Below are 72,089 nucleotides of genomic sequence, written 5' to 3' on the forward strand. Positions count from 1 at the left end.
TTCTCTTTTCACATTCTCTCCCTTTTCTCTCTCTCTCTCTCTTTTTTTCTTTTTTTAACAGAAGGGCAGTAACTCTGCTGCAGATCAGTAAATTATGTTTACTGTAAGACCTCAGAGGACCACAGGGAAAAGGCAATATCTGAAGCACGCTGCTACTGTGATGAACTTTGCCGACTGAAGAATTTTTATGATGGATTTATTTCTCATTCATTTTAGTCAAAATATTAAGATAAAAAAATTGCAACGATGATGTCAAAAATGAAACTAAAATGTTTCAGAATGACATTTGAATTTTTAAATTGCTTACATTTAATTAAAAACAAGAGTTTAAAAGCCCTGTTTTAAAACATTTTTCTTCCAAGAAGAACGCATTTGTGTCAGGTGATAAGCTTTTATTCTGTCTGGGAGGGGCTGAAAGAGAGAAAGAAGTTTCCCAGTAAGGAAAAACATTTCTGAGATGTTTCAGCTGGGCTAGCGCATGAACTAAGCCAATAGTTTTCACTGTTGTGTGTTAGTATAGGCTATCCCTCTATGGAAAACCAAAACCTCAAAGGAATTTAGAGAAAAATCCAACCTGATCCCAGCAAGCCTGGAAGCCCAGCTGGATCCCGGACACAGCGCAGCAGAGGCGCCGGCACGGCTCCACGGGAACCGTGCCACCTCCTCCGGCATGGCAGTAGCTTCCACCCAGGAGCTCAAGGTTAGGAGCAACCCCACAAAGCACAGAACCGTCTCCGTGCCATCTGCGCTTTACTGCTTTTTGAAAGAAACACAAAAAACCCAACAGTTGCCTGACACCAGGCAGGACGAGGAATGGATCCCTTCCTGCTCTAACCTGGGCAGCTCCAGCAGACCGATTCAAGCGGGGTTTGAAGAGGAAAGCTTCTTACCCAGCCAGGAAGCAGGATGGATTTTTTCCTGCTATTGCCAAAGAGAAGGGACCTATAAATTTTGTTCTTCTTTGCCCTTTATCATCTCTGATGACTTAGCAGCAAAGGCTGAAAATACATTTTCAGGCTTCATCTTCAAAGTAGACGTGGTACAATGCTTAACCCCCGCCCAAAAAAACCCCCTATATCCCAGAGAGACTATTATAAATATTTTAGAATCCACATTAAACTTTATAAAGAGGTACTGTAAGCCTGCCAAATGTGATATTTTACATACAGCTTTGGCTCTCTGAGCTCCTTTCTAGTCCTCTTCTTGTGAATGAGACAGCTATTAAGACAGTCACACATTTCTGGAAAGCAGTCTAACATAAAGTGCTTATGATTTACTGCACAAAGACATTTCTGGGAAACAACGACCTAAACCTGTTACGAGTTGTAGAAGAAACGAAGCAATATTCTAATCTCCAGGGGCGAGTTGGGGCCATTCAGGTTTCGACTTCCTTCATATTTCTGATGTTTAATACAGACTTTATAGACAGGCAGTAGGCAGGACACAATCCAAATCCAGAAATGGGTTTGAACTTCCACATGAAAACACGACAGTCATGAGATAACTATATTTTTGTAACAAATAACTGCTACTAATCCCACCTGCATGACTGATGGCCTAAATTTAGGTGTAATAAAACTGATTTTGGCTGTAAATAACATGAAAGAATGTCTCAAAATTTTGACTCAAAGTCAGTCAAACTAGTGCTTGGAATCAAAAACTCCATGGAAACTTGAGGGATGTAAGCTTGCACATATGTTACTTTAAATAGATGAGTCACATTAATATGAAATAAGCATGCATGAAATGATGTTCATAATCACAACCTTGAGCTAGCAAACCAAAGCTAAGTTTTACGAAAAGTCACTGATAAACAAAAGTTGCCTTTTTTTAAGATAGCATCCAAGGTTCTATCACCTACTGCACCTGAAGCGCTCACCTGGGGAAAGGAGTCTGTTGCCTATTTTCTGGGTGAGGAACCATCTCCATTTACATCAGTGAACGTAACCGATGTGTATGTCTAGGTCCTTTGGGCAAAGTAGTAATTATTGCTCTTAACGAGATAAAGCATTTCAGGTCCTTAGTGTTGATCATAGTAGGGAAAAAAAAAATCTTTGCGAGAAAAAATTAGGTTCTCTTTTGTACAGTTTGACTTCCCTTTTCCTAAAGAGTTTATACTCTTTATAGAGAGCTTATATGGATATAAATGCATATATTATGCATGTGTATGCATATATATAAAAATATGTATTAAAATAATTGGATTTTGGTATGGCAATTGATAATAAATTGATCACAGCAATCTGAAGCATACAGGTCATACCCAGTACTAAACACCTTAGCATTTTATCCAAGCACTACAGATTATTTTTACAAGAAGCTCAAAGGGCAAAATCTTCCCAGACACCCCAGGGAATTATGCCTCGAGGCTACTTCTACATTTATTTATGTGCCTAGAAGTGGCTTCTGATCCACAATTTTAAATATCCAGTTGCTTTGTTCAGAATTAACTCTTGAATTAATTAGTTACGTGCTGGGCTCGGCCCACGCAGCTCGAAGAGCGGCGTTGGATGGCTGCAGCACCAAGACAAGCCTGAGACAGTAAAACTTACACAACCCAGTTATCAGCCGATGGTTCATCCTGCCGGTGACTGTTAAACATGCAAAGCAGGCGCATGCTCAGCAGCGCGGCAGCAGGCTTCGCGCTGCAGGTCACTGACAGTAAGAGGCGATAAACAAGAGGCGAGAGGCCGTGAGCAGCTTCAGCGCAGAGCCAGTCTGCAAGCTGGTGCCACCGCCGAGGAAGGCAAAGCCCAGCACTGGGGGTGGCTGGAGTTGCCTGTTTGGGGTATGCAGAGGTGGCCATTTCGGCACACGCTTACATATCCTGAGTTACTCAATAAAGTGCTACTGAAAACGCCTGCCCCACCTCTAGACTGTTATGTCCATACGTGACACGATGTGCCTGGAGCCAAGAGTACAAACATGGGGACCGCAAGACAGGGGTTAACATGATGATAAACAGACAGAAGATACTTCCAATGCTCTTAAATCACACCCAGAGTTACTATATACACTCCTAGAAACAGCAGTATTTAAAGAAGTGATCAAGAGATAATGGATGCCAAGGCAAATGAAAAGATGAGGCGTTAAGCCTGCAGGGCGGCTGGAGGCAGGAGCAATGTGTTCCACCATTTCCAGGGCAGTTTTTATTAGTAACTGAATTACCTGGTTTCATTTAGTGCTGGTATACAGTAATATCTTCAGAGGCTGTTCCGAAGATGCATCTGTGGTTTTAACAAATCCTCGCATCTTTTGCTCCCCATCTTTCACTCATGATTTGGAGACGTACGTGTACATCTATTTCTATGTAGACATTCCTTCCCAGGAGGTACATCTGCTCTTGAGCTGACTAACACTACTTGATACCACTGTTTGTTGATTGACACAGAAATACAAGCAGAAGAAAAATATTCATGCCTGTATAATATTCTTCAGTGTCAAATGCAGTTGTTGAGTGACTTATTTTTAAGTGACAGTAATGATATTTTTAGCAGAAGCACCTATTTTTCTTTAGTTTCACATGTTTATTCATAACACTGAGTTAATCAGCAACTTTTTCCCCCTCACATAACTGTTACTGCTCTTACAGTAAAATACATCCAAACATTTCTGACAGCAGCAGGGGGATGGAAAGCAGTTACTCCGTTGAGACGGACAGACAAGCTGGACCTGTTACTGATGCCCAGCCCCTTGCCAATACCAATAAGCAGGCCAATGCCAAAGAATAAGCGTCTTGCTTGTTGGAAGCCATTTCGGATTTTTCAAAAGCACGCAGTGCTGGTCTAAGCCTGCTCCTGTTGAGTATCTGGGCTCTCCAGCCCCTAGCTTTAGCTGGTGGAAGAAATGTCTTACATCTTTTTCTTCCACATGAACCCTGTGCACACAGAAAACACCTCACTTCTTATCTAGGAAAGGGAATGCCTCATGGGCTATGAAGATCATTTGCTCTCCGCTCCTGATATTCCTCATGAGATGCTGCTGGAGACACTGGAGAGCAAATACAAGCCGTGCTGCAAAGCCAGCCCCTGTCCCCAAGGCCTACCTCGTTCCCTTGCCATACACGGCTCTCTAGACCCAGATATAGATGGTGATAAAGGAGTGAAAACAGAAAAAAGGTATAACACCTATAGTTTCCTTCTCCCAAGCAAAATCCAGACTTTCCATCGAGATTATGGAGTCTCAGCTCTCCCAGGCTGTCAGTGGCACAGGCTCTACCCAAAGAGGACACCAGCCCAGCAACAGCCGCTCACACCCGCACTGGCCGGCGCACCAGGGACAGCACTGACTCCTTCTGCCATCCCCAGGCGCTCCCGCGGCTTTCACAGCGTAAAGCAGTATTCACGGCACAGACCATTAATAGAAGGGCAATGGGGATTCCTCCATGTCCTGGTTTGGGCTGGGATAGAGTTAATGTTCTTCCCAGGAGCAGGCACAGTGCTGTGGTTTGGATTTAGGAGGAGAACAACGCTGATAACACGCTGATGGTTTAGTTGTTGCTCAGCGCTGCTTATGCCAGGCAAGGACTTTCCAGCTTCCCCTGCTCTGCCAGGGGCACAAGGAGCTGGGAGGGGGCACAGCCAGGAGAGCTGACCCCAACTGCCCCAAGGGCCATTCCATACCATACGGCGTCATGGGCAGTATAGAAACTGGGGGGGTTGGCCGGGGAGCAGCGATCGCTGCTGGGAACTGGCTGGGCATCGGTTGGCGGGTGGGGAGCAATGGCATTGGGCAGCACTTGCTTTGGATATTGCTATTATTATTATTATATTGTTATTATTATCATTACTATTTTACTGTATTTCAATGATTAAACTGTTCTTATCTCAGCCCAGGAGTGTTTCTCACTCTCACTCCTCCGATTCTCTCCCCCATCCCATCGGGGCAGGGGCAGTGAGCGATGGCTGCGTGGTGCTGAGCTGGGGCTGGGGCTGAACCCCGACACTCCACCATCAGCTTAACTTTTGGCAGAAAAAAAAAAATTCTCTCATTGTATTTCTCATAATGGTATGTGTTTTACAAGGAAAGGAGGGAAAAAAGTTTTATGCTAAGAGCTTTTTTCCAAATTTTTACAAGACCTTTACCGAGCAACATATTACACAGCAGCAGCGCTCACTCCAGCTGCCTGTGGGTGTTCTGAGGGTTTTATTCATCTTCCCACTCTCCTATGGGTCTGGATGTGCCATCTCTGCCAATACCAGATTGATTCTGGCCACCTACTGCCATCCTGCTGGTTACCTGGCACTTCTGAGGAAAGTAATTTCACACGCTTCCCTATTTCAGATTTTTCCTTTGAACAAACAAGATAATAATAATAAAAAAAAATAAAAACCAAAACAAACTCTGAGGGGAAAAAGAGCATAGTTATATTTTTCTGCTCCTACTCTTGACTATGAGCCTGACACACAAACTCAGCTACTCTCCCTGTCCTCTGCACTGTCTGCTTTGCCTGCCTCAGCCAGCCCAGCCATCCTCCCGCACCACTTACTTCACGCAGGACAACTCCAGGAGCATATTGAATGTTCCTCTCTTTTCCATTCCTCTTCAAACCTGTAGTAACTCCCATTTCCCAGGTTGCTTGCTTCTCCACCATGTTTTCACTTAATTTGTGATCATAGAACCGTATCAGACCAAAATGATAAGCCAGTCTTAAATGACACACAGATATTTCAGCAAGGGACAGGGGGAAAACCCCAAACCAAAGAAAGCAACAAAATTACCTCTGCTTAGAAAGAGCTGCCTGGCAGAGCTCCCCCAGACACCCCTGCCAGGCTCTGCCTAAAACCAGGTCAGCTCTGCTTGGCCTGCTGGGCTAATTGGCAGTGTAATGAGGGGCACCTGTGAGCACACAACCAGTTTTTTAACTCCTGCTAAGCTTGAATGTATCCTAAGGGCAGTTAGGCATGAGAGTTCCCTTCCACTACAAGCTTGCAAACCAGTAAAGTCCAAAGCTTTGGCAGGGATGGTTTTGTCCCTGTAAATCACATAAACAGGTATGAGCAATATGTGGCATTGGAATTTCTGCATGTGCAAATCCAGGAACCAGCCAGGTGTTCAGGGAAACTTGCAAAAAGGAGAGAAAACTAAACCAAAATACCTCCCTTAGTTTCAAAACACTGTTTTGATTTTTCTCTGACTGTGCTGCTAAATGTTGCTATCTATGATACTGGGAGATAAAAATCAGCCTTTACTATATTTTTCTAAAGTGAACTTGTCTTTCTCAATGCCTGACCCATGGTTATTTGAGCTGTTCAACAATGAATGCCAAATGATTTTACAGTCTGTATTATGAAGCAGGAAAAAAATAAGCCAGGAGGTGAAAAGGACAGAAGCAGAACAGCCCGGTGTCTGATGGGGTAATAAGTGCAGCGAGCCCCCCCGTCCCCTTCACAACCTCTGCGGGCAAACCCAAACAGCACCCGACAAAGCCTTGCATAAAATACTGAGAAAAGGGAAGACGCGAGTAAAAGGTGAAAGTGTCAAAACGTGTAATGAATCCTTCTGCAAGCAACATAAATAATAAATCATTGACCCTGGCGTGACGAGACTGCCTTAGCCCTCCAGGTACGGAACCTGCAGGCACCCACCAGAGCGAAGGGAAGTCTCCCGCGGCTCCGGGTAGCGCTGAGTTATGGCCATTGCGAGCCAGCGTCTTTGTGGAAATATCGGATGTTTGTTTACACAAACAAAATCCGTAACGCTTCCTTCCAGGACAACTGGTAAAATAGATAGCTTATGCAGGATAAAGTTGTGGTCCACCAGTTAAGTAAGTCTTTAAGGAGCCATTCAAAACACTTGAAATCCCAAAACTGCTTTGATTGGAGAGAAAAGGCTTTTAACAACTGCAAACATTACCTGAGATAAAATGGATTAATATTGACCGCTAAGTCATTGTATTTCCCTTTTACTCGTTATTACTACAGATGAAGCTAATAAATTTTCCTTTAAGACCTTTTGCTTTTTTACTTTGCTGACTCCATGCAAGTATTTCCTCTGCCTGTAGCTTCCTCTGACCTTGCTTTGCAAACTAGGGATCTTGCAACTTCCAGGGATCATCGCACAAATCACAGCAGCAAGACCTGACTCACTCTCACATAACATTTACTGTCAGCAAGCTGCAACGTGCTCAGTGTATTATCCCCATTTTCCAGACAGGCAAAGGCTTTGTGGAAAGTGGGTGGAAGAGCTGAGCAATGAGCAAGGTCGCCTGCGCTCCCGGCACCTGCGTGTTCACAGCCACGAACTCCCTGCTCTGCCTCGTTCTCCCTTACACGTTAATGTGTACTCCAAACATTTTTTATTGATCCGAACCATAGGTATAATCTGCCTTCCCATCCAACACAAAAAGCATTTCCCTAGAAATACTGTCGGGATAATCTGGCCTTTCCTAGCATGCAAGAAGTAATTAGACAATGATGAAATAATGACTTGTGATTAATCATTTTATTTTGCTAACAACACAAGCAACATGTAAAGATAAAAATGCCAACAAGTGTCTCATAAATCACTATGGATATTTACTGCTATGGACCAAATACTCGGTACTTGCTAGCTCCTGTCTTTGAACCAGGGCAAAATTCAGGTATCATATTGTGGTACACAAATCTCTGCAATTCTCCAAAGTGACAACAGCTGTGGCTATAAATTACTGTCTACTTTCAAAACACAAACATGACCATATCAACTATATTTAGGGAACATTTTTTCCTACTTAGGTGAAAATCTGAAACTTAGCCTTTGAGGTGAAGAAAAATCTGGGCTTTGGATGGTCATATTAGATTTCTACTATGCCTTCAAGTTTCTCATTAACTTTCTTTGCTGATATTTCTTTTCACATAGAGTAAGAAAATATCACATACAAGAATGAACCCTGTTTCTATAAAAAGCCAACATTATGGAACATTTTGATGGAATTTCAAAATCCAGTGTTATCCTGTGGTGTGAGTACCAGTTACTGGTTGGAAAACACCTTCTGATTTAGTTTTATCCAAAAGGAATCCGGATTGTGGATGCTGAGACCATACCATCATGCAAACCAAAGTGCAAATGGATATCATCAGGAGATTTGCTTTAAAATCACTGTCCTCATCCAAACTAGACACATTCTTATTATAAACCATGGCTGGAATTCATTTGTTATGGAGGCAGCTAGAAAAGTAATCCAGTATCAAATGAATCAAATCATTATTTTGGTATAGAATTAGTGAAAATGCAAAATGTTCAAAAACTTTTCAGGAGGGCCATGGCAATATTAGTGTAAAGGTCCTACTAGAAGTTAGTGCAAATCAGTAAATCTTCAGACACTTCAGATATTTCGCAAAGTTCTCCCTCTGGGCATATCCCAAGTCCCTGAAGTCAGTCAGATTTCTGACATTACTCGGTGGCATGAGAATCAGGCCTTTTGTGTGCAATTTCTTTTTTAATTAGACACCGTTAATATGGAGTTTGTTTCAGATTTACATCCCAGTAAAATATAGTATGTGCCACCTGGAGTTCATTAATGCTGTCCTTTACCTACAGTACGTGCCAGGGGACACATCTATTATGCAACTTAAGGGTCATGCAAGACAAAACAGAGCAGTCAGCAAAAAGATGAGAAGTCTTTTTGGCATTAAAAGCCCAAGATGAATCAATTCCATCTATACTGATTTTCAAAGGGTTGAAACAGAGGAATCGGTGTTGCCACAGACTGACGGCCGCTCTGAACAGCATCTCACGCCGCAGCAGTCTTGCACAGCTAACAGTTTGCTCTGCAATCAATACCAACCTACTTCCAGCAGAATAAATTCTGGCTATGAACTATGACAAAATCAGCCTCGTGCAATATCCAACGTCATTTGGGCAGCAGCTTTCCAGACCAGATGCAGGCTGCAGTTAGTGCTGGGACACCTCATCCCAGGCAGCCCGGGATGCTCAGGGGGCATCACCCGCCTTCGACGCCCAGACCGCAGCCAGGCTCAGCAGGCAGCCAGGCCTCCAGCTGTGTTATGAAATGGCAGCCGAGCCTGGAACCAGCAACAGGAGGAAAGGAGAACCCAGAAACCTTTGCTAAAAGGACAGAAAATACACATCCTGCATTTTAAACTGACTCTTCTTTTCACCTGAGCACCATGAAAAATAAGGTCCCCCTTTGCGCATGACCTTGTCAAGGTCAAATGACCGTGGCACCGGTGGAATAACTCAAAAAAGCAGCACAACAGGATATCTGTTGGGCTTAAAGACAGACACCACTCCACACCCTGCCTCTTGCGTCTGTGTTTGAGGAAGCAAATTTTGTCCTCCAGACATTTTCTCAAGCCTTTCTGAACTATTTCTCCTCAGACACTGCCTCTGCTTTTATGGAGTACAAAGGGAGGGTCATGCTGGAGGATATAGCAAGCTGCACAGATGGAATTTATTGAACCTACATTTTGATTCTGCATCATCAGTGAATAACAAATCCCTAATCACGTGTTCCTGGAAATAATGATTTGTGGATTTGCACAGAACTGAAGACTTTTTAAAAAATCTACAAGGATGTCATTCTCCATTAGAACAATTTCTACAGAACTGTATTAAATTCCTGACATCTTTTGCGGGAGGTCTATTTGACTATAGAGCACTTGGCTGTAAATGCCAAAGGAAAATCAGGGAACTGCCTATCTAGGTTAGACGACTGGTACAAATTGCTTAGTATTTTGCCACCAATAATAGCCAACACTTGAGCTCTAGGGACACGTGAGCTCCCTTTTCCTTCGCGTGCAGATAAACGCTGCTAGTTAGTTGTGGTCAAATAAAGATAGGGTTACAGGAATGATTTATTTTAGAAGTCTGAAGTATTGGCTAATATCTAGCTGCTTGTACCGTAACATGTATTAGTACAAATGCTGTTACCTGTCTTAAAATTACTCAGTCCTGTTAGAGTCTCACAACCAGAGTAGTTGGATGGAATAGCTTTGTGTTCAAATCCTACATCCCAGTCAATTGGTTTGTGTAAGATATTTAGAACCTTTTTTTTTTTTTTTTTTTAATTTTTCCATTTAAGCTGAACCTCTGCTGTTGATTATGTATGAAGAGATGCACTGGAGAAGGTAATAAAGTTAGAAGACAGAGGTTTGAAAGGGAAGTGTTAACAAAGATCATAATTTAAAGGCCTTCACTTGTTAACATTCATTTGCTGACTCTATTTTGAATTTGAGCTATCCGCAATAAAAGGTAATATTTCAGAGATGCATTTTGGAAAAAAAAAAAAAAAAAGTGAAGCAAAGTTTTATTCTTCATATAAATTGACAGTGCACTTGCAAACTTTCTGAAACTTCACCAAGTAGGAGGTGTTGACAACTGCCACTTTCAGAGCATATAATGAGGGAACGATTTATAGGCACACAGTTCCACAAATATATTCAAGACTAGAATTTTTCAAGACAACCAATGGGCCTTAAGCACATTCTTAAGAGTCATCTTAAAATGGGGTGCTATTTTTTCCATCAGGGCCCTAGTGACAAATGCAACTGCCTCTAGTCAAGGCATTCTTGTATCCTCATCCCAGCGTCTTCTGCCTTTTATTTCGCCACTACAAAAGCTAAACTTTCTACCAGTCTGATGTTTCCAGGTGAAGAACAAGCACTTACTACTCAGAAAGCTGACAGGAGCCAATACAAAAGAGAGAGAAAGTCCACTGCAAAAGTAAAGTATTAAGACAGCCCCTACACCAAACTTTCCCTTTCTGAGCATACTCTAAGCACCCTACCATGCACTTAAACATACAGAGAAGAGCAAAAGGGTAGAATAGGTGGAAGGTTAAGAATGCTGTATGTCAGCTGGGAGCTGCGAGCCTAGACTGACAGCAGTGAATGTCTCCTGCCAGTAAATTATTATTTTATACTATACACATTTCTCTGGAAGTATCATGATGTGAGAAATAACAGACAAAAGTCAATCTGACTCCAATGTATTTGTCTCCTAATTTCTGTCTGTATTTTAAACAGCGTCAGTAGAGGCACAGCCACATTAACTGAAAGGAAAAGAAATCTTGATGAGATAAATGACATTTAAAACCACCAAGGGAGCTAGCAGCTGGAAGAAAAATGAACTTTCTTTTTATAGTCTAACAGGTTAAACAGCACAGAATAGGAAGGAGTTCTCAAGATACGTAGTGCATGCATTGGAGTTCAGAAAATAGGAAATGTCCGAATCAGTCAGTGAGCACAGAAACCAGATTACTTTGTTACGGTAATTCATCACCACTTGTATTACCCTGAAACACCAACATTCACAGCTGCAGAGGACATTTATCAACAATTACAGGCCCTGACATTTCAACTCAATGGTAGATGACAGAGACTCTGTGAAGGTCCTGACGAGTAAATGGAGCAGGAAGGTGCAGCCCACGTAACCAATGAAAAGCAGAGACATTATCTTGGGTGGGCTTGCCGGCGTCCTAAAGCAAAGCTGTTGCAAATCAGAGCTATGTTTATTAACCACACCAAAGAGAAACTAGGTATTAAGGGGGAGGGGGGGGGTGGGGGGTGGAAATTCCCAAACAGAGAATTTGAAAATGGATTATACAAAGCCTCAAAGCCTTTAGGTAGCGGATGATTCATGTGTAACACACAGATATATACAAAACACACATTATGTACATATTTATATATGCATAAACATATATAGGAACTAACCTCACAGGCATGCTCCATCATGATGCACACTGCTTGTCTGCTTTACCTGAGGATAGTACCATTCCTTGTATGCAGTGCACTTCATTTTAAAACCTGTAGGCTGTTTCTAGCAGACAGATTTAAAAGGATTTTTACGATTCGCGCTGCAAAAGGCTAAAAAAAATAATCCATCCCTGCTGCATAAGATTATATTTTCCATCTCTATCCTCTGAATAGTGGAATCGGATGAGAAATGATTCATCAATCAGTCTGGGGGAAGCATTTAGAGGACAGAGAAGAAAAAGAAAAAAAAAAATCAACCATACAGTAAAATCTGCTCACCATATACACACCCCCAAAGTGAAGAATCAGACCAGCCTAACTGAGGAGAAGCTAAAGATGAATTTCACAAGAAGGCTGCAGTTGCTGGCTGATGCACTGTAAATCCTGCTCCCTCCCGGGAGAATGAGCTCATTGCGAAGATCCAGCAGCCGCCCCTCAGCCATTGCAGTGTCACTGCAGCTTGCAGCTGAGTGCAGGCACGTCATCACACCAGCTCCCTGAAAACTGAAAGCCCTCCCTTTCAGAAATCTAAGTCAAGCATGCCGGTGTAAAACCAGCTCACCTCCAACGCAGACTGAGATCCCCTTGTACTTGGATGCTGCTAGAAGGACTTGTATTTTCAGCTTAATTATTAAGCCAAAGATCTGCATCCAGCACAGACTGAATCTGAACTGGACTCCTCCTGAAGCAGGGGCTAAATTACTGAAAAGGGCAGAGAAGATTTGAAGGATATTCAGATTTAAAAATAACTAGCAGCCTTTGCACTTGCTCCTAGCAAAGGAGATGGAACCCACTTTTATGGAAATCCTTACATGTGTAAGTGCAGGGCCAGGCATTGGAGCTTATCTCTTAGAGGAGCGTCATTACTGAAGAGCCCCCTACTCTGAAATTATGTGGAAATGGTAATATGGTGGAAAAAAGGCAGGTGTCTTTACAAGCTCCTGTAAGGTATGATTTGAGAACTAAAGCACTGCGGATATGAAAAGCATACCTTTAACCCTTAGCTTGCTGTCTCTCACTACCTTTCATAAATGAAAAATTATTCATTTTCAGTATTCAAATTCACCACACTGAAAGTTCCCCCTTACATCCGAACTAAATAGCAAATACAGATAAAATGAATGTATTTGGTTACGAGATACTTATAACAGCCTCACACTGCAAAATTTTCTAGAAGTAAAGAGGATATGGGACCTATTTATTTGTTTTTCATATCTTCCTGACAGTAAAGACTGGGAACCATTCCCAGTGGATGTCAGTGAACTGCTGACAGGCATGACAGAGTGATCTGAGCACAGGACTGGAAAGCAGAAACCTACCCTGAAGTATATTCTCAGTTTTTAGAAAGAAGGGTGTGGGGTTTTTTCTCCTGAAACAATACCTAAATATCTAGAACTTTCCATTTAAAAACTTGGTCTTCCCTGAGTCCAAAGCCCCCGACTCCGTGCAGCACCTGAATGCAAGGCCAAGAAACGTGCACAACTTCTAACCCGATTCCTAGAAACTTGTTCCTATTTTTGTGGTTAACCACTGCTGTATTTCTCATGCCCTCTCCCCTGCTCTGCAATTTAAACATCCTTTGACAAAGGTACACGTAGTGGCACTCTGAGAAAACCATTAGAACAAAATTTCTATTTACTTCACAGAAAAAACTAGAAAGGCAAAAGATCACAAAATTTCTAGTGATAGGAAGCTGCAAGAACAGAATCTCTTTGGGTTTTGCTATCATAGACTCAAAATTTTCCTTTTTTCTGTCCATCCATACTGGGCTGCATGGTGTGAAACAGTAGTATCACTCACAGGCACAGACTCCTCATTTATAGGGGCGTTTTTTCCTAAGCCCCAGTCCTGGCTGCTTATCGGAAACTTTCTGCCTCTTTGGCACCCCACGGAAGCCAGCAAGTCCCTGTGGGGATACACCACCAGTCTGCAAGAGACATCGCAGGGTCAGCGCCTCAGTCCACGAACACAGAGCTGCTCAACGTGGTGCCAAACACAGGCAACGGTGCGCTACCAACTCCAGAAACCTCTGTCTTCAGGTTTGACAAAAACCCAGCACTTTTCCTTGCTCCTTTATCACACAAGTACTTTTTAAAATCAGATCACCTCGCTACAGCTCAGCCCACTCCACGATGAGCAGACCACCAAATCGCACATAATGCGGCTGGTTTCCCAGCTCAGCCCAGGAACCCTCTCCCCCAAGACGCGAGGATTGGCCGTGGCTCTGGGGAGAGCTGTGCAAACAATAGCTTTTGAACCGCTGGATAAATAAAACTCGCTTCTATATTTAGAGTTGAATTGCAACATTTTGTGGGAGTTTGTAAGTAAAACAAATAACATTGAACACAGTGTTGTAAGTGATATAAAGCGAGAGGCCATCGTTAGCTTACATCACTCAAAGAATCGGGTTTTGTTTTTCAGCTGGCAAGTGCTGGGGAAAATGCATTCTTCTGGCAATTTCCATTTACTGAGCTGTATCCACCGCAGGCTTGTCCAAAGCACTCCACTGCACAGTGCTTTATCACGCAGAACAAAAATGTTAATGATCTTTAAAAACCTGAAGTTAGCAAGTAAGTAAGAGCTGAAAAAATTTTTATGCTCTACTTTTCTGATTCACACTACAAGCGGTCAGAATTTCTTCCATTTTAGAGGCTGAAAAGCAAACCAATAGAAGTCTGGTTTTGGTTTTAAACATTCTGATTTCTGACTTTTTCAGCTATCTCAGCACACTGTTTACAACTTATCTGTAATACAGATCAGCAGGTCAGCCAGGTGATTTTACACGTAGCACTCTGCGCAGCTATCTACAGAAACCGGGCATGAATCTTTTCCTCAGCCTCTTACTCAGTGATTGCTAGAGAGAAATGTGAAAGACACTGTACCAAACGCACAGCAGAGCCCTGGGATTGCAGTAGTTATGCCAGAGGCAGCTTTTTTTTTTTTCCCCCCTCTCCAAATGGAACAAAATGAAACCTTACTTGAGACAATACTGCGATGAGATCTTGAGGTAAAGGGGATTAAACAATGCTTTGCTAACCAGGGGCACTGCTCTGCTGAAGAGTATGCAGGCGGCAGGAGCAATAGACGGCCACATTCGCTCCAGATCCTGTTCTGCAGGAGACTGCTTTGCACCTCATCCTCTGGAGCAGAATAACGACACCTCGGGGCTACGGCCAGATAAAAGATGTCCTGACAGAGCCCTTCTTTGCTTGTCTTTCAGGTAAGCTTCGATCTGCATTTCTAATGTCAATCCTGGTTCTACGAGCCTCTTTCAGAAGTAAGACAATGGTATTTCTGAGTCCTAATGGTAGAGCATCCATTTGAATATCTAAATTAAGTCCTACTTACAGTCAATGTGTCCTCTTTCCTGCACCTGTCCAGGCTGCAGAGCTGACTGATGATTCTGTAAGGAATGAATGATACTAATGATGAGATTTTTGTCACTGCTCATAAATTAAACTTGAAGAAATCAAATCTTGCAATAAAGTAACAAGATTGGCCCAAATAGAAGACTCGGGCTCTTTTGCACCCAGGTCTTGGTTTTATTTCACATCTAAGAAGATTTCACTTCCTCTGTCTTCTACCCCTGTGGTGCAAATGTCTGTTCAAACCTAACATTAAAAATTATACAGAAGGAAACTTCTATGTTCATTTAGTTTCTCCTGAATCCCGATGGACTGGGGAGACATTATTTACTCCTCTCTGCTTCCTTCACTCCTTATAAGATGTATGTCCCGTTCGCAGTCTCCCTGCATGATCCCATGAGCTCAGGCGGCTCTTGGGCTGCCAGAAGTGGTGCACAAAATCGGGGTCCTCGCCAGCAGCTTTCAGGACTGGTGACATTTGTGGCTGCTGTTTTGTTGGGGGCTTCAGGGGTAGCAGGGAACTGGGCTGAGGTGCAGAGGCAGGCTCTGGCTCCGGTCATGGATCCCAGAGGCAGCTCAGGGGGCTCTGAGCCTGGGGTGCCAGTGGGCTCGGGCTCCCCAGCAGCACCCAACGGCTTGCACCCAATCATTTGATCAGTCCTATCCAATTCTAAGCTAGTATAAGCCAATTTAAGAGTGTCTACTTAAGACTCTTCCCATTTAAATCACTTTAGAAATACATTTGCTTAAACTGATATGATTATCAAGTGTAGACCTAACCCCTACTTCCTTCCCTTATTTAGACTGTATATTAAATCAGATCATTAAATTCACTGACAAGATTGCTTTGGGGTTTAAACCTCAGATATAAAGAAGTCAAACCAATAGACTATGTGTATCTGTCACATCTCCTCATGTCAACAGCCTGGATAAGCATGAACCGCTCAGAAACGAGTATCTGAGAACAGTTTGGTAGCTAATGATGAACGCCATTCCAAGAAATGCACAGCATAAAAATATACATGCTGGTTTGATTTCCAGAGGCAGCCGGGAAGGTTAATAACTAAGCCATTGCTGGCGGTGAAAAAAAATGGACGAAAACAGGTAATTCTCAGATTTCAGCAGCTTTTGAGGACCTGTGTTTTGCACAGGTGAGCAAGATGGCAGCACCGTGCCGCTGGAGAGGACGAGAGCAGTGAGCTTCATCTCTTGGGTTGTGCAGTGATGTGACCATGTGAGGTGACGTAGGCACATCCTCCACACCAGCCCTGAGCCTGCCCTCTGGCTGCGCCCTATCTTACACTGTCTCCATTACAAAGTTGTACAGATGACTTTGTTTACATCAATAAGGAAGCAAAGAAACTTCAATCAATATTATCCAGTTTTAAACTAATTGAAGTTTATAATCAGTTTGGGATTACAAACAGGTTTTGTGTAATGCCTAAAACAATTGTCCCTCACAACCATTGCAAGCTGCCCCATCAGTACAAAAACACGTGCTTAAAACCAAACACAAAGTTGTCTGACCAGCAAGCGTGACTTTATAACTATCTAAAATATTGCCTTCTTTAGTCCATAGAGTAGGTGGGTCACTGCCTCTGATTTAAAAGGAACTAATCAATACATGATCTGTTGACATGCAAGTAAACAAAACTAAAGCAGGCTCCAGCCTGAAAGAGGATCACAGCGTAACAAATCAATAACCTTTTAAAGATTTCATCCAATACAATATACAATTTTCTGTGATCACAGCACAGTGCTTTTCTGGCAATAACCAAAAATCTTTTGCCATAAAGACTTATATGAAACTAAATGCATTCATCCAATTACTAATGAAAGATTCCAGAGGTAAGCTGCCACAGCTGTATTGTGTTATCTGCTAGTATAGAAGAAGATTAACTTGACCCTGTTTTATACCTGCCTTAAAGCAGAAAAGGCTTCCGGTAAATCAATTCCCTGAAGGGAAGATCTGTCAACAGAAAACAGGACTTGAGCATCAGATGCGTTGTGCGGTGGGGACGTTTCGGTGCTGTAGGAGCACGAAGTTGTTTGCGAAGGCCACCTGGCAGAGCCCTGGCAAGCAGCGCTGGCGGCTGACATCTGCACAACACACGCTGCACCTTTGGCTGCCTGCCTTCGAAGGACTTCCAAATTCTTCTAATCTTCCTTTTCGAGGGCTAGGACTGAAGAAAGGGGCTGTCACTTCTCTCTGTCAAGGTCTGAAGCTTTTCTGAGCTTCTTCAAGGCCTCCTTGACTTGACTGGATGACTGGTCTCTCTTGCCTCTTCTCTTCCCCCGTGGCAGGCGAGCAGGGCAGGGTGGTGACAGGAAGCAACACGCCCCATCCAGCGACCGTCAGGCAAAGGCGAGTCCACAAACCAGGGCAGAAAATCCAAGCAGTTAGCGATAGGACGAGAGGAAATGGGCTCAAGCTGCGCCAGGGGAGGTTTAGGTTGGACATTAGGAAAAATTTCTTCACGGAAAGGGTGGTCAAGCATTGGAACAGGCTGCCCAGAGAGGTGGGGGAGTCCCCATCCCTGGAAGTGTTCAAAAAACGGGCAGAGGTGGCACTTGGGGACATGGTTCAGTCTGGTCTACCCTTGATTGGCTTAGAGTGGGCTTGGTAGTGTAGGTTAATGGTTGGACTGGGTGATCTTAAAGGGCTTTTCCAACCTAAACGATTCTAGGACTCTATTCTATGAATAATCCAGGAGCAGGGCTGGGAGCAGGCGCAGCACCTGCAGCACTGCTCCAAACAGGAGCAAAGGCCCGGGGCTGGGCTTCACCCGGGCTGCGGGGCCAGGGGCAGAGGGTGGGCGGGAGGGGGCCCGGGGGCGGCTGCTGGGGGTGGGGGACACCGGTGCGCTCAGGGCCCTGGCAGGGGCTCGGAACAGTTTATTCCAGCTCTTGAGCACAGATACCGCATTTCAGGCACTTACATATATTTATTATAATTACCCGTGTAATTATACCTGCTACACCTGTAATTACACCTCCAGCAGTACATTTTTCCCCATTACCTTAAGATGACCGAAGTCAGACCAGATTCTGACCCACAGTTTGGAATATTCATTATTTTTCAAAGTCACAAATGTGCTGACAAAAAAAATTCCTCAAAATTTAATTTTAACACTTCAGTGTTTACTACCCAAATGATACCTTTCCAGCAATTTATAACATTTTTTCTCTTATGGTAATAATTTTTTTTTAATTCAAACCCCTTGTCTGTGATGTTTAGGGTAGGCAATACTATAAAATCATAAATGTGCATTCAGGGGTTAAACATAGCAAACTTTCCCTGGTGTTTCCTTGTTGGGAAATAACTTTGCAACCTTGTAACAATGCTGCTCGTTTTGTTTCAAAATAAAATCAATTTCCCCTTGTCGTGGTTTAACCCCAGGCAGCTGCTCAGCACCACGCAGCCATCGCTCACTGCCCTGCCCCAATGCGATGGGGGAGAGAATCGGAGGAGTGAGAGTGAGAAACACTCCTGGGCTGAGATAAGAACAATTTAATCATTGAAATACAGTAAAATAGTAATGATAATAATAACAATATAATAATGATAATAACAATAATAATATACAGAGCAAGTGCTGCCCAATGCAGTTGCTCCCCACCCGCCGACCGATGCCCAGCCAGTCCCCAGCAGCGATCGCTGCTCCCCGGCCAACCCCCCCAGTTTCCATACTGCCCATGACGCCGTATGGGATGGAATGGCCCTTGGGGCAGTTGGGGTCAGCTCTCCTGGCTGTGCCCCCTCCCAGCTCCTTGTGCCCCTGGCAGAGCAGGGGGAGCTGGAAAGCCCTTGCCTGGCATAAGCAGCACTGAGCAACAACTAAACCATCAGCGTGTTATCAGCGTTGTTCTCATCCTTAATCCAAACCGCAGCACTGTGCCTGCTCCTGGGAAGAAAATTAACTCTATCCCAGCCCAAACCAGGACATCCCTCCAACAAGTTGGAGAAAGTGATTCCACCTTGCAGCAGAGGGAGTTCCAGTGACAGCTCCCAGGGTTGCACTCGCAAGCGCCCGGCCGTGCCCTGCAGCGTGCGGGCGCCCGGGCTTGAGTCCCGCTGGCCTGGCCAGGGCTCCTTGCAGCGATGCAGAGGAGGGGGGAATACTGCCCAGTATTGGTAGAAATACTAAACATTGTCTTCTTATGAATGAACAAAGCTGCTACTTTAGAAGAGCTGGCCCACAAGCCGCATGTTCTCATTCCAGCATATTGCTGGAAATCCCTTAACAAAATCTCCGTGTGTTACCAGTAGCAGGGAGAGCATCGCTCCAAGTTCCCTTTTATACCTCGCCCTTTGGCTTCACCCAGCACGCTGCGGCAGCTGAAGAACCTAATGACCTGTAGGCAATTTCAACGCACCAGACACCGACTAGGTATTTCCACCACGCCAGAAAAACAGTGGACTTGAAACTACGACACCTTGTCTTCTGTACCTTCCCATCCAGTTGCATCCCGCAGAGGGGAAAAGGTGAGGTCAGCTCCTCTCTTCTTCCCAGGAGAACAACACGGGAGCGACTTCATTGGGAAACCCTAGCACAGCTCTGTGTTTTCCCAAATTCCTCCTAGAGAAGAGCCTGTTGCTGCCGAAAACCAATAAGAGGAAGCCAGTTCAGAGACCAAGTGGTATCTGTGCTGCCGAAACAGGCAACAGCCCATGGCAAATACACCGCTTCACATAGGCTATGCGCAGCACCAGAAGACGGCACCGTCAGGGCTTTTTGTGCTCGTAGGAGACATTGTTGGAGCACATTTACGCCTGCGCTGAGCACCGTGGAGCTACTGCTGGTTCCTAGAGCGGAGGAACGCTCTGTTCAGGCCTGTTGGTTGGGGGATTTCCCGTGGCTGTAAATCTCCTCCACATATATTTTATTTTTTGGTGGGAGAAGGCTGAAGAGCTGGTTGTGTCAGTGGGATTGCAGTTGCTTAATCCTAGTTTTTACTTTCATTATAAATAATCCAGCCACCAAGCCAGGAAACATGAAATGGCTACTCTACCCTGAATTGGTTTAGTGGTGGACCTGGTAGTGTTAGGTTAGTGGTTGGACTGGATGATCTTAAAGGTCTTTTCCAACTTCAACGATTCTATGATTCTATAATTTGGTGACCTCCTCCTGCCTCCTGAGCCAGTCAGCGGCTATTCGTGTCAATACAGCGTCGACCTTTCTGTTCCTTGAGCACTGCCCGTCCTTGGTCACACGGCGACGAGCAGCACATTCCTGGAATGATGAACTTGCTGTTCTCTGTGCTGAAGGCCGCCTGGATTGCTTGTGCAGGGTGAGGTGCAAAGGCAGCAGCGCTGGGCAGCAGAGAGCAGCAGAGAGCTGCGGGAGGAGCTCCAAACCCGCTGCCCACAGGAGCCTCCGGCTTTGGGAGCCGCCTCTGCGCCCAGCTATCCCGCCCGGTGCATGAGGACCGAATCAGTAAACGCATAGCCATAAGGAACGTGCTTCTTGAGCAGCTATTCAGTTAAAACTTGTATTTTGTTCTGCCAAGTACAAATTTGCCCCAAATTGTTCCTTAGCAGAAGAGAATTGATTTCTAACCGTGCAAAAGGTATTCAAAAAACGGGCAGACGTGGCACTCTGGGACGTGGTTTAGTCTACCCTGGATTGGTTTAGTGTGGACTTGGCAGTGTAGGTTAATGGTTGGACTGGATGATCTTAAAGGTCTTTTCCAACCTAAACGATTCTATGATTCTGTGATTCTAGATCTGTAGTCTGAATTGTATAAAAGAGTATCTATCTTTCTTTGTAAAATAATAAACCTTAATATTAAATATTTCTACAGCTGTTCAGGTAAAAAACGGGTAGACATGGCACTGTGGGACATGGTTCAGTCTGGTCTGCCCTTAATTGGTTTAGTGTGGACTTGGTAATGTTAGGTTAATGTTTGGACTGGATGATCTTAAAGGTCTTTTCCAACCTAAACGATTCTATGATTCTATGAAATTAAACACAAATTTCTCGGCAGGTTTCCTGCGGTCAGGCATAACGGAAGATCCTTGAGGCAGTGGCGTGCTTGGAAAGGCTGATCTGCAAAGGGGCTGTACGCGTGCCGTGTCCCACCTCTCGCTGCTGCCTGCCCGGGAGGAGCCGCCCTCCAGCTGTGCCCAGATGTGCAGCGGCACACAGGCCTGTGTGCACAGTGTGTGGCTCGCGAACCCGTCCGGAGAGCTGCCCTGGGCTTACGCCGGGGAAGAAGCACAGGTAAGGTCCTGCTTAGAGCCCCGCGTTCGTCCCAGGAGGCCTAGGACCGGGGCGTGGAAGAACGGTGTGCTAAGGATGGACTAAAAGCTGCAGAACTGGCCCTGAAAGCGTCTTCGTTGGCCAAGTTACTCCACTGCGCCCAACAATCTGCTGGCTGTACTGCTTGTAACGCTCATATTAATGAAGGCTCGTCTTTCTGGGAAGGTTGTAGGTTAATACTCCTTGCTGTTATGCTAACTCACTGAAAATTTACCAGAAGATTTATTTTACTTGGGCTTCATCATTGCCTACTGCAGAAAGGCACAAATGGAAACAATTTCAACCTAGAGAAAATGCCTGCATCCTCTAATTAAGTAAACAACACTTTACCCATCCGCTGGCTAAACAAAATAAAATTTTATGTATTTGTCTTTATAAATTCCCAGCAGTAAATCAGTATCTGCTTTCAAATGGCAACTCCAGTCTTTACTAAGAGCTCTCCTATTTGGATAGCTCTCGCTGTCTGCTCAGGTGGCATTACAGCCTTAGTCAACATGAAAAAAGAGAAGGAATTTGTGATCACCTATTCCAAGGCCCTGTGCCATTAGTTTGAGAGCTGCCAGAGACTGGTTTAGAGGCCAGCACTTGCGCTTTTGCAATCAGATATGGTTTCCCTTGAAATCCAAGCACAGACTTCTGTTTGCTCTGCATAACTTTACGTAAGAAGCCCCATATTTAGTTACCGAACGCGAGCGGTAAGCACGCTGCAGGACACGGGTGGGTATGTAGCGTATGGGTTGTGTACAGCGCTGAGCGGGTATGGAGCGGGAAAATGAGGAATTCTCTGCGGAAGGTACGCTGTGCTTCAGCTCGGGCTGTCCCGGCTGCGGTCGGAGGCCAGCATGGCACCTCTCCCGTGGCTCCTGGAGGTTCGGGGGATCCTCCGGTCCGTGGCTACCCTTCTCCAATGGCTCCCGCCGTGATGGTGGCATGAGGGACAGCGAGGGATCAGAAAGGACCCTGAGGGACCGTGGGGGATGGCAAGGGATGGTGAGGGACCCTGAAGGACCCTGAGGGACCTTGAAGGACCCTGAGGGAGCACGAAGGACCCTGAGGGACCATGACAGATGGTGAGGGACCCCAAAGGACTGTGAGGGACCCTGAGGGATGGTGAGGGACTCTGAGGGACGGTGAGGGACTGCAAAGGACCCTCAGGGACCGTGAGGGACCATGAAAGAGCACGAATGACCCTGAGGGACCGCAAGAGACAGTGGGGGACCGTGAAGGATCGTGAGGGACTGCAAGGAATGGTGAGGGACCACAAAGGACCGTGAGGGACCTTGATGGAGCACGAAGGACCCTGAGGGACCCTGACGGATGGTGAGGGACCATGAGGGACTGTGAGGGATGCTGAGGGAGCGCAATGGACCCTGAGGGACCCTGAGGCACCCTGAGGCACCCTGAGGGACCTTGATGGAGCACGAAGGACCCTGAGGGACCCTGACGGATGGTGAGGGACCATGAGGGACCGTGAGGGATGCTGAGGGAGCGCAATGGACCCTGAGGGACCCTGAGGCACCCTGAGGGACCTTGATGGAGCATGAAGGGCCCTGAGGGACCCTGACGGATGGTGAGGGACCCTGAGGGACAGCAAGAGACAGTGAGGGACTGCAAGGAATGGTGAGAGACCACAAAGGACCGTGACGGACCGTGATGGAGCATAAAGAACCCTGAGGGACCCTGAGGGATGGTGAGGGAGGGACCCTGAGGGATGCTGAGGGAGCGCGATGGACCCTGAGGAACCCTGAGGCACCCTGAAGGACCGTGAGGGACGGTGAGGAACTGCAAAGGACCCTGAGAGACCCTGAGGGACCGTGATGGAGCATAAAGGACCCTGAGGGACTGTGAGGGATGCTGAGGGAGCGCGATGGACCCTGAGGGACCCTGAGGCACCCTCAAGGACTGTGAGGGACGGTGAGGAACTGCAAAGGACCCTGAGAGACCCTGAGGGACCGTGATGGAGCATAAAGGACCCTGAGGGACCCTGAGGGACTGTGAGGGATGCTGAGGGACCATGAAGGACCCTGAGGGACCCTGAGGCACCCTGAAGGACCGTGAGGGACGGTGAGGAACTGCAAAGGACCCTGAGGGACCCTGAGGGAGCGCGAAGGACCCTGAGGGCCTGTGAGGGATGCTGAGGGACCACGAAGGACCCTGAGGCACCCTGAGGGACCGCGAAGGGCCGCGAGCGACCGTGAGGGAGCGCCAAGGCCCCTGAGGGCCCCCGAGGGGCCTCGCGACCCTGCGGGCCCCGCCCCCCCGCCGCCCCGCCCCGCGGCAGCGGCCAATGCGAGCGGGGCGGGCGCTGACGTTACTGGCGGCGCGGGGCGGGGCGGGGTCAGTCGTGTCCTGCCGCGGCCGCAGCACCGCCGCCCGCCGAGCGGCTCCGCCCGGGGCAGGGGAGCGCAGGCCGCGCCATGTCGCGGCTCAGCCCGCAGGAGGAGAACCTGCAGGGTAGGGGCGGGCGGCCGGGCCGGGGGCGGCGGCGGGGTCCGGCCTCCCTCGCTCGGTGCTCGCCGGCCTGCGCGGCCGCGGGCCACGCTGCCCTCCGGGCCGCCGCGGGCCTGTCCGGAGGCCGGGCCGGGCCGTGCCGGGCCGTGCCGCTGGGGCGCGGGCGCTTGGGGGCGGCCGGGCGGGCTTCCCCTCACGGCCGGGCGGGCTTCCCCTCACGGCCGGGCGGGCTTCCCCTCACGGCCGGGCGGGCTTCCCCTCACGGCCGGGCGCTCTGCGGAGGCCGAAGCGGCGGGGCAGCGCCTCGCAGCCCTCCGGGCGCCAGAAGCGGGCCCGCCTCCCGGGGTTCGGGCATCCCCGAGGGGCCGGGCGGGCCGGGGGGACGCTCCGGTGCCGGTCCCTGCGGGGCGGCGGCTGGGACCGGCCGTGCTGCTCCCCCCCCCCCCTCCCGGGGTGCCTCTGCGGGGCAGCGTGTGCCCGGGCAGCCCGCCTGCGGGGCGGCTTGCCCTCCGTTAGCCCGTGCCGTACAGCACCTGGCAGTAATTGCTCGTTAAACCCTCCGCAGAGCTTCGTAATGACGCGGGGAGGTTGGGACTGGGGTGGAAGAACAGGACAAATGTTAAAAGCCATGATGCCTCGGTTGTGTAGCTGAGCTACCAGCTACGGCTAGATCAGCAGAGATCCTCGTGAGATTTTTGCACTGTGGTAAATACAAATCCTTCCTTGTTGAAAGAAGCCATCTATTGCGCTACCCTGAATTGGTTTAGTGGTGGGCTTGGTAGTATTAGCTTAACGATTGGACTCGATGATCTTAAAGGTCGTTTCCAACCTAAACAACTTTATGATTCTGTGGACAGTTTGGGATGTGCCTTTGAGGAGAGATCAGGGCCAGTTGCACGTTATCATGTGTTCAGCAAAAGTCAGAAGCAAATTTACCTTACAAGTGAAGGATCTGTGTGCAACTATGTATTAAACTGTGTGATTTACACAGTGGTTTTGGCTATTTAAGGAGATGTTCTTGTCGTTCTGTGGAATTTTGCTTTTTTGTTTCTGGTTTTGAAAGCCATATGTTAAGAAATTTAAGATTTCCAGAGCTGATCGAGTACCTTTTTTAACACTAACCTGTACTCTCAGAATATGTATCCTGGGCTGGAACATCATATAAGATCATTCTCTTCAAAAATCCTCCCCCACGACTCAGCCTGTTCAGCTTACATTGCCACGTTACACGTGCTCTTATCTGTTTACGTTTCCAACGTCATAAAAATACAGGCTCTTCTATCTTTAAATGATAATATAACACCACATTCCTAGTGCACTAGCACAGCCTTACTCTCAGGAGTGTCTGTCTAAAAGAAAAGAAAAAAAAAAAAAGGAACTGTGTAAAACACATGGATTGTGGTCCTTCTGTTATAATCTTAATCTTCTCCATGTTTTATTGTACGTTGGCTGTGCTGTAGCCAGTAAGACTGCAGCAGGTAGTGTTAGTTTGCTGTATGAAGCAGTTACGTTTGCCTGCGGTGCTGATGAGTGTTGAAATGCGAGCATGCCTTGGATAGTACGCATCTTCACTGAAGAAAATAGCTTATGGCTATGTATACAAGTCGCTGTAGTGCAGTCCACGCAGCGTGAAGTTGTTCTGCTTCTGTAGGTAGAGGAGCAGAAGCTGAGGTGGGATGTGCTGAGGAGCAAGGGCAGACAGAGTGGGAGCTAGCTGATGCTCTCAAGGTAGTTGGAGCCAGAGCTCCATTTGGACGCTGTCTGAATTTAAACTTCAGTGGTTGTGATTGGGTAACAACGTGGGCTTTCATAAATCTGGGGGGAAAGAGTAGGGAAAAGTGTGTCTGGGTATAAACGCATACCCAGACACATACCACATACGATCGCATGGAGGGGAAAAAAACCCAGAAACCAACCAGAACAACAAAACAGTTGTGAAGTAAAAGAGGCTATCCAGAAAAATGTTGCTTCAAAACACGGTAACCCAGTATGTTTCCATTCAAAATATTTTGTGGTCATCTGGCTTTTCAGAAGAGAGAGATTAATGTTATTAATGCAGACTAAGCAGTTTGGCTTTTTGCTGTTTTCATTCCATTTATGAACCTTCAATCCCTTCACAACCGGAATACCTTTCTTCATTTGATGTTTATATTTCACACTAGATCTCTGCATTGGCATTTCCCCTTTTGCATATCTTTAAAACTGCTCCTTTATCCCTTCTGCTGTCCCCTTGAACATGGCTTACTTCCCGAGCTCTGCCCCAGCCTCTCTGCCTCTAGAGCAGGAACGCTCCAAGCACCACTGTCTCTTCTGTTTCCTTGCTTGTGCCTTAGGCATCCTTCCTGCTGTGCTTGCCGGAATTCGGGGAGTTTACCTGCCCTCTTTCTCCTGTACTTACTGTTATGTTTCCTGTAAACTGTTCTAGGATGGGCGCAATACATCTGTCGTCTTGTACTGTTGTTTATGCACATAAACGCGTTACGTGGGTAAATTCCACTGACATTTATGTAATTCAAATACTATCTGTCCCTCGAGCTGATTTGCAAATGAGACAACAGATACAGGTCCTTTTGTATATTGGTTACTGCTAGCCCAGAAGAGAGTTGTTACTCAGCACACTCTTAAAAAAACAAAGCAACATGTGACTGTCTGTGTTAAATATACTGCGAGTAGCAAACACATGATCTAGTCGTTGCCACATATCCTCTATTGCTTAACAGTGACACTTAAAAATCCTTACTGAAAAAAGGCTAAACAAAACACAGTTATTGGAGTCTTGAGCCTAAAATATTTTCAATAAATAAGTAAATAAACTTTGGCAGAGAAAGTCCTTGAGATTATTTTCTTTGGCTGCCACCCACGTTGAACAATAAAAATTAAACATATCCCGAAATAAAAGATCTTCAGCTGCAGAAAGAGACAGGATGTACTGACCAGCTTCTTTTCAGTTCTGTGAGACTTTCCAGCTCGCTAACAAAAGTGCCCCCGCGTCTTGGCATTTCATCATGTTTATTAGCCGAGGTGTCGATGCTGGTACTTCTGCACGTCATACTGTAATGTCACGCTGGGGAGGATCAACAGTCTCATATTTTACATGCCTTTTATGCAAAACCACTTGGTTTATTCTGGTTCTGTTTTCAATTATGCCAAGCAGGTTCCTGGGTAGAACTCCACTTCAGCAGTAATGGAAATGGCGGTGGAAACGCTGTCACTCCGACGAGCCAAGAACAAGTGCCTGCCTCTATTTCCATTCACAATGGTGACATGGAGAAAATACTCCTTGATGCTCAACATGAATCTGGAAGAAGCAGCTCAAGAGAAAGTTCACATTGTGACAGGTAAACAAAATGCTTTATTGTAAGCAAAGTAAAGGTTGCTATTACACAAAGCCATTTTTATGCACAAGAGGCGAAGACCAATACAGAAGTGCTTACATACGTGTGTGTGTATACATATGCACGTGTGTATACACACATGCAGAGAGGAAGAGATAAGAAAATTTCATATCTGAAAGACTGGTATTTAAATACTAGAGTAATGCTTGGGTAGAAGCCTGTCCTGAAACGAGAAAGAAGTTACAGGGGAGAGGACTCTAGAAAATTCTCACATCTCATGAAGATGCCATCATGGGGTTTTGGTGTGTCCTGGTAAAGAAGGCCAGCAGCAGCAGCTGAACTTCCCATGGGTGCGCTGCTTGTGTGCAGGCAGCAGCCTTGTTCTGGTAAATCAAATACTCCGGAGCCGTGTGTGGCTGTCATTCTAAAGGATCAGTCCTTGGGCAGGCAGTGTCAGTGCTGTTCTTAGGAGCATATAGCGCTGCTAACACTGCTGCCTGGACCAGGAGTGTCAGAGAAAGGGGATAAAAAACAGCTTGTGTTTTGTAATGAGCTACATCAGTTAATAGTTCTTTGGTAGTTGCTAAAGAATTGTCCTGTATCTAGTTTACGAAACATAACAGATTCCTAGGAGTATAACACAACAAAACAACTTACATCTGTCCAAATTTTCAGTGTTATTACTTCATTTATTTGATTTTTGATGGGCTGTGAAGTCTGCAGCCTAAAGTTTATTTAAAAAAAAAAAAAAAGGAACTACAGGACTCAAAATAGACGGTAGGATACAGAACTTCCTAGCCTTATCTGGCTAGTTTGAATTCAAACCAAACCCCACTTTTATTCATCATTTGCTGCCCACTGTTAGTTAGGAAGTAACACGGGCCAAATCATACAGCCTCATAGGCATATCTCTGCACTGCTGAAAAACAGCTCTGTGCAACAAGCTTCTTGGCAGATTGTTAGAAAATCAAAGATTATTTGAATATAATGGCTGGATTCTATGATCCATTGGCAGATTAATCTCTTAAGTTATGTTCAGGGCACTATAGCTCTTTTGGAGAACGATGCATATAAGCTTCCTTGACTAGCTTTTAGTTCATACCATAGATGATGTCATAAAAAATGTAATGAGTTCTTTACTTGTGTTTCTCTTTTTATCAAGCCCTCCTCGTTCCCAGACACCTCAGGACAGTCACAGAGCTTTGGAAATAGAGAGTCACAGCAGTGGAGAAAAGAATAGCTTTCAGGTAAAAATCTCATCTTGCTTTGGGAGAAAGGCTCTCTTACTCTCATTGTTTGAAAACCAGCATTAGGAAATGAGAGGTGAAGCTGCTAATGTAGAGACTTAAATAACTTAGTAACTTAGAATAATCTCTGCAGAATCAGGCTTTGTGTATTTGTGTCTGACTTGCATGGATTTTTTTTTTAATCTGTAACCTGAGATTTTTCAGAAGGATTTAATTGCCCTAATCTATTGTCTTTTAAAATGGCTGGGTTCTCAAATGCCTCTTTCCAGCCACAAGCTGAAAAGGCCAACGTTCAGATCCTACAAGTAGCTTTTAGGAAAAAAGATAATCCAGAAGATACCTGCTGGCCTAGAATTCAGGGGAGCTGGAGTCAGCACCTTGCTAAGCCTCCAACTTCTGGTGACCGTGAGATGTGTTCTCTATCCTGGTTTCTCTTGTCCTGTGAAGTGGGCATTATTCTTCTCTACTCAATAGGTCGATTGTGATGTAAGTTTAACAGATTGTGAGACAATGGGATTTTACGTTAAGATGTGTAGGAAATGCATCAGTAGGGTGGGTATGTACACAGCTACATAGGCGAACAGTAATGTGCTGTGGACAACTTAGCATGCGCAAGTTTCCTCTTCCCCCTTTAACTGTCCATTTGGTACATTTCCTGTGTCCCCCTCAATGAAATTTTATTTAAATGCACTACCACTGGTGCATTACGAATTTAAAACCTGAATTTGACAGCAGCAAGAATTTCTAGAGTCCCTTAAATGTGAGAACCAATGACAGACACTTTCAAAGCACTGCCATAGCTTTATGATTCCATTTCATTTTAACAGCTAGTACTTACCATTTCTACATGCTGCTTTGAAAAACTCACTGTTATTTCTCACTTCATTTTGTATATTTGTTGATATACTTGTAAAGAAAATTAGTAAACATTTGAGAAAAGAGTGGGGGAAAAGGATGCTGTATATTAACCATGTTTTATCAATATATAGCTTACTGCATGATGATGACAGGCTAAAATCCTGTCATCACTGTAATTAGATGCCAGCTTTAATGTGAAAAAATTAACTTATAAAACATTTTGAGGACTGAAGTAGTAGAAGTATTTTAAGTAAATTTCTCTGCTCTTCCAAAGAGTTGCTGTATTATCTTGGGTAAATCACTCTCCCTGCACTGTTTACGTACAAAGAGATACAATTTTCTCATTAAATTGAAGTATATTCCGTGCCTGTGACTAATTCTTACAGGGTTAGCAATTAGAAATCAAGATTATATTTCACTTGAGGCCTCTGCATGAAAAGAAACAGCAATGTATGATAAACTGGCAAAAGTTACCAGCACTAAGTTACTCGTGTTCCACTGTGCAATGTTATTTCTTTAATTCTAGTAAGAACTCAGGACCCTTGCATTTTACTTAAAAAAAAAAACAAAAAACCAAAAACCCAACCAACCAAACAAAAAAACCCAAACCAAAACCCTCCTGATTTCCTCCATCGCTTCCCTTTTTTAGTTACTATTGGTTATCATCTGTAGCTGAGTGTGCACTGGGTATTATCATCTCAGGGTCTCCCTGATTTCCTTGGCTGTCCGTATTAGTTCATGGATTATCTTTTTCTACCCAGTATTACGAACTTTTTAAAACAAAATGTGTGTGTTTGCTGTTTGCACAGTATTGAACCTTGTGGAGTGTCAGCTTCATACACTTTCTAAATTATACAGCTGTATCAATAGTACATAGATTTAATCAGTTCCCAAAATTACATGAAATGTGCTTGGTCCCATTGCGTCTTCCTTTATCTGAAACTCTCCCCTGTCATCTCTACAACTCCTACAGGAATTACTACCTTTAGGTTAGCTAAATACATTAGTGGAAATGAATTATTTGTATTTTATATTTCCAGAAAACCCTTCATATGTTTAAAGATCATTATTTAGACTTTGAGAACCAATGATCAAAAGTTAGAAAACCATCAGAATTTAAGCTGCCTGGACAATTTTATTTCCATTCTTAGGTGCGTATGTGTGCATACATAGCTATTTTAATTCTATGATCCGATCCTATTTTTATCACCAGACCTTGGCTCCATTTAATGCACATGTATTAAGCAAGAAACTATATTCTTGTTCAGCATTTGTGCTGTAATTCACTCGAAACAAAGCCACTGTTTGGAGGTGTTTTCTGCACAGATGTGTGCAGATAGACCTGGGCTCACTTCACCTGTATTCCTCACGCTGGCCCAAAAGCTGGGTTGCTTTACGAGACTAGAATTAGTTTCACTTGGCTTGTACTCACTTGATCAGGGATCCTCAGCTAAGTGTCACATCCATCCAGTTTTGAATGCAGGCAGATAGCTGCTTCTCTCAAATGTCAGTCAGATGTGTGAACTGGAGATATTTTCAGATCTGATACGTAAGGATTCAATGCAGGGCTCTGGCATTTTATTTCCAGGGTAATCTTTACTTAAGCAAATATGGGATATGGTCTTTCCATTCACATCCTGCTCTGAGGACAGATCTCCCTCTTCCCCCTGTCTTTATCTAGGATCTGAATGCTTCAAGAGAAGTGGTATGGGGAGTCCACAGTGGGAAGAGACGGGAGAAGGGGCTTCAGGGGCAGTCTGGCATATGGTCTTAGACACAGAACGGGAGCTTTGGTTTGCAGTACTAACCTCCTCCCTAGCGTAGTTCTGAGTCCTGTTTGATAATGGCGCTCTCTTCTAGTCTGAAGAAGATTTTCTTGAGAGGAGGAAAGAAGTGGAAAGGCTCCTGAAGAAGAATGCAGATTGGATATGGGATTGGTCCAGCAGGCCCGAGAACATCCCACCAAAGTGAGTGCCGTCAGTGTTTCTGGATGAGCTCGGATGCAGCTTCTACTTCCATAAGTCTAAATATGTGTCTGCTAATGCTGTGACTGTGTTTTCTTCCTCAAAACTAGGGAATTCCTTTTTAAACATCCCAGGCGCACAGCTACTCTCAGCATGAGAAATACGAGTGTAATGAAGAAAGGGGGGATATTCTCAGCAGAATTTTTGAAGGTTTTTCTTCCATCTCTGCTTCTTTCTCATTTGCTGGCCATTGGACTAGGGTAAGTTTGTGTTTGAAAAAAGAAAACAAACTAGATTTTTTTTTTACCTGTTTTCTCAGAGGCCTGATTCTGACTCCCAGCTCCCTCTTTGTCTAAAAGATGAGTAATGCACTTCTCTCCGTAGAAGGGGGACAGATAGTTATTCACGAAGTGCTTTCGACTTTTCTGCTTGTGGTATTGCTGAATGTATCAAGTTTTGCTTTTCTGCTTTTCTCACTAGTTGATTTTTCAAAATAAGTGGTGGTGAAATCAGGAGTTACATATATGAACTGTAGTTATACTTACACAATACTTGGCTCCATTGGAGATCCGACTTTAATCTCACAACTAATTGCAACAGAAAAAGATACTATTTAATATATTTTAAAATTCCACTTACACCTGGGAGGGACCGGGGGCACCAAACAAAACAGGAGTTGGTTTTCTTTAGATGATGTAGGGGTTAGATGCTCCTTCTTTAAAAACAGCTACAGGACACAGGCTAAAGGGAAGCGATTAAATGCCTCTTAGTCAGGGTGAGAGTTTGCCTGCACCTGAGCAGGGCAGATTCCTGGATATCAGCAAAGAATGCTGGGAATCCGGGCACGTCTGGCCGCTCTCCCATCGCAGTCCGAGTTCTGGGGTGACACCAAGGAAGGTGTCCTGCGCGCTGGTCCTGCTCCTTCCCTGCTCACTCCCTTGCCTAAATCCTGATCCTTACCCAGGCTACGGAAGTTGAGGGTGAGGGTATGCACGAGGTGGAGGGGAAGAGGAGGCCTCTGCGCAGCTGCAGTAACGGGAAGGAGGGACAGCCCAAATCTGCTGTGGTCCCTGCGGTATGCGTCGTTTTGGGTGGAGGAAGGCACAGGTTATCTTTCTGTACAAAATCAAGATCTCAGCCACATAATACTGTAGAAGTAATGTGAAACTAATTGAACTCCTTCCAAAATTAAAATGAGCAACTGCACAAAATAGAGTAAAAGCATAATGGAATTTTCCTTTCAAAATAAACACAAGTTTGGTGATGTAAGTACGTACTTTCTGGTCACTTCCACCACTGCTGCAGATTTGCATCATTCCAGTTCCGTAATGAGTGAGTAACAAAGACACATCTTCAGGAAGTGCTTAATGTAGTATCAGTAAAATAGTTACACTTCAAAATGATAATTTCTTTAAGCTACCAGAAGTACATGGATAGAAGACGCAGTGTAGGGCAGCTGTGAAAGCGTACCAAGCTGGGAAGTAATGACCAGAGAAATAGTAAGAAGTACGTGAAGATGATGGCAAATGAGAGGTTTACAAACCTCAGAGGTATTTAGCAAATGGCAAAACTTGAGATAACAGAAGGAAAAAGGTGGTAACACAGCTGACTTGGAGACCTGCTGAAGCAGCGTCTTCTTGCTAACCCCATACCTACCTGTGAGTCGCATTCCTGAAACGGAATGGCTTGCGCAGAATTAGTCAGTCCTAGGACTCGGGGAGTGTTACTAGGCAAGGGTATGCACAAAGTCACTAGCAACTGAGAACTGAGTTTCATTGTAGTCCCTTGATTTGCCAGCTTAATTATAGCTGGCACTGCTGCTCCTGCTGGAAATCACGTAAGTAGTAACCTGGTGAGAAAATAGTGTTCTTGCACGCTGTATATTCTTGTTGAAATGAAGTGCAACACTCGCTAACCACGTGTTCTTGCTCCTCAGGATCTACATTGGGAGACGCCTCACTACCACGGCTTCGAGCAGTACGTTTTAAAGGCACCTGAAAGCTAGTTCAAAGCAAAGAAAATACTCAACGGGAATACAGGAGGTGAACAGCAGAAACGCCCGAGCTAGCGATGACTGCCTGATCAGCGTGTACTTGTTCTGTAAATGTGGTGGTCCTAGTTTAGTGAGAATGGGAAGAGACACGAAAGCGAGTATGTCATATATAGTCTTCTGGATCAATTCATAGAGCTTGTTTCAGATGCATTAACATCCGTTGTATTGCTTTGTAGTGAAGTACCTTTGCAAATTACAAGAACTCGATGTTTAACAACAATCCCCGCTTTGAGAGCAGTTGTGATTCAGCTAGGTGTTCATCTAAACCGCTGTTTCTTTACACTTCCTAGATGTGAATATTCGTCACTGCTGCTGTGCTCTCGACAGTAAGGGATTAGCCCAAAACAGCGCGTGGCCTTAGTATCACGTACGGGAATTCGGAGAGGCTTTTGCCTCGCTCGAGGCAGTTTCTTCCTGACGTAGACTTTGCTTCGCTCTCTTTCACATTTGCGAGATGTGAAATGGTGAGAGGCGCTGGAAGTCAGCTGGAAGAAATTAGCACAGGAGTGAAACTTCCATCGGTTTTTAACCAGCTCAGCGTGATGCACAACAGCCTGAATTAAATTTGGAAGTTAGTGCCTAATAAATAGCTGCTTTTGCAAAGACATTTATTTAACTCCCCAATTAATAGAAGTTCCTTCTGTTGTATCTACTTGCAGACTATTGCTTCTCAGTCTTCTTATCTGTAAGATAACAAATTTGCATCTTATATTTGCCTCATCCTTGTATAGATTTAAGAGAGGGTTGCTTGCTTATTTGTTTTTACTAATGGAATGCCTTTTCATTCAGTGATTTTACCTTATTTAATGAGAAGAAAATGAATGTTTGCCAAAATACCATGTTTTATATATTTAAATAAAAAGGTTCCTCGTGGATTCAGAGTTTTCTCATTCCTCTCATTATCCTTGAAAGTGGCTGACAAGGCTCTTTGTCTGTAAACAAGTTTCACACTACTTGCATAACTGACAAATACGTAGAAGTTTCTATAGAAAACAACTTCCTTGCTTATTCTTAAACTTGAATATGGCGAAGCTGTCAGCAGAAGTCACTCAGTAAACAGAAACTCACTGAACTTGCAAGCACATACTCTACTCTGTACTGTCATCATCACTGAAAAACTTGTTTTCTGCTTTATTTTTGTCCTTATTGAGCAATATTGACTTTTTCTTCTGTGCCTGAAGTGGAACCTGTAAAAACGTGTTGCACCCTGTGGAGTCGGTGTCCCGACGTCCCTGCGGCTGTGGGACCGGGCGCAGGCGTTCCGGTCGGGGGGTGAATCGCTTGTTCTCATGCGTGTGAGTTTAATCGCGTGCCTTTTACTGGATGACCAGGACCTGTTTGGGGTTTTCTACTCTGTCTGTGTGTGTAACAAAAAGTGGATTTATAGAATTACTTTAATTTCTGAGTAATACTTCCCATACGTGAAATTGGTCACAGTTTGCCTTAATCTGACTACAGTTGAACCTCAGATTCCACCAAAATAGTATCAAAAACATTGGTATCGGAATTGCTATTAGATCAGCTGCTTCTCCCCCTTTGAAAAAGCAAGTTTGGGTGTTTCTTTTTCATACCATTGCATGCCAATTTAAAAAGATTCCTTACAAATACTGCTAAAACCCCAACAACCGACGCAGCACTCCATGAATTACTGCAGGTAGAGCGGGTATTCCGCGAGCTCCAGCGCGTGCACGCACTCACATTTCATTTAACCACGCTCCTCACCATCTTCCCTTCTCACGTGCGTGAGGTGTTTCTCATTTTCCCTGAAAGCAAAGATACGCTGACTGCGTTGCAAGCTCCCTTGGTTCATATGCTCTTATGATTGGTATTTTAAAAAGAAAGAGTCGCAGAAGGCGTTAAAGGCATCTTAGAATTACACTGAAGTAATGCTCATGTGAATACTCCTATTGTGTATTGCAAAATGGGATGGTGCACCAGTATCTCCTGTGAATAAAGGAACTACGTTGGGTCGTTGTTCCTTTCTCTTTCTAAACACAGAAGCAAAGAAATCCTGGCTGCCGAGGAGCAGAATTACCACGCTCAGAGCCCTGCAGGCGTTCGTTACCATTCTTGCAGTACCTGGACACCTTCAAGCCGAGGCCGGCGCCCGAACGCCACAAGCCAGGGTGGGCGTGGAAGCCGGCAGAGCGCGGCGTCATGCTGGGCAAACCAGGACGCCCCGGCGCCGTCCTGCCTGCGTGAACCTGCCTGTTACCTTCCGTTTCCTATGAAACTGGTGTCACGGATTGTAGTAGTGAAATGAAAAAAAAAAGTGCTGTATATTTAAACCACATTCTTTGCATATTTATCATTACCAGCCCCTTGACAAGTGGCATATCTATTAGCTGTCACAGCTGCTAAGAAAAGATTTCCAATTTACATCGCTACTTTGATTTGAAATGAGAACTGGTCTACATTATAGCGGCCTTTTTTTTTTTTTTTAATTATTATTCCATCAGCTCCATCATCCCTTGGGATGGCGCCCGCGGGTAGCAGGCCGGCGGGTTCTTTCAGCCTTCGTGGTGTCGGTCTCGCGCCGTGCGGTACCCTGCCCTGCGGCCCGGGTACAGCCCTCGCCTAAAATGGCAGCGGCCAAACTGGAGCGAGTCGGCGAGCGACAGCGAACGGGGAGGAGGGAGGCGGCAGCAAAGTCCTCTCGGTCTCTCGTTCCACCAGCATTCACAGTCAGTCAGCTGTTTTTTAGGCACAATGAATGAGGATTTGAGAGGTAGTTACACATTTCGTTCTTCAGTCATTCTTAATTTACGTTGATTTTAATTAGAATTACGTGCATAATTGGCTCCGGGGATCTGAGCCGATGTCCTTGATCTTGCGGTGGATGCGTAGAGTTTCAACAGAGCTTTCGGTGTGCACACGCAAGCGTGCGCTACTTTTCCCGAGGCTGTCAAGCAGAGCTATTTTGTCCATTTTTCGGTTATGACAGAAAATTGAAGGTAATAAATACAAATACTCGTCTTGTAGGTAATCTGGACGGTGACTCACTATTTCATCAAGAACGCAGCAGCGAGGCGTCCTCGGGGATGCCAACGCTGTACTGGGGTCCCGGAGCCCTGCCTGACCCAAGAGTCACACAGCCACCAGCCGCTATTTACCCACATTTTTAGGGTCATCATGCAGAAAACCTCACGTTCAACCCATTCAATCCACCATATTTCTGTGCCGTGCCCAAGGTGACGATTACCCATTTTAGAAAAAAAAAACCGTGTGAAACACCTAAACCAGTCATCAGGTGGGCAACTTTTGAATCAGAGGTTTATGTTCATGGTAGCAAATTCTTAGGCTGCCCTGATCCAAGCTGAAATGGTGTGTACGTAATAATTACTTTTAACGTGATCGAAAGGAGCAAAGTTAATTAAAAAAAAAACCCTAGTCATCATGGTGCCATTAAACTAGCAAAATGACATCATTATCGAATTATTGCTCAAGGCTTTCTTATAGAGCTACGTCAGGTTTCCACAGTCAAATATTGGCCTTTTGCCTTTGTGTTTTCAACAGTGATTGCTGTAATAGATGCCTCATGTAAATCTCGCAGTTACCCATTTTTTTAAAACAGCCTTAAAGTGCACAGGCTTCTCTAAAGCCATGGAAGCCATGGCCAAGTGGTCTGAGAGAAATATAAATACTAAAAGAAACGGCCTAGAACTGGCTTAACACGCCAGATACTGCAAATTCTGTCACTGAAGACTTTAAGCCCTTTGATCCTCACGCTTTATACCAGAGCAAATGGAAAATTCAGGCAATTTTGCAACTAAACTTATTTTCTTTTAAATAAATAAAAAGGGTCGCAGCATAAAATAAGTAGCTTTTTAAGTACAGCACGCTTCCAGTCCAAGGAGCTTTATTTCTTTGGAGACAAGAACGAGCATCGCTCGTTACACGTCATTTGGTGAACCTCATTCCCAGCGGTGCTCCCAGCTGCGGCTCCAGGGCCCCAGCACCCCTCCCTCAGCCCCCCGGGAGCAGCCCTGGCCGAAGGACAGCCGGGGCGCCGCGCCGCAGGCACAGCGTGGGAAGCCGGGGCTGTGCACGGCCCCCACGGGTCTGCCACGCACCCTTCGTCAGCGGGAGCCGGCGACTGGGACCCGGCCGGGACACGGGGAACGAGCGGGATTGGGACGCAAGCGCGTGGCTTTTGGAGCCTCGCTTCACCGGAGCTTTAAAGAGGCCGAGAAGGTCCATTGCCGGCCCAGGCCGAGGGCAGGCACAGAGCTGGCTGAACACGAGCCAGCAGTGTGCCCAGGTGGCCAAGAAGGCCAACAGCATCTGGGCTTGTGTCAGGAACGGTGTGGCCAGCAGGAGCAGGGAGGTGATTGTGCCCCTGTGCTCGGCGCTGGTGAGGCCACACCTGGAATGCTGTGTCCAGTTTTGGGCCCCTCAGCACAAGAAGGACATTGGGGTGCTGGAGCGTGTCCAGAGAAGGGCAGCGGAGCTGGGGCAGGGTCTGGAGCACAGGGCTGGTGGGGAGCGGCTGAGGGAGCTGGGGGTGTTCAGCCTGGAGAAGAGGAGGCTGAGGGGAGACCTGATCGCTCTGCAGCTCCTGGCAGGAGGGGGCAGGGAGGGGGGTGTTGGGCTCTGCTCCCAAGTAGTTAGCGATAGGACGAGAGGGAATGGGCTCAAGCTGTGCCAGGGGAGGTTTAGGTTGGAAATTAGGAAAAATTTCTTTACAGAAAGGGTGGTCAAGCATTGGAACAGGCTGCCCAGAGAGGTGGGGGAGTCCCCTTCCCTGGAAGTGTTCAAAAAACGGGCAGAGGTGGCACTTGGGGACATGGTTCAGTCTGGTCTACCTTTGACTGGTTTGGTGTGGACTTGGTAGTGTAGGTTAATGGTTGGACTGGGTGATCTTAGAGGTCTTTCCCAACCTAAACAATTCTGTGATTCTCCCGCTGGCCTGGGCAGTGGCGTGGCCGTCGCTGATGCCCCGGCTGCTGCCAGCCCCCGCGACTGCAGGGGCTGGGGAAGGGGCAGGGGGTCCCTCACGGGGGAACGGCGGCTCACCAAGACAGAGGTTGGGAAGGCAAAACGTTTCCTAAGCACGCGGCGGCTGCAGAGCTTCAGTGCAGCCTTGCCGGAGGCAGCCGGCCCTGTTCCAAGCTGCGCTTGTCGCCGTCTCCTTCGGCGCTTTCGGGCTGAGCAGGCTCGTGCCAGCGGTGGCCGGCGCAGGGCACGCTGAAGGCTTGCATACTTCCGCGAAGAAATACGGTCAGTGGAACTGTGGTATTAAAAACTTAGCAAATATTCAAAGACAGACATGAGAGAATTGTTACGGCTCCCGGCATTTTGTAAAGCCCTGTGCGAGCTGGCACCACAGGCCCCGAGGGCACGTGCCAGCAGCCTGTTCCGGCTCCGGAGCAGCGATCGGTTCGTTGCAGCCTTAGAGGATTTTCTCCACCCCGGTTTAAAGCTTTGTGTTTCAGCATGCTTTGCTGTACGAGTGGAAAGCGATCCCAGGCAGCACCGAGCGGAGTTAGAGGCCAAGCTGGAGGCTCTGCGGCACGTGGGACGCGCTGCACGTGCTATTTATAACCGCGGAGGACACAGCGAGGGTGGCCGGCCTCCGGCTGAGCTCAACCGACAAGGGCCGCCGGCACGAGCTGGCGACGGTAGAGAGAAGCTGAGCTGCAAGACTGAAGCTTTCAAGGATGCTACAACAGCGGGGACCGGCTGCAAAAGCAGTTTCTGTTCTCTCCGCAGACTCCTCGTGCCCTGCCGTTTGCACGGAGGAGAAGGAGGAGGAGGAGGAGGAGGAGGTTCACTTCCAGCAGCCGCTTGTGAACGCTGCCCGGAGCGGCGCAGACTCCCAGCCTGCGGAGAGCTCCGCAGCGCGAGAGCCGCCTCCTCCCGCAGCGTCCCCGCCGCAGCCGGAGCGAGGGCCGGCAGCCGTGTCCCTGCTCGAAGCTCAGCCAAAGGCAGCCACGCGTCTGCTCAAACGCGCCCGTGGCATTGACGCTCAAGGCTTAACGTAGCGTCTTAGCACCAGCGTTGTAAGCACCACGGGAGCTTGGGTCAGACTTGGTGTTTATGTCAGAAGAGCGAAACGGGACAGCGACAGCCGCAGGGGCCACGCTCAGCCCCCTTGGGCACGACACCCACGTACCGCCCGGCGCCGAGCACCCAGAGCCGCGCACGTGTGCTCCGAGTTACGGCTCGCTCTTCGGAGCAGCTCCGGCACCAGGTAACCATCGCTCGGAGCCGGGAAGAGTCAGGCTGGTTCCTCTTACCCCACCCGACCAGCACGGGGCTCGATTCTGCCTATGAAAACCCCCGAATGCAAAGAGCAGGACACAAAGCCCAGGTACTTGATCTACAGCCGACGAGCAAGCCTGCATCGCGCAGCGGAGCCCGCTGACCCGCCCTCCCTTTCCCCCTCGCCCCTCCGGCGTAAGTCCCGTGCTGGCCCCCGCACTGTCTGCGAGGGGACGGATCCGGCAGCCGCTGCATTTTAATTCCCTACACGTTCACCTGAAGTACGGGTGAGGAATGTGGACAGCCGGGGCTCCTGCGCCCGCCCGCAGGCCACGGACACAGTGCCGTACCCGGTGCCTACCGGGTTACGAGTTCCTGCTCACGTGGCGACGCTCGCGCGCCAGCCCAGCTCCCACCTGGGAAGTGGGGGATCCCACCCCAAATCCCGGCCTCCGGAGAGCTGCTGCCAGAGCCGCGCGACCAGCCAGGAGGTGGAAACCCCTCCAGAGAGGAAAAGCCCACCCACCTCTAGGTTTTAATTGGTGATGCGGGGGTAATCGGGCATGGGAAAATCCTGCTGCTCACCTCCCTGCTGCAATTCCAGGGCAGGGCGGTTCCATGGGAGAGCCCTCGCGCACCTGCCAGGGATCCTGGAAGGTCACTTCATTGCTGGCTACTGCCTTTGGGCAGGGTACAAAACAAGGACCTTCGGTTAAAAACTGGACAGAAACAATTTCTCTGACTTCTGAGCCTAAAAAAATAGCGTTCCGGCCGCTAACACATGAAACACCTGATCTGCTGACATGGCAGGAGAAACGGCAGCCCCAGGGAGCAGTGCCCTGCGCCGCTCACGCTCACCGACGTCCCCGTTCTCCAGCCGGGATGAGGCCGGGTCAGGGCTGGAGCCCGTGTCTTCTCCCAATTTCCTTTCCCCGGGAAATTACAAGTGCAAGTTAAGTGCCTGAACTCCTAGGAAGCAGGCTTATCTCATCAGGTGGCAAAACGCGTTTCAGCACAGCACCTCGCAGCGCACGGCCGTCCGTGCACCCCGGCCCCGCGGCTCGGCCTCCAACGGAGCGCGGCCACCGGCCCCGGGCGCAGGGGCTGACCCCGGGCGCCCATTCCAGGTCCTGCTGTTGAGGCCACCATGCGCCAACACCAACCCCAGCCCTCAGCAGAGCCCCCGGGGTCTCTTTACACCCTCCCACATTTCTTACTTGACCGTGCCAACGTGGGTTTTCTGGAGCAGCTCAGCACTCCCAGGAGGAAGTCTGTCTCTCTTGGTCTGTGTGTGTTTGTGGTCAGTGTAAAATGGCCACGAATTCAGAGTTTCACCTTAAATCCCGTTCCTGCAACTTCCAAACCCCGAGAGGAAGCAGCAGACCTTTGCGGGGTGCCTCATCGTCTCCCAATACGTTTTCATGATGTAACCGGTGACGGCGGCTATGACAGACGCCCGCTTTCTGCTCGCTACAGAACAACCACGCTGACAATGTGGAACACGTGCGCAAGTCTCGTGAAGGGGGGGCTTTGTGCAAGCCCTCTCGGGTTCACAGAGCTGTCTTCGATGCGCAACCTTCGCTGAAGCCCTCGGTAACTGGGCATGAGGGAGCCACCACGCCAAAGGAAGCGACTGGTCAAAACCAGTTTCGAAAACCTTACCTCTCCCTTCCAGTACCGCCAGCTCCCGCTCTTCCAGCTATTTCCTCAAAAGAGCCGAGGCCTGAAGTTACCTCCCCGCCGGGAAACACCCGCACGCCGCTGGCTCCGTGCTCGGCTGGCAGCTCGCTGCCCGGCGGACGCAGCCTCCCCGCCGCACTTCACCTGCGGGACGCTCCATCTCCGGGATACTGCGAGTGCGAGCGGGGCAACGCTCTTGAACCGGTCCCAGGAGGCAAGGGTGGTTTGGGGCAAATATCTGAAAAAACAGTGATTTTATCAAACTGACAATAAAATCTGTTTTCAGAGAAAATGAGATGATGAAAGTTTCATTAATCATCAAAAACTATTTAATTGAAAGTGGTACAAGCAAATAACGTTTTATATAATAGAAGATTTCATCATATCCTTTTTCTTTTTACTCGTATTCCACTTACATTTGCTGAAAAAATAGATCAAAAATAGACAGCACTAATATATTCACTGAATATGAACAGACAGCTTTCTGAGTCAGAGGTATGACCATTCAAAAACTAACCATTTAAAACGGAAATACAAACAATCTCCAGGTTGGCTCCTTTGGCCAATTCTCTCACAAGCGGAAGAAAAAGTTGTCCAAATACACAGAGCAAGTCCAGGTAAACATTTAAAATTTATTAAACTTTTTGGTCAAAATAATTGAACAAGTATGTACAGGCCCATCGTATTAGCTCTATTAGGTATTCTCGGAACAAGGTCAAATCTAATGCTTTAGTGACCCCGAAGTTCCACATTTCAAGATTTTCAAATAGTGTCACAACCAATATACAGTATAAGATTTTTTTTTTTTTTAATTTAAACTTTATTTGTAGAACCTCAAAGTTAGTCGTACTTACTAGCTTACTGTGAGCAAGAGTGGCACTCTATGGACATTAATCGGGAGGGTAAGAACGGAGACATTTTGCTCTTGCATATGCAGATCCGATTCGGTACTCCTAATACACCTTCATGTTAAGAAAAATGGAGTGTAAACCACACTTCTGTGTTTCCTCTGGGAAGCTCAAGGGATCTCGTTTTTCGGCAAGAATTTCTAATTTGCAGGCACATTTCAGAGAGCGTGACGCCTACCTACTCGATGCTGCTAAAATGTGCTGCAGCGGCTTCGAGAACAGCTTCCCACCCCGGCTGGTCTCGGGTAAAGAGAAGGCTGATGCATTTTAGGCCTCTTGGGGAGGGGAAGAAAAATAAAAAGTACCTAAGGCTTAAAAAAAAGTTAGCAAGAACAGTTACAACCACCGCAGGTCACACCAGCTCGTAGCCTCAGTGTTTTCTGACATCTTGGTGTTAAATCGAAACATGCTAAAACGTATTAAGCGGCATTGCTGCTTGGCATAATCAAGATTTTTTTTTTTTTTTTGCTGGCTTGAACTGCAAGATGAAGTACAATATATTATGCCAAATATTTAAAATAAACTATATCTTCATGACAAATACTAAAAAGGTTAAAAAATAATGCACATAAGGTATGTCTCTATCTAACATTGAGAGGCATCAGATAAACTGAATTTTTGTCTTCAAAGAAGAAAATTTGTTAAACGTTTTGTTTTCCCTTCTGGGCAAGGTGGTCACTTTCTGTTAAGGCTGCAGATGTCTTTATACTAACCTTTTCAATCTCCTACTCGGTACACAGACAGCTTTTTACAAGAAAACCAGTGCAACTTAAACTAAACGACAATTTCATGGAAAGGCTAAATTTAGAATTTGAAATACTACACAAAAAAAGTTTGTATTAGTCTGCCAAAAATCAATGTTTTGGGGCAAACATTGTCAAATCTGCCCACCAGAATTATTTTGCACAATCTCAGTACATGCAATAAAAAAAAAAAAAAAAAAAAAGACTGAATACATACCTTCAGATTTAAAAACACTTTTTATAGTTTGTTATTTTATTAAGTGGTTTACACCAGAAGGTGTGGTTATAGGTACAGTTGGTGAGTAAATATTCATGGAAACCTGTCTACGAACCCAACTCAAGACCTACCTAAGTGCTCAAAGGTAAAAAACACCTAAGCCTAGATACAGGCCAGAGGAGGAATGTTTACAGGCATTAAGCACAATATATGTTTTGAAAGGCCCAAATATTACAGCAGAGAAAGAGCGCGAGAGATAGAAATTACATTTTTATGACAATTTTTTCTTCTCGGGTGTTAAATTTTTGGTCTATAAACTGGAAAGGAAGGCTCAGACTTAAATAAATACATTTACTTTGAGTATTGGCCTTATCGAGCACTGTCCATCAGTTCTGCCTCTAGAGGGTTTCTCCCAGAAAACTGCGACTGACGCTCCCTACCCGCAGCGATGGCAGAACTACGCCATGAACTCAAAAACCAGGCCAGATCCTCTCCTTTAACTAAAGGGAAGTAAGTGCATCAATGTTCTTCACTGGTAGGACAACAAGGCCTTCTCTTTTACAGATAAACAACTGAGCTTAACAACGCAAGATGACGACTCTGTCCTCAAGTAAGTCATCTTTAGTTAATTTTGTCCTGGAATATATACAAATTATTGGTGGCAGCTACAGCAATGATGTTCTCCATGGGATGCCATGCCGTGTGAAGAATCTTCTTGTTGAAGTCCAGACTGTCAACGCTTATTTCGTCCTTCTTTCTTTTACCACCTGTACACACTTTACGCGGCTTTAAGATGGCACGAGGTTTGCTGCTCTCCCTGGATGCTTCTAGAGTGATATCCCGTCGCGTGTTTCGGTCAAACATTCTAAAGAAATTGTTGTAAGATCCAGTCATGATAGCACTGTTTAAAAACAGAAGAAGGGCAAATCTTAGTAGGTTTCCAGAAATAGTATTCAACCCCCATCTTCTCCTTCTTGCACACCAAGTGACTGTCCCACCACGTTCACGGCCAGTACGTGGCATTACACCCCTTTCCCCTCTGACGTACACCTTTGCTCAATTCTGGTTTTGGACTTCAGCACTGCTTCCACTCCACCACTTTCTCTTCCAGGTCTTCTCCTGGTCCCCACTCCCGCCACTGGCACTCAGCAGCAGTCTTATGCTTCATTCACCTTAACGTGAGCAAACCGCGTTTTCCTGTTCATAGAATCATTTAGGCTGGAAAAGACCTTTAAGATCATCCAGTCCAACCATTAACCCAACACTACACCAATTCAGGGGAGAGTAATAATTAATTTCATGTTTCCTGGCTTGGTGGCTGGATTATTTTTTAATGAAGCAAAACAGAATCATTAAGGTTGGAAAGGCCCTCTAAGATCATCAGTCCAACCATCAACCCAACACCCCCATGCCCACTAGACCACGTCCCAAAGTGCCACGTCTGCACGTTCTGTGAACGCCTCCAGGGATAGCAATGTTGCTACTCTATCCCTTTATCCCACGGCAACAACAGTCATGGTGGCAGCAAAGCCACTGTAACTGCTTCACTTCAGCAGACTATCACAAAAGAAAGCACCTTCCTTGGCATTGTGCATGTGTTGACAATGAGCACGCCAATGGATTATGAAAAATTGTCTTGAATCAGGAAAAGAAACCCCGGTGTGAATGTCTGATGCTGCCCTGCAGAAACAATTCAGAGTTTCTGTACAGTATCAAATTTGCTTTTGACTGAGGCAGAAAAATGTTTGCATCTGCAAACGCTTTCGTGTATCTAACTTCCAATGAACAGCCTGTTTGTAGCTCTCAAAAAATATACTTGAAATTGAGGCTGACTCCTTCATTATTTTCTGTATCTCTACCACTTGAAACTGGAAAGGCAGTTTCCCACGGGGCAGAAGTCCCACAGGTTGTCAAAACCACAGTCACCTCAGCCTTGTCATCTTATTTGCTGATACACATTATCTTCGTGGCGTTAAAAAATTAATGACTAAGAGGAGAATGAGATACTATTACCACAACATATACCACTCAGACTGTACTAGGGAATGAGCTGAGTGAAGTAATTTTTTCTTTGTCAAAGGGAGGTGAGCATCACAACGTCTATGACAACTTACATTCTTACGTTAAAATGAGATGACCTTGATTTGACTTTTTTTTTTTCCTTTTAACCCCTCCAAAAAAGATTTGACTGGAGTTGCTTGAAAAAACCCATCACAATGAAGGTCCGTTTCCTTGCATTTCGCTTAGTGAAAAACATACACCACTTCTTTTATGCATTTTATGTTAGATATTGTAAATACTGCTAGCAATTTTTTTTTTGTAAACTGAATGAGTATCATTTCTCCCCTCAAGAACTCAAAGCCACGTGCAACCTGGTATTTAGAGTAACCAGCTTTCTTTAGTATTGTTTACTTCAGAAATTAGTATGCAAGCGGCACGCAGCAGCACGTGCAATCTCAGCTATTGCTGCAACAGCAGTGTAGGCAGGCGTCACTTTCTTTGCCAACTCCTATGCACAGCTTATGAGATCTGACTTCCCTGATCACTGTCCCCATCTAAGCTATGTGGTGGATCTTTTGTTCTTCAATATTTGATAAGATTTAGGCCAAAGCTTGTTTCACAGGCTGATCCTGTTAGCGTGAAATCAAAACCGATCCCTTTTCATTGAACAGCTTGCAAGCATTTGGTAGCACACAAGTCACTGTTTTAGGTATTTCAGATATACTCATAAAACTCCTCAAAAAAAAAAAAAAAAAAAAAAAAAGGGACAAAGCATCCAGACATAAAATCCAGATCTGCCACAATCTTATCCATGGCTTCTGACAGCATTTTAACAGGTAGCTAATACTGCCATAGCTAGTGACAGGAAACACACGCCATGCGCCAGTACAGTGGCTTTGCTATCTGATTATAATGCTTCCACAACTTGCAGGCAAGTCATGTATTTCCACTGTGTGCAACAATATGAGTAATTACCTAACACAGTTTTATCTTCTTTAGCCTACAGAAAACATGGAAAGAAGTTTCAATTTGCAAGACGCTGAATGTATGTTCTTGTATATACTTTAAGAATGAAACTGAACCACATTTTCATGGCTTGAAATGGCCAGTCTTGACTATGTAAAACTTCCAACAATAATTCGTATTAGAAGCAAACTGACACACAGAAGTTTATTCCACTTCTGGAAGGTGGAGGACTGAAGAACGAAGTCTTTTTGAAAACAAAACAAAACATAACAACCAAAACCCCCAAAAAACCCAGTTGATTTGAACGTAACTAACTACATCCGTAAAGTGAAGTACTGCTTATGGGTTTCAAGACTGGAAACCAAATTCCTAATGCTGAGGGAAAACAAAAAAAAACCCCAGAACAAAATGACCCCCCCAGCTTACCTATCAGAACCGTTCCAGCAGCATTCAAATTTGTCAAAGATGCAGTCGTTTTCATAAAGGGAACAAAGCTTGCTTCGAAGATACTCATGAACCTTTTTGGAACATTTAAGTTGGTATTAGATATAAAGACAAAGAAGAAAAGGGAAAGGAAGGGATATTTAAGAAAACTTGAACACCATACTTGATATGTCTCTACAGGCCTGTTTTCCATATTGAGATCCCACACTTTAACAGAAAGGTAGTCTCTTGTCATCATGTATCGACCACTGTGACTGAATTTTACATCAGATATCGATGATATTATTTCTGAAAAAAATGATCTGCTGCTAGGATCTTCAGGTTCTTCAAAAACTGTAGATAGAAGACACAATTACAAATGAAACCAACGCCAAGTTTTACAGCTTCGAATGTTTTTCGGTACTTGGAAAATTTTAAATCAATATTCTAGTTTCTTTTTAAAGAAAGTTGCTGTTAAATACTTTTTAGAAATAATCTTTTTAAACAATGTAATGCTCTTAGTCATCAGATTGCTGGATGCCTATCTCCAACATTCTCAACCAGAGCACAGCATCAGCAAACTACAATGCACAGGTCTTAGGGATGAATCAGAGAAAAAAAAAAAAGTTAAAAAACAGCACATGGGTACAGTAAACATTACACAACTGATCTACAAATCATGTCAAACAAGAGCAGATGAAAACACCAGCATCCCAAACACAGTACCTTAACGCATGACCCATGCATTTTGAGACTGCTGTACAAAGTACTTTTCTTTAGATCGGAACTAAAGTTGTGCAACACAACCTACCGAAATGAAATACCAGTATCTACACTTGAAATGCAATTTGTATGGTTTTAGAAAGCGATAAAGAAATACATTATTTAAATTGAAGAGTCAGTCTTTGAAGTCAACATTTCACAACATAAGCTACCCAGAACTATTTATTTAGTTTTTTCATAGACCCCTTTTAACAGGACGTTATTCAGTGACAAGCAGTTAAGAAATAAAGTGCTTCTAAGTAATTTAATGCAACACTAAGTCAAATAGATGAAGTGGCCTAGCATTCTACATTTCCCATTGCACAAATATTTCCTTCCAACAAGAAAACCTTATCTGCACTCTTGAAAGCTTACCTGCAAGTATCAGTACGGCAGGCCACCCCACAGGACTAGCAATACTAATAAACTGTAACTGTTACAGTAGTGAACAAGAAACAAGGGGCTGCGTGCAAGGCACAGGCAGTTATCCTTATGACTTCAACAGAAAAGCTTTCCTCACCTACATATGTTTACGTGGCTCAGCAGACTAAAGAGCATTCACCTTTCACCCCTGGAAACTCGCTTCAACGCAGCGCATATTCTTAAGAATTCATTCTAACCTAGGAGCTGCATATGGTCACAAAGTAAATGGATTCTGGCAGCATCAGCCCAGTTTCGAATGCACAAAGGTGAATAAACTGCCCTGAACTGGCATTTGATAAGCAGATACCTTTGAGAAGCACCAAGACTGAGTCTGGACAGAAGACAGGTCTCACTGGTGCCAAAAGCACTTGTTCCCATCAGTTTATGATGCATAAATGGGTAAACAGGAGCAGAGTCAGATCGTCAATTGTCTCATGCTACACTTCTGCTTGTTGATGGCCTAGAACAAGACAATTAAAATGTTCCATTCTACAAAACTACCACCCCTTACCTTGTATGCTCTTTACCAATAAGCAGAACTTGGTATGTTTATTTATAAGCAGAACACCTATACATTCTATCTTGCATGAAAACAAAGCGAGGAAGCCATAAGCCGAAGACGCATTCTAACTTACATTTTGAATGCCTATCGCAGAGGGCTGAAGAACGCATGTCACAGAGTCGGATGGTGCCCTTGCTACTGCTGTAGACAAACACGTTACAGTGGTGAGGGTGGAACTCTGCAGCAGTAATCACTTCTGTCAGCTCCTCCATGTTAGCAGGCTTAATATCTACAATATCTGGGAAGGTTTTTGTAAAGACACGTAACATCTCATGTTGAGATCACTTCTAGCAGGTAATTATTGAAAAATGTTAAAAATACAATGTAGAAAATCAGGGCAAGATCTTAACTACCACTGTGTGCAATCTACACAAAGTGACCTGAGTAGATTTAAAAATAAATAAAATAAATCTAGATTTTACAAATCAACTTGTACAGATGCTAGAGATAACTTCAGACTCCTCCAAGCCTCCTTCTTAACGCTTCCTATTGAACACTGAATATACCTCACCTATTTACCTAAGGTTTTAGAAAACTTGTGTATGACCTATTCAATATTTAGTATTTCTGCAACTCTTATTTTACTGCAGATTTGTCAATGTAGGTCATACTATTAGTTTTGGATACACAGGCTTGTAAAAAGATCTGAAAATTATTTCTGCAGTTAGTAATATCATTTGACATGGGAAAAAAATCAGAATTTCTTTTCTTTAAAAGAAGCATCACTTAGTTAAACTTTGGAAAGAAGTATCTACAGTAACAAAGGGTCTACTCTTCAAATCTTTCAACTCTTACTTAAATTGACTGAACTCCACAAATAAAGGATCCTGCCAAAATTCCTCAATTTCTCTTTAGAAATCAAACTACTATGATATTTCTACTGGCAGTTTTCCATTGAAAGAATGCTTGCACTCAAGAATGAATGACGGCATCCTAAGGACTGCTTTCACTGTATTAAACCTCCAGATTTTGAAGTCATGTATTTTAATCCCTAGCTTCAAACAGCTACTCTAATTAGTAAAATTAAAGTGATTCTCTTAAACATACACAACTCAGGTGTGCCGCAGTGTTCACAGAGAACAAAAAAGGATACTAAAACTTCTATCTGTGATTTCTAAATGCCATAGGTTAATTCTTAGGTCATCTGCAGAAAGGTACGTTTCATGATCACTATTTACTGAAATAGAGTTTATGTGATAAGTATGTGCATTTGCAAATATCCTTCTGGGACTTGCTTCTACCATTAGGTCCATGGGTTTCAATATTGGCACCTGAAACACGAAAAAGAATAGTCAATTTTGGCATAAAACAGATTTCTGACTCGGAAGATAATTAATTAGTTGTACACCAGATTTCTGTTCTGATTTAGTGACTAAACACTTTTCAAATCCACTGAGCAAGAAAAGTAGTAAAATAGCCTACGAATGCTGACTTTGCATACTACCAATACAAAACCTCAGACACTGATTTCTGCAGAAGTTACCTGTCAAATACAGCAGCTTTGTACCTCATCCAACAGGAAAATGGTGTATGTTTATAATGGTATTAGAAGATTATGTTAATTTGAAACAAGCACTTAAAAATGACCCCCGTATCTTAGAGGGGTGCCTGTGAAATTGGTTAAGAACAGTTTGCAAAGAAAATCCCCAATTTGTTCACCTAACAGTCAGGACGACTTTAGGAACACATGGATGCTCTGTTTCCACAACTAGCTTATCTAAAGGTGACGTGGTTTGTCAGGGTCAAGCAGCTTAAGCTTCCCTCTAGCTCCTGCTCACTGACCAGCAAGTGAGTATTTTAAGGTTGCCCAAGGACGTCCTACGCTGTTCCAGTACATACAATTCAACAGAACACTAACTTACATCATCTCACCAAGAAAAAAGTTATGCAGTGTCCAAGATAATTTGTCTTCCTGGAACAAGAAACAAATTAATCCAAGAGCTCTGTAACTGCTTTCACCATGTTTCTATCTCAGTCTGTTTACATCAAACGGTAATGATTAAAATTAATGGATTAATTTTTATTAGGTAATTTTCCTCTCTCATCACATGAGTGTTCCTAGCCTGGTTGTGAAATCGAAAATGCATTAATGTGAATTATCAGGAATGGTACTTAGAAATGCCATGCTCCCTGTGCAAAGGATGCAGCTCTGAAGTGCTGCTTCTCCTCCATGTCTACTTCTTTATAAAAAAAATGGGGATTATATTTCTGTAACAAAAACCGCAAACAAATCCCATAAAAGCCCAAGGTACATATACTCTAGATCTCCAAAACCTGATCATTTTAACATATGGAGGTAACTCTAGGTGAGTTTTTTTCCCCTCCTGCCAGTGGTTGCTCAGACTTGGTTCGTTCCATCATCTCTTCTTGTAAGACGTAGTGCCCGGCAAGGTCTGCAGCTCAGCCCAACCTTCCTCTCCCAGAAAAGCAGCGAATTTGGAAGACTAACTTTTAAGAGAGAGGTTCTTGCTTTTTGTTGCTCCCCCCCATTCAGCTTGATGATTCCTAAATATATTACAGTGTTTAAAGTAGATGCTAACGTACTCCTTCAGCGATACAGCCAGCATGTTGTAAAACCGTGAGGCCTTATTCGGGACGCTCCGTGTTCCCAGACGGGTAGTCTACTCCTACAGAAGGGCAAGGCTGGAGAACCCAGAATTTCGTCTGTACCTACTTCCAGCCACTGAGCTAAGGCACTGTATCACAATTTATTTCCTTGGTTTCAGATATTTTCATTAGAATACTCAATCAGATCTTGGCTCCCACAGGCTGAGTAGAAAGACACTTTTCCAGAGGAAGCGGATTGCCTTTCCTAACGTGATTATGCGTTAGGCTCACGTATACCTAAAGCTTCAGTTCAATATTCAATTTAAGCCAAGCAAGGCAAAAAAAAAAAACCAAAAAAACCCCAAACCCAACAAAACCCCATGACTCTATAGTCCCTACAAGTGTCAGGAGTGGCATAGGCTTTGAAAGTAGCGAGAGCCTCAGTTTAACTCCTATTTATGGTAACAACAACATAAAAACCCAAGAAAAACCCCAACCTCACATGATTTCATTTCCTGAGCCCCTGCTTTAAATGACCCCAAGTTTGGAGCACTAACCCTACCGCTACATCACTATGCAAGTGGATAAATGTCAAGACTATTCAAGTATACGTTAGGTTTTCCAAACGCTCAGAACCTGCCTCTAACAAAAACACCTCCTACCTAATCATAGAATGCCCAGCACCCCGTTCAAATTTTTGAGTCTTGTTCTTACAAAAAAGACCAAACAAGTTCAATATGAGTAATATTGAGGGAAAAAAGGTATTATCAATCCAATCAAAGCCAAATTCTTCCTAAATTCACAACGGCAGGTGCTTTAAGCCAAACAGAAGGACCCGATCTGCCCGTTTCACAGAGCAATGCTCCGGGGGACGTAAAGGGTAACCCGGGCACCTACTACTCCTTCTCGCGAGCGGCACAGCCACTACAGCACCGTCCTCTACCGACTAGGTGCGCCCAGGAGGAGAAGTCCTTGTGTTACGGGTCTCCGAAATAAATGGGTTCCCTGCACTTTTCTTCATGCTGCTCTATTAGACTACTGTAAGAACACAGCCGGATGAGGCCGTGCTTTCTATGAACTGAATACAGAATAGTGCAGCCCCAGAAATACTCCAAAATGCTCTTTTTCCAGGCTTGAATAACAACATTTTTTTATATGTTATTGCTGTCTATGAATCAGTATATCTTTTTCTACAATTTTAATATACTGAGGTGGATGAAGGCTGTCTCTAACAAAATATTTTTAAAATAAAAAAACAGTTTAAATTTAAAATCAATTTAAAATACGCTAAGATGTTCCAAGAAAAAAAACCCAACAAACTATTTGGAAGCTAATAATATAATGCTATAATCATGAAATTTTGCTTCATGTTTTCCAGAGGAACCTTATTTAATAGTTATGTATGTATAATGAAGTGTCTCCATTTTTTATAAAAGTTTTCAATGACCCCGACCAAAGCATCATTTTTAATCTACACATTTCAGTTGACAACTTTGGTGATACAAAGATAGAGAAGTACATGCAACAACATATTTAAAGTCAAAGAGCAGAAACATACCCGTAGTGCTGTGATTCTGAAAGGATCCCTAAGTCTTCCATCTTCATCTTTTAAATTATAACCTTCGGCTCTTTTATCCCTTTCACTTATTTTCCATAATTTAATAGTTTTATCTAAAACCAACAAAAATTCACATGCTTGAGAATGAATTAAATTCAAAATAAAATCACAAAATAAATAATATCCACTCTGCTGACTCCATTCTCTCTCTAGGGTTCTGCTGCTTGCAACAGAAAGGACGCTGCTGGAGCCCTTTAAACAGCAACGTAACATGGAGTACAGCCCTCCCTACGTATACTTGAAGTACTTTGCCTTCAGCTGTATTGTTGAGCAGAATTGCTACATGAAAAACAAATAAAAAATATAGCAGACACATGCACTTGGAGGATGCGGATGGGAAATGCATGAAAATAGCTGTAAATGGAGGTGGGAAAAAAGACGGATTCCATTTTAACTCCAATGTAACGTTCTGTTGGAATAACATACAAGTTTCTGCCTGAACAATAAGGCCCTATGCATATTATTCACCAAAATGACCCTTCACAGGGGACATTTCACACACCAAATACCAAAATTCCCCAATATGCCGTGTATGACTATCTACGTTATTTTTAACAGATAAATGCTAGGGAAAAAACCCAACAAATGCGTGAATTACTTACACTAACTACCTTAAGGAAATCCAAGTTTGTCCCAGGTGTCTGCTAAGAGACAACCAAGGGCAGTAAGTGGCAACAGGACTTGCCCCATTATTTTAGGGTTCCAGAGGATGTATTTCCCAGGTCTTACTAGGGGAAGTCTTTCCAAGTGCAGAAGGTATACACCAAGAGCGAGACCCTTAGCTAACTGGAAACAAACTTCTCCTCCCCAGACTACTGCAAATCTTTAAAGCATTTAAGATGATACAGTTTAAAGACTGCTTTAAGTTTAGTAAGACTTAGAGTATTTGAATTTCAAAGTCCAGCAGACAGAAATCATTCCTGCTTTTAAAATTTCATACGGCAGGTAAGATATCAGCCCTTACATAAAGTCATTTAAGTACAAGGCAAAAAGTGATCCAAACTGTTAGGAACAAGCGTATTCCTCTGACAATGAGAGCAAGTTTTTCCATGCACAGTTCTGCATTTATATTTGCAGCTTGCTCCATGATGCATCAAAATAACCAGACCTCATACTTATACAGACCTAATATGTAATAACCACTACTAAAATACTGCAAGAAATAAAAAAAGAAATCCCCAAATACACAAAAACTTATAATTTCCAACTTGTAATTTTTGCACTCCTTTTACGTATTCTGAGGCACACAGTGAAAACGGTATAAATACATCCTCCTAGACTGACTGTTGTCTTATAAACAGTTGCTTTTCAAAGCACACGTGATGTTTGGCATCGGAAAAGCAAAAAGAGCATTGTAACTACAGTGTTTCAATTTCAAATGCTTTTATTAAAAATTCATCTGGGATCACAGAAAAAAAAAAATTTCAAAATTAGGATGACCAAGTCAAATTCAGACTTCTGCTACAGTTCAGCATACTGGGAACCCATTTATACAAAAACTATAAAGCAGAGTATCAGGGTATGTAAACTGATAGCAAGGTCAGTATATATCCACAGAACATAGCTCTGTAACTATGCCGCCTGTGTTGCTGCTTCATTATTTTTACATTCATAAATCAGTAATTTACAGAGTATTACAATCAAAACATATTTTGCATGTAATTAACGAAGACATTAAAACAACCCCATAACACTCCAGAAGAAACACCGCAAGTGGATCACAGGTGAGATAATATTCAAATGACATAAAAAGTTCTTTGTGCAAAAATAAAGTGTCCTTACCATTTGTAGACAGCAGGAAATGAGCAGCATTCTGTTGTGGTAACCACCTAATTTTATTAATTTTTTCCTCAATTTCTAGACTTTTCAAGTAGTCAAACTCAGGTTCATGACTCTGAAAGGTACTGTAAACATTATATTCTCCCCTAGAATGAGGACGGCTTTTATTCTGCAAGGAAACATAATATTTCTTGAAGCTGATGTTACTGGGTTCATTAGGAATTGTACATACAAAACTAATGACTAGAAATTGTCAATTAGAAAGTAAACGTTTTACAACAGATCTTGATGAATTTTACATTTTTATGATACTGTATCTAGTTTAGCATCAACATAGTGCACACAGACCTCCTTTTTAAAAACGTATCGTTATATATAAATATGTGTGTACTCATAGAACGTAACGTATCAAAGCACTTTAAAGAGGCACGCTGTCCGCAAAGGAGTTCCTGCATTTGCTTGGAAGAGTTCTAGGCTACGCTACCTCTCCCAAGTGGTTTCAACAGAACTGGAGCAGAGAAGTTAGCTATGTCCTAAATCCTAACCCACCAACTCCATGTGATTAGTTTCTGCACTTCACCTCATCTCCATTCCCCTCCTTTTCCAAAACTCATTCCTCTAACGACCGCAATATGGTCATAATGCGGGGTTTCCAGACCAGGAAACAAATGTTAAAGGACACAGGACATAGAGTAATTAAATATGTTTTTTATAAAAACACAATGGCACAAAGTCATTCTGCTGAATGGACAGCAAGATCAAGCCTGAGCATTACATCTAGCTCCTCTCCTACTCATTTTAAAACATGCTGTGTCCAGCAGTGGTATCAAGGCTTACAATTAAGCTTTGACAACCTTTTTTATTGTAAGGCTGGAATTACCACGTTTCCATCCAAGCCATGCTATAGTGCTCACCATGACGTACCACAGACTATTACAAATACACTCACAACTTTTCCCCTCACGGAACCAGAAGACCCCTTTGCGCTATCCTCATTTGGTAGGTGTGCTAGCAAGGAACAGCGATCAAAGTCAGAGGCACCAGACGTGAGGCAGCTAGGTAACGGGCTTTTGAAATAAGTTAGCGTTAGACAGCGATTCATGTTTGGGGAACAGCCCCACTTGCAGAGCCGCAGTGCCCAGAACCTCTGCACAAGCGAACTCCCCAGAACACAATCAGGAATCACTCCCTCGAGAAGCAGCAGATCACTTACGTGCAAAGGCAGGCAAGAACGAGCGCAGGAAACGCCCGTCCCGCAGCGTGCCCGGCGGTACCTACCGTCACTGTGGAACGACCAGTATGGACAGCGTTGAGGCCTGCCGGGCCACCACCAGGCTGCAAAGGCAACCTTTGCTCTGACCCTTCCTTACGTTTCCACGCTTGACTTGGCAACTTTGATAAGGTTATTTCAGCTAGGTTTTTTTCCCTGCAATCTCTCACAAGGATGGCATTTTAGTTAATTCTGAGACTTTACATTATTCTACTCCCCGCTTGTCATTTAACTTCCATGCGTTTTGGACAGGATCCTCTCACCTAACGCTACTCAGTACAGTCACCCACATTACTTACCTAGCCACCTGCATTTTGAGCAAGCTGCCTTGTCCGGCACTAGGCAGCAGTCTCACTCTTTACTCGCACGTTTGGTTGGAATAATCAGCTGCTTGGAACTGCAATAATGAGTTCAGGGCGTGATGCACAACAGTTCAGCCTGCCTTCCCAAATTAAAGTGTATGGGAAAATTTATAACTATCCTAAGTCGTTATTAACCTAGTTAACCTAGTCTAAAATCCACCATGTTTAAAAATATTGGTTGTAAGATTTTATCAAGGTTCTAGTATTATATACTTATTTTAGATTTTTTCCTCCACTCCGGAAAGCCTGCAGTTTTGCACATGACAAGAGAAATGACTCTTATGCCCAACTCTTCCCTACAGTTGAATACTCCTGTATGAATAGTCTGACTTAGTTTTTTTATTTTTTTTGTACACTATGAGGAAATGACGTGACAGCTGGGTTTTGACTTACAGAACAACTGAGCACTAACAGCTGAAAGCCAACCAATAATAGTTCCACTCTAAAGAGGCATCAAGCAAGTCGGAGATCCTGAGCAGGTGGACACTTTTGACCTTGATCTCTCTGTGCCATAGTTAAGTCTATACAGCAGACTAAATGATAAATGAGCTATGAGCTGTCTAGGTGTAGCAGTGTAACATTTCAGCAGCTTTTTCAGCAGCAGTGTTTTCATTTCACTACCTCTCAAAATCCTCACAGTAAAACCAACAGGTCACCTTTGGTAAAATGTTTTCTAAATAGTATCACAATGAGGGTGAAATGCAAAATACTGGACGGCTGTTTGTTAACTGAGCATCATTTGAACCACGCATTGAAAGAACTGGGATTCTGTTGAAAAAACCCACAGCATCTAAAGAGTAGTATATTTCATGCTCAAACAAGCTGAATTAAAATTCCATGATCAATTTTGTTATTTCTGATCGAGCAGAAGGCTCAAAACCAAAGGCTCAAATCCTCATCAGCTCTTCAAAGGAAAGGATAAACAAGCTCTTTCGTGGTGGGGGAGAGGGCGAGAGTTGCCACGTGGAATATCGACCTTTTTAAAGAACACAATTCTAGATTTCTCCCAGACATGACAAGGCATGACAATTATTTTTCAGCATTTAGTGCACTTTTCCAATATGCACTATTTCTCTGGATATAAAAAGCTCAGTATGTATCTGCATTGATGAATGGATAGAATACATTTAGCATTACCACCCAACTGAATACCATTGCAAAGAGCCAGCTGAAAAGCTGCGTAACTGTAGGAGGGAGAGTCTTCCTACCCTCTGAGCTGAAAACACTCAAGTGTTTCTGGAGAAGTAGCTGCTCCCACTGTTTTTGATTCATAGGATCCTAAAACACATCAGATGCTTAATTCTTCCATTTTTGAACCATCTTATCCTGTTGTCCTTGCAGCTTAAACATGCATCCTTTTTTATACATTTTTCTTACGTTATCTTCAACAGCATTACAATTTGTCTTAGATCAGCCTGACCAAGTGTAAAGCTCAGGAGAAAGTCCAAAAGCAATTCTGCAAAGCGATACTGAGCATACTAGGTACATATACAAAGAACTCATTGTACTTTTGGGACTTTTTTTTTTTTTTAAGGCGGGGAGGGGAACCACCACCAAACCAACCTACCAAGTTCAGCACAAGGCAAATATTTAGAAATTTGGCTTAGGGTTTTCCAAGAAAACTATCCAACCATTTAAACCTCATGGCATGAAAAGATGAAGTGAGACTGGGCAACACAAGAACAGTGTAGTAATAGCACTTTTGTTTTTCAAGTCACTGACCTCTTGTTCCCTTTGAAATATAACCACTCTGCCACCTTTGTCTCCTGTTGCAAGAAGATCACCAGAGTAATTAAATTCAACTGTTGAAATAATATCAGCTGTAAACAGAACAGAAATAAAATAGCACTGTAATCTGTAAAGCAAATCAAGATGTTTCAAGACTTGAACACAAAACAAAATTACAACTTGTATTAATGCTACAGCACAACTTAATTTACATCATCGGTATCCAGAAATTGTCATGTTTCAAAGCCTAACAAAGTTTTATTTGCAATCTAAAACACTTCCTCATTTCTCATTTTTTTTAAGCTTTCGAGGGCCTTCAAGCCTAAAAGAGAAGGCACATCGTAAATGCTGGAATATGTAAAGGAGATATGCCTGCACAGAGCTTCCAAAAGCAAGAATCGTTATCAGAAGTGGTGTGCCTGCGGCACTGCTTTGGTGCAGCACTGCGGCTTGCGCTGGTCAGAGCGCGGTTGAGGCGTACCTGCCCCTGCCCCGAGCTGAGCAGTCATTAGTTCAGCAACCTGGCCTGGGCATCCCTCCTCTGCCAAAGCCGGGGCAAAGGAAGAAAATTCTTCCAGCTGAGCTTCCTGGGCCAACTCTGTGCAGAAGCATCAGCATGTACACAACACACAAGAGCCAAGGATGGTTGCAGCTGAGGGAACGGGAGAGCCAAGGAGAGATTGCAGGACCTCCAGTTTAAACTGACTGAAGTGCCCTTGGGACTGAACCTTCAAAACAACCGGTATTTATTCACCACTGCCCACCACAATTAATCCTTGGAGGTGGCAATAAAGAAGTAATCGCCATTGAACAATCTCTAACCAAGGGGAGGGGCTATAAATGTCTGTCACACATTTTAGGCATATGGTAACAAACCCAACAAACCACCTGGCATAAAATTGTAAGTAAACATTTATCCATACAGTTGCTTGCTAGCCATGCAAATATTTCATAATATTATGCAGGTAAAAAATGTAAGATTTGAAGTATATGGTATCAATTAGTTTCAGAGTTTGCAACTGCAGACTAGATGAAAACTACTTTCCTGTATTGATTTGATGTGCTATCTTTTAAATTCCTTTCAATAACCCCCCGCTCTTATGAGGAAGGTGATTAGGAAGTCTAATCAGTTTTCCCAATATATCATTCCTATTTCATCTTTTATTAACAGATGCCCTTGAAACAGTTTTTTCCTAGCGTATAAAGATCATGATTTACCTTCGATTAAAAAAATTATTAAAGATCTTTCTACAGATTTATCCCAGCCTTCAAAATCACATTACTAACCTGCTTCTGGACATGTCTTTTTTTATATTCACCTTTCTTTAAAAAGGCCGTGAAAAGATTCCACTTTGGTAAAGAACAGGATGACGGCTAATCCCAAATCCTCAACAGACCCAAACCGTTAGAACAAACCCCATAGTTTTGCCACACACACTCCATACTGAAAACACCACTCTCCCCAGCTGACCTACTTTTCCAAATTACCCGTATTGCTAGCCTCTCGCTAGCCGCTCCGGCCCGCCTCCCTCTCCAGCCGCAGCTCCAGCCGCAGCCATCCTCGCCGGCCCCGTGCCGCCCAACTGGGCGACCACCACCTCGCAAGAGCTCAAGCCATCGAGCAGAGAGCTCTTTGCAAACCCCACCCTTCCTTGTCCACCCCTTCCCCAGCCATCAGGAAGCAAACTCTTTTGGCTTTTCACTATGAACACTGTCAGAATAAAAAAAAGAGTCCCCCCTATTCTCTTTACACCTGTTCCACATTTTGTAGCCAATTTCTGGTACGTGGCCATTTGCCTCTGTAGAAAGTATTAAAACCACAAAAAACCCCAAACAACTCTTCCCCTCTCCCCCTCTCCAAATTGCTACAATGAATTTACAGCAATAAGTAGTTACCTACAGAAAACAGCATATGGTATAAAGGTTTCACTAGTACTAAATGATCTCTTACTTTAGAAATTGCCTTAGAACTATGACCTTCTAGTAGCACAACACTGATAAACACCTTTATATACACACATACACATCCTTAAATATATGTATTTTAATATGTATTTTTATACACACATATATGTAAATAAAAACCTTACACTATAGAGTGGTACAATGTGTGTTCAATCCAAAAATATAAATAGAAAAACTACGTATTTCCACTTACCATAAAGATTCACTTTGACAAAACTATACCTACACACTGAGCATAGCAGTAACATTTCACCAAACCTCAGTGTTAAAACAAGGAAACAAAGTGCCCAAGTTTAAACGACACAAGATCTGTCACCTTGCATGTGAATGGGACCTCTGTCCCTCCCAGGTTATCAATATTAATACCCGTCCTTCCTATACTAAATAAAAAATGGGACTCAAGAGATGATGGGCAAACAGTTTACATGTCTATAAAGAGGCCAGTGCCTAGCTCACTGTTTTCCCAGTGAATCCTGTTCAGACTTTCTACCCCAAGCAAGTCAACAGAACGTACAGGGTACCTTTTACGTAATTTTAACCATTTCTTAAAAATACTTTCTATGACAGATAAGAAAAAATTTGTCAACCTGTAACGCTGATACACTGCTTCACTTTTCCAAAGCTTGCTGCATTCCCCTGATGCAGTGTCTCGTACCCTGCTTCGGTCCTCAGGCAGGCAAAGAATTATTAGATGCACAAAGTGTATGAGCTGGTCCACATAAAGCTTTTTGTTCATTTGGAACTTTTTTCTTTCTTAAGAAAGAAAACAAACTTAAACAAGGCCCTTTCACGACACTCTGTATAACGTATGTATACGGTAATTGAGAAATTGTTTTAAAGCCAACTCATTCTTCCTGTCTGACAATTGTGGGGAAAACAAGATGTATGAGAATTGAGATTCACTGTCAAAAAAAGAAAACTCTATGTGGCTAATACTGCTGTTAGGCTTTAATACTGATCCATGCTAATTATTGTCACAATTAGATGTTTGCTTTGTGCCCAATACATGTCTAAATTGTGTGAATGTATAAATGATAAGCCATTACAAATGGCTGGCTGGCTAAGAGGTTTTACAGTTACAAATACCAAATATCGTGACATAAGCAAATAATTTTGTACTAAAACAAGAATACTAGTGAACTAGCTGGAGATGTAATCTTAATTAAATTCTACTCCAAGACTGACAATAGTGCTAAAATAAAAAAAATTCCTACATCCCATTACCACTCAATTATACACAGGAAAAAACCCCAGGCCTATCCAGAGACACGATGGGAAAGTAGCAAACTAAGGAAAAAAGAAATGAACCGACAAGGTAAGCGATCAGTGAAGTACATAAAGTAATTTTATGACATTTTCAGTGCTGTACTCAAACATTAAGTAGCCCTTGAGTTACAAAGGTTTATCAGTAGCAAAACTAATACTCCACTACCACAAAAACCTGAAAGCCATTCTAGCACGGACCATTTTTACCCTTTGAGACATCAGTAAACATCCTAGCAGAAATAAATGACTCCTTAACGTACGCAATTATTTCAAAGTCACAGAAACCACTCTTCCATTTAGTTTCAGAAAGGGAATAAGGTATTATTAATTTCTCCCATGTACACTATCAAAGTATTTACTGAATTATTTGTTCAAAATACACTGTGCACCATTTTTGCTTTGAGATGCACGTAAAGCCAACATCGTTTGTCTGACACAGCTATTATTAACTAGCAGTGCTACCTAGCCAAACATAACCTCGGGTTCCTTTATGTTAAGAACTGTGGAAACATGCTAAAAGATAGACACTACCCAAATTCTATGGTTTTAAACAACAGTACAGGCAGAAGAGGGTAAACAACATGCACAGGTAAAATGATCATGCCAGTGGAGAATGCCTCTCTCTCCTAATGGACTACCAACTGGAGAAAGCAGCTTGAAATTTTAAATCAGCACTGAAATAATATGTCGCCAACACGCCAACATCTATTGCCAGCACACTATATGGAAATAGGTAAGTAGAGGGGGCACATCGGGACAAAAACATAGAAACTTTCTTCAAATATTTTCTAAGTTAAAAAATTTGGAATATGATGAATCCATTTTTTTTTTAACAGCGCTATACTTTTTTATACATAAAAGTATGAATTAAAACCAGTTTTCCCTATAGGCATGTTTAATTGAAGCATATAGATTCCCCAAAAAATTCCATCCAGTGTCCTCAGCACTGTATTATCGCAAAGCAGGTAAAAAAAAAAACCCCAAACCTACAAGACGAGGTAAACCACAGAGTTAATTCCAAACCAATCACTCTGTGTTCTGCTCAACATATTTTGCCCATCTACATTCGCTCTTTATTTCCAAGTCAGCTCAAAACTTTTAGAAAAAAACAAAGCGAGCCTTTGCAGGCTCTTAATCATCACGTTAACTTTGGAATTTTTAAAGCTTTTTTATTATATCTCGTACCTTTTTTTATGTGTACAAGCACCAGCCTTATCTCCCAGGGGAATATGTCAGCCCTTTCTCCGTACTAGCAAAATAACTCACGGTGAAACGTACAAAAGGGTGAGGAAAGACAAGCTATCATGAGATTTGCTCCTGTAGAGCACCCTAACGCACCCTTCTCACGCACAAGGCACCTTTGTGATTATGATTTCCCAGAAACAGAGAGGTTTGTCCAACTTGCCCTCCATTTTCGTTCCAGTGTGGCTAGGACTCTGTTCTGGGAGCAGCCATGTAAACTCTCCTCCCGTAAACTATGGAGAGCAGCAAGACCTATGGCTCCACAGTAAGATATCAATCTGGCAATATTTCTTTCCAGACATGAAAAATTGATGTTTAGCCTCACTTTTGAGTTCTAACTTAGTTACAGTATACATACAGATTATGTATAGGAAACTCCTAGCTGTTTTCAAAGCTAGTATATTAAAAGGATTCTGGCAACTAAATCATGAATCCGTAGAATCCCCAAATTTAAAAGCACTAAGCACTTCCATGGGTAGTAAACACCCTCCCAAAACATTAGAAGGCTACAAATATCCATCTTTATTATGCTGGAAACTCTTCTCGGTGACTTTTATTACCGTGGAAACCATTCTCAGCGACTCAGGAGACTGTCCTGCAAGCCCTGATAGATGTTTCAAAATTCAGTGTAAGTGCTCTAAGCCTTTTAACATCACTGCTGAATATTAACCTCCCTACATCAAAAAACTCCTGTCATAATTCTGTTAAAGTTCTATAACCTCCAAAGCCCCCTGGGCTAGTTGTACTGGGGGGCGAAGGGGGACGGGATGACAGAGACCAAGATTTGTTAGGATTCTGAGATGACAGCAAGCTTATACCTGCAAACTAATTTAATCCCACAAAAGATTCACACTAGATATTTCTAACTGACACTGATACCAACGTCTGGGCTCTGTGTTTAGATAAGGGAGAATGTAAAGAGATCCAGAACATCTAAATTAGATGCCTATAATTAGCTACCATGAACTTTTCCTCTCTAAGCTGGCTGCACATTGCTACTTTGGTTAAAATCTAAAAACTGAAAAACCATAATTACTTCATTGCTCACCCAGCAGATTAATGAATTTGCAGCTGCAGCCCATGCTTAGGGCTAACACTAACTAGACACCAGCAACATCAACTTCTCTCTCATTCTTATAAGCTGTTGTAAGACTTCTGTCAAAAGCCCACTCTTCAGACATTTAATGAACAAGGAAGTCAAAGTCACTGGTTTTGAACATTATCTAAAAAGGGGGCTCATCCAACTTTTAGGGGATTTTAACTTAAAATTTTCCAAATATGTGATGAACAATACACAGCTTCACATTCAGGACAGACTGACAAAAAAAATGCATGCTGGCAGACCTGTCTCCTGTCCCTCTCCTTAAAAAATATTTTTAATACACAGCACCTTTTTCTGTGATTTGTCCTAGAGATCCAAAGAATGAACTGCTTTAAGGACTATGAAACTCTCTGGAGAGGCTCGTGCTTTCAGAGGAAATGACTAGATCTGGACCAGAGCCAGATGGCTGGCACAGAGTGGAAGGGACCGCCAGTGGAAACTAAACATAGAGAGAAGATTTCTGTGCCCGTAATCAAGATCAAAGGTGACACACCTTTCCCTCTGACACACACTGTTATTCTACAAAGCATTTTATTCTACAGCTGGAAAAGCTGCGGGAGACGTCGTACGGTCTCCTACAGTTGACAGGAACAGAGCAGAGAGTGTAGAAGGGGGTAAGTGCAGGTTACGTGCTCCTAAATCAATGTGGAAATCAGAAGTTGGGATCTCCCTGTGGCATTGTGCTGAACTGTAAGACATGACATCAGAACAAAGAGAACTCTCTCCTGCAACAGCCAGTGACAACATACCATTCCGACGTACAGCTGGTGAACAGTCAGCTGGGGCCCATACAGAGAATGGGAAGGAACCATCATTTCAGAGCAACTAAGTGAAGACTCGGAGTCAAACAAAATAGTAAAGGAGCAAGTAAGATTAGCGAAGGAAAAGAGATACACAGAGCCCTGTAAGAGTGAACAGAGTAATCAAAGAGAATAAAGAAATTTAGAGGCTAATGCCTGTTAAACAGTAAACAATAGGAAAAAAAACTTTTAAAAAACAAAATCACATTTGAGCTTAACAAGTCACACACAGGGCCTTAGAACTGCTTGTTACTTGATTTCCAGTAATTGCAAGGGAACACGCCCCAGACATCACCAATGGTATCTATTTGCATTAAAAGGCCTGTGGGGCGGGGAGGGGGAAGCAGCCGGCGTAAAGCACGGTAGGTACTCACATTTGATGGTTACTGGCATTCGGATCACCACAGTCACCACGCCGGGCAGCAGCAGAGCCGCTGGCAGGCACTCTGCTTCTAACCAGACCTCCCCCCGTCCTCTACGGGTGGGGACAGGCAAGCGCGACAGCAGTGTCAGCTACTGCAGGCTTCTGACTTCCACACCGATTTCCAGTTCTCAGCCCCCCCCTTCCTCTCTCCTCATTTCTGTACCTTCTGCTGTTTTGCCTCCAGGTGCATGAGGATTCTCCATACTATGGCTGCCAGAACAGTCAATGAAAAAGGTTGGTATTACTGTGCAATTAGGATGGACTGACTGGTACTGCTGTTATTGTCATGCCTAAGCTCTCCTAAGAAACAGTATGTTAGGAAATATTTTAATTTAACAGTTGTTAAGAAATCAGATTTCTATCTCTAAATTGTACTGAAAGGTAAGCTGAACTTTAAAGCTATCAATAATCCCTTGACAATATACATACACACAGGAGTTACTCAAAGTCACCTATTTTTCAGAATATGCCACTTTATATACTGAGTTTTCAGATTTCCACTTTTATGATTTTTTTTTTTGAAGAGTTAACACAGAACTGAGATGTGTCACAAGTCAGGAAAATAAACCAAAGGTGGTACAGTTTTGCTCAGACCAGATTTCTTCCAGCCTACAGTGCTAAGCACTCTGCCCACTTAAAGTATCCATCAGGTCTAAGAATTTTTCATGCCCTAACACTTGAACAACTTGCAAAATGACTTGAATTGCCTTTGAGTACCTGGTGGAGTTTAACTTAGTCCAAAATAACTCTGCTTTTGAACTAATTTAAATCAGTGAACAGATCTAAAGTCAACGAAGGGCACGAGCAGGGCACCTGAGCTGCTCCAAGAGAAGCGCAGCGCCTTGGCCAGCACAGCACAGCTCGAGAAGCAGCAGAAGCTGCTTGAAGTCAGCGCTGCCACTGGCAGCCCGTGGCAAGCTACAAACAAGAGCATTTCTCCCGGAAAGCCTGCCAGCTCCTGCGTGTCCTGGACCCCGTCTGGAGCTGAGCCACTTGGCTTCTCTGAGGAGCGAGCGCGCAGGCTGTTCTGTTCAGAACGCTGCAACAAACTGGTAGAAAAGAAGCAACATAAGGTGTCAAACCGTTCCCAAGACCTGTTCCAAAGGCCAGGCTGCCCAAACTCCCCCAAACCAAACGCCTGCCCAGCTGATTTAACAGTCACCTAAGAGTCTGCACCTCGTAAAAGACAACTAGTGCGTTTCCCTCATTTGTTTAAATCTGCATTTTCTTTTCAATGGAACCAGATCATAATTTGATGCTGTAAGTCCTTTCAATTGTATTAAAAAACCTGTCTTTGCTGAGTTTAAAGAGCATGTCGTCGTCTGGATGTGTTAGGACAAAGAAAGGGTAAAGCAGCAGCAAGAAAAGAGAGTAGTAAAGCTGAGTAAGACAGAAATAAACTTCACCTTCACGCTTGCCAAGGCTTGCCACGCCTTTTCTTACAAGCAGTCAGAACTTCTGGAGTCTATTTATAATATTCAGGACATAATCCATATTCTGCATGCAAATCTATCGCCTCAGTACTATTTTTTTAACCTCTGGAATAGTAATTCCAATAACCTTTCTCCTACTGGAAGTATATTTCATTAATTCATGTTATTCTGTTAAGATTTTTCTAAGTAGTTATTTGTCATGCTTTTCATTGTACTTTTATTAACTCTTAATAAAAGTCTTAACAAGGTGGGTAAATAAAATTTTTCGTCCAGTTGCAGCTTTCACACCTTCCTCTTTTTTTTTTTTTTTACATTTAAATGAAGTGGTTTTTGCCATTTTTTATTAAGCTTTTCCCCCAGATGTTAAAATACTCAACAGCTGGCACAGTAATGAGAGCATGCATGGGAACCGCATCAGAGATTTCCTGGGCCACTGGGTAAGACAACCTGCTGCCACCGCAGCCTGCTGTTCTGCGGAGACAAACGGCGCTGCCTCTCACTGTCCGCAGATGAGCAGTACAGAGGTAAAGGCTTGCACTAATTTCTGTACTCCCACTACTCAAAATGTTTTATTTTGCATTCCCACCTCACAGCTCCGAGACTGATACACAATGCTTACCCAAACGGTTTATCATTCATTCATGAGCTATACATCCCTGCAGCTTCACATTTTAAATCAAAATATCATCCAGCTACACCTAGTAATTTGTTTTCTCTTGTAGCCTAGCGGTTGCTTAAGTCTTTTAAAGGATTTTCTTACCTATTCTTTAATATTCCACTTGCCATCTTTCATTGGTATTGAGAATTTTTTTCCCTTAATGCCCATAAACCTATGCCTCTACATTTCTGACAAGATTGTCCTAACTTTCTTTTACGTAACTGTCAGGAAAAAGATGCCTAGATACAAAAGCTATGGGTGAACCTCAACAGCAAAATAAGGCATTTACGAACCACTTCTGACTGCCTTTAAGTTCTCCACCTAGGCCATAAATTTCCTAGTTTCCTTTACAAAGAGACAGATATCATTTTCACATTTCTCAGAATGCAAAACATTTTTGTACCTATATTCATAACCCTCCTCCTGCCCCTGCAGTTCCATTAACCCATCATGTGCATAAGCCAGGAAGGGAAAAAAAAAAAAAAAGTGTCAAAATTTGATACCCTGGTAAAGATTACAGATTTAAAATCACTGTAACTACATGAGTTGGCAGGACAGATTCTCTTCTCCACTGAAAATCGAGAAGACATCACTGGACATGACCACTTTTATGAAGCCTGCAGATCACCTAGAGCTTGGTTTTTTTGTGGTTTTTTTCTTTCTTTTTTTTTTTTTTTTAAAAAAAGAAAAGCATAGCTATTCACTTGTAAATCTGGACTTCCTCACTATGAGGAGTCCTACTCTAAAGATTATGAGAGAGAAACTTAAAAAAATTCACTAATACAGCTTTTCTCACAGCCAACACCTTGTCTTAATAGTCTCCAGAGTTACTTATACATTAATATACAGTAAGTGCAATTTACTTTCCAGTGGCATAATGCCCTGGTTTATTTGTTGTCCGACAGAACTGAAATTCAAAAGAACACTTATTATTAAATACTACTGGCCAGGAACAACATTTTTATGGACTGGAGTGTTGTGGAATAAAGGGTGAATACAAATTCTTGGTCTATGGGTTGTACGAAGACTCGAGACTAAAGCTGCCTACCTGAAACATTAAGACTACTTTTTCAACAGCAAACCACTACATGACATGTGCTCAGGTCAAAATCACCACGAACTAGGGCTAAGTGCATAATGTTTTAGGAAGAGCAAAACAGCAGGCATCTAAAGCCCTGTTTATGGCAAAGCACTGTTTTTCAAGGAAAAAAAAAAAACCCAAACAATCCAAAACACAGCTTAAAAGCCCACCTTCTGCCCCATTCCAGTAGCAAGTGACATCTTCAGGGATAACCAATTATTTACGATGAGAGGAAACACCACCTATGGCTCAATGGAGTCATTATTACCACATTTTCCAGTTCTTACAGGAAAAAAAAATCTTAAGGATATCAACCAATTCTGCCATTTCTTCCATGCAATTTTAACCAGATGTCAAACAGGTGTACCTCTTTTGGAATATTTTTTTTTAAAGTCTGAAATGATGCCAGAATTTGCTTTAAAAACAGTGAGAATAAGCCAGTTAAATCCCTATTAACACATGAGAACTTTTTTAAACCACTGATTTGTAAAGATGATTTAACACTAAGAGTGGTTTTAAATCTCTTGTATCCAGACTTGAGAACAATTACAGGATTATAGTCTAATATATTTTTATTAGATCATGGTTTTCTTCTCTACTTGTGTTCTGACAAACTTCTGAGGTGGACCTACTCAGCACTGTAACAAGCTTTAAAAGAAGTAAAGATTTTGTTGAACTGATGATAACAAGGTATCTTTTAGTTTATCAGTGCTGTTAATACCAATTAATAGTTGGTGAATTAAAACACCCAGTATTTTTCTCTGATCTTTAAATGGAGATACAAAATTTCTGAACAAGTAGAAAATCCAACACAAGTATTCTGGAAGTCAGCGACGGCTTTTTTTGAACAGAGGTTTTGCTCACGTGAAATACCTTACAAAGGTTCATCCTCATGTTGATGAACAGGAGCTTCCAAGGAGCTCTTGTCTATTATGAAAGGGCAGCAGTTCCAGCATTTGTGTGCATGACTAGGCTTTACGCTCAGCTGCTTCAAAAAAGGTTTCAAATCTAACACTTAAAACAGTTGAAGACTTAAGCTGATGAAGGTCCAAGAGGAAAGCAGTACCCGTTTCATTTAGTGGAGTAACCATACCTTTAAAGCTGCTTATGTCTGAAATGGGAAGATATATCTAACCAGTGCCAAATTAAAACAGCATTTACAGAAGGGAACAGCTCATCACAATCCAAAATCCCTTACTGACTGCTTTGAAAAACCCAAAGAAATCCTGATGTCAATAACAGGAAACCCATGATCTCCACAGCATACAGGTTTGCATTCCGACAAGGATGAGGCTCTTCCCAGTATTTCCAACTTGTCACTAGCACAAGTCAGTTAGGAAGATTTATAGTGCCCACTACATATGAAAAAAATATATGTTTTGTTAATTACATCCAAAAGTGGCCATGGATTATATGCAGAACATCTGGCCCAAGGGGATTTGGGCATATCTGTACATTATTTAATAAACTGTTCCATATTTTCCTTGCCAAAAGACCCCAAACCAGAACTTTTTGAACATGCAAAACAAATTAAACACTGAAATCACGAAACTGATTACGTCTCACGCAGCATTATTTTTTTTTTAAAAAAGAGGCCTGTATTTAGAAAGCTACTTTCCACCAAAAAAGGTAATCCAAGAATAACAAGTTTCACAGGCAATCAGAATGATTTAGTAATCACATCATTTTACATGAACAACAAAATTGCAACACAATTTTAAATTACTTTTTTTTTAACTAAGCTTGTTGCCATCCTCAATATCAATTCTTTCATCCAGTATCTGTTTTACCCTCCAGTCCTCCTCCTTGAATCCAATTAAACTTTTCTGCTTTAGAAAACTATGTATTTCAATAACTGGTATATTTTCCTAGTCTTTTTGAAATGGCCAGATTGGTCATGTAAACACTGCTCTTCTATTTATTTATTTAGAGAGAGCATTGTGCAGATTTCAAAGATTACTTACTGAAGAAAGCAAACACACAGAAAAGACAGTGATTTTCTATATTAATGACCTAGTTAGAAAAAATCCTGGAAACGGAGATAGCAGTTGCAAATCTAACTACGGCAATTTGTCATAGCCATGTGAATATTTTTATTAAAGTAATACACGTGGGAAACAACCATTGAATATAAAACATATTCTGAAATTGCAATTCAAAAAGAAGTGACTTTTTGGTTAAGTTGCCTGCCTATCAGGCTTCGTAATTTCAACTACTGAATGAACTGTAAGAACAGTTAACAAAAAAAGTCTGCATTTAATATGTTTGACAGCTACTTTATGTTGTCATTTTCAGATCTCCTCTATAGAGCTTATTTTTCACAAAACAGAATAGAGAAAAAAATTACAGAAATAGCAAGTTTTCACTATCACAGAAATTTACATGAAAGTACAGTAGTTTTATGTAGTATTTGCAGCAAGGCTGTTTCAAGGCAACAGTGGCCCATCAAACAGGTTTAGATCTGCAGTTTGGTAAAAGATGTTTTAAAAAATGGTAATGAGTAAATATTTCCATAACTGGGGCCAAAAATCTAGCAATGGAATTGCACTCTTATTGCGTACTGCTGAAGCAAATTCAGGCAATTATTAGAAAATAATTTGTATATTTTCATTATTTAATTCAAATTTCAAGGCAAAAACTAACAGGGGGGGAAGCCCACAAACCAAAATAAAGACAATGAGTCACAAAAACTGTACATAGTTCTTGTACTCCAGTAGGAAAACGAAACTCTAGTACCAATTTTGCAAAACCAGGTGCTGAATGATTACTTATATTAATAGCCCTATGAAGAAAATGAATTTCCTCATATGAAGTAGCATCACACACAATCTGAAGTCCTCACTCCAGGAAAAGTCACATTAATAAGGCACATCTGGGAAAATCCAGGGTAAAAGTGTTGAGCAGCATCACTGTTTCCCCTTACCACTCCTAGTTACTCAAACCAGGGAGCTTTCCCCTCTCTAACCAAAGAGCTCTGCCTCGGTGATGTGTCTCATCAGTAACGCAAGTTCCTCTTTGAACAGTCCTGTTACGCACTTAAATAATTAAGTGCGTTTAAGATATATTGGTCTTTCAAAAACGAGCAGCTTTCCAGCTCTACACAAACTCATGTTGCTCAACAATTGACTGGGAAGGAAGGTGCTCATAGAAACGTATTTTTTGCAACACGGAGAACTGACTTTTAGTCACATAGATGATAGTTACTAGGGAAAAAAGGACCATTCGGGAAACTCATAAAAGCTACTTAAATACCTCTTCATAAGAATTCTGGGAACTTCAGAACAATAGTACAAGCTACAAAATATATTTAGGGAAAAAAAAGGAAGACAACAACTGAGTCCGCTTCTAGTTTCTTGAGGAGTTTTCAAGTCTATTCCTCCCATAGCTACTATTTTAAATGGAATGCCAAACAAGTTGCATGAAAATGAAAACATTGTCAGCATAATTTCCCTGTAGTAGACAGTAACAAAAAATATTTACTACATCCAGTAAAAAAAAAAAAAAAAAAAAATCCAAAACCCCAAATGACCACACACTGGCACTGTAAGTTATTTCACTTAATACAGTAAATACAGCTATTTCAGTTAACACAGTAAAAATGAAATAAACAGCACAGAATTGTGTTTCACACACGTGCTTCACACCCTCTTTTCTATATTGCCAGCCTGAACACAGAAAATTTTGGAAAAGAACCGTCTCATCAAAGTGGAGCAAAACTTCACATTGTTTCTACGTACTACAGAGAAACACTTTTTCCAATTAAGACGTTTCTTATTTTCTACTCGTTCCAAAACGTGCTGTGCTTAGGAAGTTTCAGAGAAATGTAAAGGTGTGCCCATTTTCCCTACTTAAATATCCCTATTTGTAGCTTCCAAACATTAACAAGTAGGTATAAAATCTCTTCACAGCTGCAGAAAGCCTTTAAACCCTACTTTTTAAATGAAGCACAAATGACAGACCTGCACACTCTCTCTGCTGCTCTCCTTGCGTCAGAGTGAAACTTGACGAGCCTGACAGACTCCATTTGTGGGTTTTTCCCCCCCGCTCCGTGTTTTATCACTGTCATTACCTTTTCTCCCTAGCGATTAGAATTAAAGAACATGAAGAAGCCACCGTGTCTTCTCTATTATGCTCTCCCGGAAAAAAAAAAAAAAAAAAAAAGGAAAAGAAAACGCACAGAGCGCCCTGGAAGCAGAGGCGCTAGCTTAGTCATTGCAACACAGCCCATCCTCCGAGCCTCGGGCACGGCCGGGGAGATGCTGCAGCTCGGCCCTCCCCAGCCTCGGCTGCCCCAGCGCGGGCGTGACACGGATGTTGAGCGAGGAAAAAAAGGGTGTTGGTGCCCGGAGCTCCGGGGGACGGCAGCCGGGGCCGCCGGGAGCCCGGGCACAGCAGCGGCTGCCCGGCGCGGCGCGGCCCGGCCCTCCCCTTACCTTCCGCCACGTCCTCGTCGATAGCCCCCTTCACCTGGGAGAAGCACCACTGGAAGTCGTTGCTGCCGCCGCCGCCGCCGCCTCCTGCCACCCCTGAGGAGGGAAGAGCGGCCGCTGAGGCCAGGGCCGCCTGCCCGGCCCCGCCGAGCCCCCGCCGACCCCGCGCCCGGCCCCGGCCCCGGCCCTGCCCCTTCCCCAGCGGCGCCCGCTCCGCCGCCGCACGGCCCGGCCCAGGCCCCACGCCGCGGCCCCGCTCC

At 43.7% G+C, this 72,089-nt stretch overlaps 2 protein-coding genes across 2 annotated transcripts; one reads left to right on the top strand and one right to left on the bottom strand.

Moving 5' to 3' along the window:
- The first annotated feature begins 23,744 nt into the window (after window positions 1–23,744).
- On the top strand, window positions 23,745–33,799 carry BNIP3 (BCL2 interacting protein 3). Its single transcript, XM_075717676.1, has 6 exons — window positions 23,745–23,781; window positions 26,933–27,116; window positions 28,276–28,360; window positions 31,079–31,185; window positions 31,293–31,442; window positions 33,119–33,799. The coding sequence occupies exons 1-6, from the start codon at window positions 23,745–23,747 to the stop codon at window positions 33,168–33,170; spliced, it is 615 nt and encodes a 204-aa protein (XP_075573791.1). The 3' UTR covers window positions 33,171–33,799.
- A 9,167-nt stretch (window positions 33,800–42,966) lies between these two features.
- PPP2R2D (protein phosphatase 2 regulatory subunit Bdelta) lies at window positions 42,967–54,307 on the bottom strand. Its single transcript, XM_009485661.2, has 7 exons — window positions 54,072–54,307; window positions 52,230–52,342; window positions 49,218–49,395; window positions 48,198–48,362; window positions 46,562–46,731; window positions 46,381–46,472; window positions 42,967–43,888 (listed from the first exon to the last, which is right to left on the bottom strand). Exons 3-7 carry the CDS (start codon window positions 49,375–49,377, stop codon window positions 43,609–43,611), a joined length of 867 nt encoding a protein of 288 aa, XP_009483936.2. The 5' UTR covers window positions 49,378–49,395; window positions 52,230–52,342; window positions 54,072–54,307; the 3' UTR covers window positions 42,967–43,608.
- Window positions 54,308–72,089: the final 17,782 nt, after the last annotated feature.

This window comes from Pelecanus crispus, chromosome 10 (assembly GCF_030463565.1).
Source record: "Pelecanus crispus isolate bPelCri1 chromosome 10, bPelCri1.pri, whole genome shotgun sequence".
Taxonomy (NCBI): Eukaryota; Metazoa; Chordata; class Aves; order Pelecaniformes; family Pelecanidae; genus Pelecanus; species Pelecanus crispus.

Coding starts and splice junctions, on each gene's coding strand:
- BNIP3 (XM_075717676.1), top strand. CDS start 23,745: ATGTCGCGGCTCAGCCCGCAGGAGGAGAACCTGCAGG. Junction 27,117..28,275: donor GAAAGTTCACATTGTGACAG/GTAAACAAAATG, acceptor CTTTTTATCAAG/CCCTCCTCGTTCCCAGACAC. Junction 28,361..31,078: donor GAGAAAAGAATAGCTTTCAG/GTAAAAATCTCA, acceptor GCTCTCTTCTAG/TCTGAAGAAGATTTTCTTGA.
- PPP2R2D (XM_009485661.2), bottom strand. CDS start 49,377: ATGGACCTAATGGTAGAAGCAAGTCCCAGAAGGATATTTGCAAATGCA. Junction 46,732..48,197: donor CTGCGATAGGCATTCAAAAT/GTAAGTTAGAAT, acceptor TTCTATCTACAG/TTTTTGAAGAACCTGAAGAT. Junction 43,889..46,380: donor TGCTGGAACGGTTCTGATAG/GTAAGCTGGGGG, acceptor GTTTTTAAACAG/TGCTATCATGACTGGATCTT.